The sequence below is a fragment of the Bubalus kerabau genome, chromosome 22, assembly GCF_029407905.1.
Source record: "Bubalus kerabau isolate K-KA32 ecotype Philippines breed swamp buffalo chromosome 22, PCC_UOA_SB_1v2, whole genome shotgun sequence".
Classification (NCBI taxonomy): Eukaryota; Metazoa; Chordata; class Mammalia; order Artiodactyla; family Bovidae; genus Bubalus; species Bubalus kerabau.
In genome coordinates, this window is record NC_073645.1 from 52,785,283 (window position 1) to 52,856,512 (window position 71,230).

The 71,230-nt window shown below is 54.6% G+C and overlaps 1 long non-coding RNA gene across 1 annotated transcript; it reads left to right on the top strand.

Moving 5' to 3' along the window:
- Positions 1-32,119: 32,119 nt before the first annotated feature.
- LOC129636857 (uncharacterized) lies at positions 32,120-48,207 on the top strand. Its single transcript, XR_008707162.1, has 3 exons — positions 32,120-32,373; positions 32,496-32,693; positions 47,949-48,207. It is a non-coding gene; the product is annotated as an uncharacterized LOC129636857 (long non-coding RNA).
- Positions 48,208-71,230: the final 23,023 nt, after the last annotated feature.

Below are 71,230 nucleotides of genomic sequence, written 5' to 3' on the forward strand. Positions count from 1 at the left end.
GCCGAGGAACACTGCTGGGAGGCCCCACCCGGAGGCAGACCCGCCCATGAGCACAGGAAGAATGCACGTTGGCAGCAGGGAGCAACCGGAACCTGCTGCAGGCATGTCCACAGCCCCGCCGGTGGGCTTGGCCCCCCAGGAGAGGGGAGGGGCACTCCAACCCTCAGAGGCCTGGAACGGGAGAGAGCAGGCCCTGCAGAGGGTGTGAGTTGGCCACAGGCAGCAGGTCACGTGCAGGGCAGAGGCCTGGGACAGAGGGAGCAGCCTCATGGAAACAACTAGACCATGACTGATGCAAGCCCGGGGCCTCGGCAGAGTCTGGAACCCAGAGTGGGGAGTCAGGGTGGGCAGAGCGTCACCCAAACAGCCATTTATTGAGCAGCTCCCGGGAGCCAGGGCCGCCCAGGCCGAGGCAAGAAGGAGTGGGGACCACCTGCCCTGCCCGCATGCACCTGAGACCCCAAGGCACGGTCACCAGCTGTGCAGGCTCAGGGGGTGAGCAGGAGGGGAGGCCGAGGCCTGGGGCCTGCGAGGGCGGCAGGGGACACGCGGGTGTGTGGACCCTGAAGGTGAGGGGGCCGAGAACGGGGTGTGCTGCACGCAGGCCTGGGACCCACATCAGGGGCTGCCAGGTGGGGACCACCCGGAGCTGAGTCAGCACCCTGACGGAGAAACTGGGGATCACTGCATGGGGGCCACCGGGGCCATGTGGGCCATCTGACAAGCTGTCATTTTAGCAGGTAACTGACACGTGGATGGGTTACGCCCAGCAAGTACCATTCTACCTGCTTCTCTCTGCATTTGCTCAGCTGGATCCCCAACGGGTCAGGCAGGAGGAGGAGCCCAAGCCCCGGGGGAGATCAGCAGTGACCTGCCTTCTCCAGCGGCCGCCCCAGGAGACAAGCGTGTGCCTGGCTGCCAGAAGAGGCTCTGCTCGCTCTACGTGAGAGGCAGCCCTGGAGGCAGGGGTCAGATACACCTCCCGAGCCCATCAGAGCCGCATGGTGACTGCTGGCTGCACATCGAGGCCAGGGGTCTCGCCCTCCCCTCCCACTCCTGCCCAGACTCTGGAGTCAGCAGCTCTGTGCCCCCAGTTTAAAGGGGCAGAAGTTCTGCGAAGTGCCCACAGGCACACAGGCAGTTGGCAGCCGAGCGGACTTTAAACCCCCTGCTCCATCCAACTCCAGAGTCGCGGGTGCCACGGGCACCACCTTCTGAGACAGTAGGTGACACATGGGGGAACCAGGACCCTGGGACCACCCAGAGCCCAGACTTCATCTCACCCCAACCCCCCCCCCACCCCCACTGAGAAGCTGTTGCCGTATCTGCCTTTGAAAAGATGTGATATTTCAGCAGTGGTTTTTTTTTTGTTTGTTTTCGTTGACTCGTCCCATACAAATAACAGTTTCATGGGCACATCAAGGGCTCGCTTGCTCCTGAGACAGAAAGCAGCACTTTGATGGCAATCTAACAACAGCCGTGCTTCCATCGTGCTCCTGATTAGCAATCAGGGCTCCAGCCCTGCTGTGATTAAAGGACGAGCAGATGGGCGGCTTCCAACGCTCCTGCGAGTCAGGGTCAAACCTCCCAACAAAGGAGATGGACTCTGCTTTGTCCAACAACACGGCCGTGCCCGGGAAGAGGAGGGTGCCCAGAGCTGCGTCCACGGAACCTGCCCAGGTCCTTCACTCCCAACAGAACCTGGTTTCCAATGTCAGGCAGTTCACGTGTTGGGAAAGCCAAGGTCATACCAAGGTCAGAGTCAGGAACTGTGCCCCAGCTCACACACAGAGCAGCCTGGGAGGGCACCCCACTGCCCTCGGGCCCTGAAGGCCAATGCCCAGCTCTCCTGTCCCAGTACAGCTGCCGGCACCAGCACCCCCTGGGTCAGCAAACTGACCTCATTGTCCTCAGGAATGACCACACCTGCAGCTGCCAGCAAAATCCTGGGGCTCAAAAGGCAAGGTCCCTCGGGCTCCTGGGCAAGGTTCAAGGAAGGAGGCCCTCCCAGAGATGCAGCATCTAGTCGTGCTTATGAGCAGTCGTCTGAATGAACACTTGGCGTCCATCAGGGGGGCTGGACTCACTTCTGTAACCTGGACCAAGGTTTGCAGTGTTCACACAGCATCCACATGGTTGTCCTAAGCCTCTGACTATTTTGCAGAGTTCTGACGTCTGGACTCCAAATGTTTTCTCCTCCATCTCTCTCGCTTGTTTGTTTGTTTGTTTGGTATTTCTGTGGCGGCCCAGCCCTTGGAACTCCCTATGCCACAATTCTCACTGACCCAGTTCCCTAGGTTTCTCCTCAGCTGCAAAACTTCTTTTCTAGAGATCCAAAGAAGAAGGAGGTGGGGTCACATTTCCCGCCTTGATGCTAAACCCCCATGCTCATTAATGCATTTCTCCCGAATTAGAGACCATGAATTTGAGGCTCCCCAGAGTGGCTGTGGCCAAGGCTGCAGAGCTAAGGAGCAGTGGAGAGGGCTGAAAGGTAGGTTCACCCTCCGGCCAGACCCCACCCCTCAGGCACCAAGCTTCTCGTCTAGGAGCTGCCCCAAGACTGTGTTCTCCCTCCCTCCCCCTCCTCCCTCTGCAGACCCGCCCTCTAGGGCCTGGCAGGAGGAAGTTTCCACGGTTTTCATCAGGTCCAAGTGACCTAGGTTTTCTGCTAGTAATTGAAAACCTGGGAAACGCTGAAGGCAGGAGGAGAAGGGGACAACAGAGGATGAGATGGTTGGATGGCATCACCAACTCGATGGACATGAGCCTGAGCAAGCTCCAGGAGATGGTGAAGGACAGGGAGGCCTGGCGTGCTGCAGTCCACGGGGGTCATAAAGAGTCGGACACAACTTAATGACTGAACAACAAAAAACCCAGGCAGTTTGGGATGTTAGAGCGCCAAGCACAGACAGTTTTTGAAAGTTGATGTGTCAGTTCTTTGTAATATGTTTTCCATTTAGTTATGAAGCATTATATTTGTCTTAAGGAGTCCAACAGTTGGTGTTTATCTTCCACCACTTATCACAAATGTGATTTGAAAAACAAACCGATTTTCCAGCTGCTCAGTGATGTAAATGTTTGGCAATTTATGTCTTCATGTGTGATTTGTGGTCCAGGAGGTGAGAAGTACAATAAACAGCATGCCCTTTCCCGCTGCCAAGCTGAGCTGCTGTCCTCCGCGTCCTCAGGGAGTAGAATCCTGCATAGAAGACACCTGCTGAGATAACTTAAGGTGGGGCTGGAACCACCCTTTACCTGAGTTAAGTTATGACCCTCCTTCAGCCATTTAAACTGGTGCTGAATTGGGAAGCCAGCCTTCCTGGAATGAGTTGTGTTTTGCTCCATAATAGCGGTCTGTTCAGCTCCTGAGGCCTGATTTGCACGTGATGAGCAAGCAGAAATCACAGTTTAGAAAGGCAGTATTTTGGACAGGCCTTGGAGATGCATAGAATCCCTGCGAGGTTTCGATGCTTTTTCTCTCTGGTATTTGTTCTGCTTTAGAGTCACAGGGTAACCCACTCCAGTGTTCTTGCCTGGAGAATCCCAGGGACGGCGGAGCCTGGTGGGCTGCCGTCTCTGGGGTCACAGAGTCGGACACGACTGAAGCGACTTAGCAGCAGCAGTAGCAGCAGAGTCACCGAGTACCAGAAAGTGAAACAAAAAGTAAGTGACAAGGAAAGGCAGGCAGGCGTCTTAAACCTCACACATGGAACTGCAGGTGGGTGGGAACCGGTTCCGAAGGTGTGCAGAGCATCCCATCAAGAGGGTGAGCAGATGGTTACCTGGAGAAGTCGAGCTTGTCCTTTGAAGGCAGTGTGTCTGATACATCCTTTTGTTGCCCAAGTAGGAAGCAAATGGTTCCCTCATCAGTAAAGTCCATTCTCCTAAATGCATGACTCCTTCAAGTGGGGATCAGCCAGGCTCAAGCTGGGTCAGTGGTGCTGATCATCTGCCCCAGGGGGAAGTCCAGTCCATCAGAAGCTGACCCCAAAGCCAAGCAGGGGTGGATCCCTGAGCAGGTGCCAAGGAGTCAGGAGAAAGGGGTGGACAGGACACCGCCAGCCCCTGGGGAGTGTCCAGGAGGCCAGAAAAGACCCAGCAAGTAATCCTGAGGATGAACGTGGAAAGTCTGCCTGCGTGAGCGGCCCCAGGCCCGGTGTGGGTCAGTGTTGTTACTGAGCTTCCATGTAACCCTGCCAACGAGAGCCCTGCAGATGGGATCGCAGTGGTGCTCAGGAGCCTGAGGCCTTCCAGAAACTTCCCAGGTCCTACTCAGGAGCAGGCATGGGAGGACGTTGTGTGTGCAGAAGTCCAGCCTGTGAAACAGCATGGGGCTGCCCGTGGGTGAGCCACCCACAGACGGCAGGGCCCTTTGGACACTGGCAGCCCCAGGGCTCTGCAGTCCTCGGGGTGACCTTGCAGTGCCATCCTGAGCTAAGGCTCAGGGCTCACAGCGCTGACACCCTCACCCCTCCGTGTGCAACGGGCCTGTGGGTCCAGAATACACACGTGCAAGAAAGCCTGTGTCTTGGGGTCACCCACCCTGGTGCCACTCACTCCTTCTGTGGTGGGCCTGAGCCCAAACACAGGTGCCTTGACCTTCCCCCCACCCAGAGCAAAAGCAGCAGCATCTCCAGGCCGGAGCTCTGGCTCTGAAGGCCTCACACGTGACCTTGGGCCCAACAAGTGACTTTCCTCAGGCTTCTCTCCCTCCTCCTGACCCTGAGCTCATTTGCACGGTAGGTTCGTGCGCTACTAAGCAAACCTTTGACCTAGAGCTGTTCACTGTGGTTCAGTCTGAGCAGCAAACAGGTGCCAAGGTCAACAGGAAGCCAAGAGTAACGGAGCGAAAACCCAGGCAGGGACTCTCTGCAGGCTCCAGGGCCATCTCTGGGCATCAGTTACACCCTCTGGTGGACGCTCATGTTCCTGCCTCCGCACCCATCCCAGGAAGCAGCCTTATTAACGCGTGGATCAGATGCCCTGCTATATTGCAATAAGGAAAATAATATTCCCTGCAGCCATCTTCCCCCATTAGAAAGCCTTTATGCCCAAATCAGTTTAAATTTACTTTTTAATTATGTACACTGCTTTCTTATGTGAAGCTTCTGACTAGAAATATGTATCTCATTTTATTTTATGTTATTCAATTGACCCAAACACAAAGGCATTTTTCTTAAATACTGAATGCTCATGTACCTTTTTAATTAAAGCTTAAAAAGCTCTTAATTAAAACCATAACTCACAGGCAGCAATTTCCACCTAAGTCATCTCGCAGGCTTCTGTGTTTTCCCTTCTGTTTTCAGGGTGACCCGTGCTGCAACTGAGGGGTGAAGATGACCTTCACGCTTGGCTGATTGCAAAGCGGTGGCGGGAGCCGGCGGGTGGGGGATCCCAGAGCTGCTTGCGGGGGTGGCCGCCGGGCGGCGCCCGAGCTGCTGTGGCAGCTGCTCTTCCCTCCACGTCCTCAGGGCCCCTCTGGGCCGTGACGGGAGACAGCAGCTGCTGGCTGCCCTCCTGGACAGTCGGGCCAGGTGCAGTGGAAGGCTTGTGCATCAGAAAGAACTGGGTATTGATCAATATTTTGATGCACTAACAAGTGGCTCTTTAAAATTCTCACTATTTGCCTTTTACCGCGAGATATCGGAGAAAGCGATGGCACCCCACTCCAGTGCTCTTGCCTGGAAAATCCCATGGACGGAGGAGCCTGGTAGGCTGCAGTCCATGGGGTCGCTAAGAGTCGGACACGACTGAGCGACTTCACTTTCACTTTTCCCTTTCATGCATTGGAGAAGGAAATGGCAACCCACTCCAGTGTTCTTGCCTGGAGAATCCCAGGGACGGGGGAGCCTGGTGGGCTGCCGTCTGTGGGGTCACACTGAGCCGGACACGACTGAAGTGACTTAGCAGCAGCAACTGGCCTTTGGTACATTTGCTGTATTCGAGATGTACAGCTTGATAAGTTTGGAAATGCACATATCCAGGAGGTCACCACCACAATCGAGATGAAGAACATGACATCTGGTCCCATCACTTCATGACAAATAAAAGGGGACTGAGTGGAAAAAGTGTCAGACTTTATTTTGGGGGGCTCCAAAATCACTGTAGATAGTGACTGCAGCCATGAAATTAAAGGACACTTTCTCCTTGGAAGGAAAGCTATGACAAACCTAGACAGCATATTAAAAAGCAGAGACATCACTTTGCTGACAGAAGTCTGTATCATCAGAGCTATGGCTTTTCCAGTAGTCATGTATGGATGTGAGAGTTGGACCATAAAGAAGGCTGAGTGCCGAAGAATTGATCCTTCCAAACTGTGGTGCTGGAGAAGACTCTTGAGAGTCTCTTGGACTGCAAAATCAAACCAGTCAATCCTAAAGGAAATCAAGCTCCAATATTTTGGTGACCTGCTGCGAAGAGCCACCTCATTAGAAAAGACCCTGATGCTGGGAAAGGTTGAAGGTAAAAGGAGAAGGGGGTGACAGAGGATGAGATGGGACATCACTGACTCAATGGACATGAATTTGAGCAAACTCTGGGAGATTCCCAGGCTTCCCTTGTGACTCAGCCGATAAAGAATCTGCCTGCAATGCAGGAGACCTGGGTTCAATCCCTGGATTGGGAAGATCCCCTGGAGAGGGAAAGGCTACCCACTCCAGTATTCTGGCCTGAGAATTCCATGCACTGTATAGTCCATGGGGTCACAAAGAGTCGGACACGACTGAGCGACTTTCACTTCACCTGGAGATAGTGGAGGACAGAAAAGCCTGGAGTGTTACAGTCCATGGGGTCATACAGAGTTGGACATGACTCAGTGACTGAACAACAATAATAACAAATGTTTACCTAACCTAAGAAGACAAAAATTATTTCCTATATTGTCTTCTGTTATAGTTTAACACCTATGCCCATGATTCACCTGAATTAAGTATTGTGTGTAAAAAGTTTTCCTTTGCAATTCTATCCTTGTTTGCGTTCTGTATTCTGAAACTCAGTTATTAAGTACATAAACCTTAGGACTGTCTCATCTTCTTGATGAATTAGCCCTTTTACATTACGAAATGAACTCCTTTATCCCTAGCTATGTTTTTTTCCTCTAAAATCTACTTTGAAGTTGATACACTGATACAGCTTTACATGGAAGAGCATTAATATGGTATATTTGTTTCCACCATCTTATTTTCAATGCATTTGTGTCTTTCTATTTAAACTATGTTTCTTGTAAGTAGTTTATAGTTGGATATTGCCTCTTAAAATTCAATCTAACAATCTCTGCTTTTTAACTAGGGCAGTTAAACAATTTTCATTTAAGATAGTTATTTTGATTATTAAGTTTGAGTCTACACCTTCTATTTTTTTCTACTTGTCTTATCTGTTCTTTGTTCCTTTTTTTCTTTGAGTTTAGTATTTATTATGATTCTACTTTATTTCCTCCTTCAGATTATTAACTACAACTCTTTGTTTTGCTCTTTTGGTGACAACTTTGGGGCTTATTATATATAAATATACATATCTTTATGACATTCTTGTTTAAGTTATGAAAACCTCACTATAGAATACTTTGATTTCTCCCCTTTAGCCTTCCTTTCCAGATATTTCGCTTTTGCCTATGTTGCAAACTCCCAAATATTTCATTCTTTTTTTTTTGCTTTAAACGATCAGTTATGTTTTTAAAATATTTAAATGAAAAGAATAAAGCATGTTTATATGTATCCATGTAGCGGCCACGTCTGGCACTGCATGTAAGTGAGCACTTCCATCTGGCAGTGCTTCCTTTCTGCTTGAAGGGCTTTCTTCGGTGTCTCTCCTGGTGTGGATCTGCTGGTGACTCTCTCTCTCTTTCACATGTCTGACAAGGTCTTCAAAAGGTAGTCTCAGTGGTAGAGAATTCCAGTTTAGTGGATTTTTCTCTTCTTAGTGCTTTAAGAATTTCCTCCACTGCCTTTTAGCTTGTATTGTTTGCAACGAGGAATCTGCTGTGATTCTTCTTTCTGTTTCTCTGTACATATGTGTATTTTTTGCCTCTGGCTGCTTTTATTATTTAATACTGCTTCTAAACAATTTTACTATGACACACCTGGTATAATGTTATTCATGTTTCTCATCCTTGGTGTTTGTTAAGGTTTTTGGATTCTGTGAGTTCACAGCTTTCAACAAATCAGAAAATTATTAGCCATCGCTCCTTTAAATACTTTCTTATCCTTTCCGTCTCTCCAGGATCCTAGTTACAAGTTTATTAGGTGACTTGAGTTTTTACCGTGGCCTTATTCACTTTTTGGTCTTTTTACATTCCTTTTGGATGATTTCTGTTTATGTGACTCCAAGTTTACAAATGCAATATCTAACACAATTAGATATTAATGTCCATTACTTAATGGATGTCTGATGTAGAATGCCCCATCCAGTTCATTGTTCTCAGCTCAAACCCTGCAGCCTTTACCTGCACGAGTTGGAATCAGAGGTGTCCACTGGATGGCTGCACTTGCCATGCCCGGCTCCTGCAGGCACGCGTCTGCTCGTCACTGCTTCCTGCCTTGTCTGCCAGTTCCATCACGCGTCACTTCTGCGTCCGTTTCTGTTTATTTTCTCCCCACGAGGGCTGCTTTTTCCCACGCCTTTGTCGAGGTGGTAATGTCTGAGGGGGCACCAGGCATTGTGCATTCGTTCTGCTGGGTGCTCTACACTTTTGTGTTCCTATAAACAGTCTTGCTCTTTGTTCAGGGTGCAGCTAAGGTACTTGAGAAAAGTTTGAACCTTCAAATCCTCGCTTTTAAGACACATTAGGTGGCAACAGCAGTGCTCTCTCTGGGGCCGATTCTTCCAAACAAGTGAGTCAAAACCCTCCTGAGGGCCCCCAGCTGCCCCATGGATTATGAGGCGGCCCCCCCTGGCTGCTGAGGACGGGGACAGGCGGCAGTCTTCTGTGACTTCATGTCTGGAGCTGTTTGGTTTCTTCCTTTGGGGTCTTTTTCTGGCCTCGGGAGGTTTCCTCACGTTTGCATTGACTCAACTGCAGACTCTAGGGCGGAGTCCTCTGAAAGCCTCCAAAGTTCTCCAGGTGCACAGCCGTCTCCTCTCCACATTCTGCCCTGTGAACTCTGGCCACCTCGGCCCCCCGCCCCGAGTCCAGCTCGGCCGCCTCAGCGCAGGAAGCCCGCAGGGCTCCTCCCCGCTCACCTCTTCGGGAAGCGCCTTCCGGCCGTGAGCTGGAGAAGCTGCAGCCCGCCTGTCTGCTGCTTCTCGGGGTCACTGTCCTGTGTGGAGCCTCTAACGTCAGATGTCTTCCAGACGCTGTGCCGGGAGCTCTGGCGCGGTGCTTCGGTCCTGTGTGGTCCCTACAGCTCAGCGCGCCCCTTACCTGCCCCTCCCGCTCAGAGGCAGAGCTGTCAGGGCCTCTTTCTCGGCTCTTTCCTGGGCCACCATCACTGGAACACGGTTACAGGGACGCGAACCAGGAAAGGACTGTGGTACTTGTTACAGGAGGCCACACGGACTTGTTTAAGATTTTTACTGGCGGGATCGTGGAGTTCAGTCCAACAGCTTTCAGGGAAACTTTTACCTTAGAAACTTGGAACATCATTTCAGCACAGAACGTAGATGTAGACACCGGTCCTTGTGCCTGAGATCATTCTACACCAGCTCTCACGTGGCTCTCAGGCGGCCTCAGCCCTGTACCTCCAAGGGCGTGGGACACCCTTCATCCCCGGGAGCAGGCTCAGCCTTACGCAGCAGAGACTCAGATGAAGGCTGGAATCTGAGGGTCAGCCAGGCTGTCTCTCTACCTTCTTGAGTCTCCATGCTGCTCTCCTGGCTGCCATGTCCCTGTGTTTCTGTGGCCCCTCCCAGCCCAGAGGAACCCACAGGGAGCCAGGCTTCACACACGAGAGCAAAACCAGACTGCGTGGGGCAGGGGTCCTCCCTACAGTCTGGAGACCCCGCACTGAACGGAGCCCTGGTATTCTGGTTTATGACTTACATACAGAGGCAGCGATGGACATGAGAGGAGAAGGCCAGGACGGTGTTCTGAGGGTCAATTTTGAAGGAAGGACAGTAGAGGCCAAAGAGCCAACAGAGAGGGTTTCAGGCACAGATGCAAAGAGGCTGAGAGTGCAGGTCACGGGAGCCAGTGAGGGAGAGAGATTCTGGGGAACGGACAGCTTCCAGAGGCCCATCCTTAGGAAGATCTGCTGTCTTCAGAGATTCCTCCAAAGGGGGTGTTTGCTGCAGGGTCACTTATAGCATGGAAACAAGCCCTGGAAATACCCAGTGTCCAACAGCAGGGGACGAAGTAGTTGATAAACCAGTCGACTCAGAGCAACGGACTCCAGGCAACCAGCAAAAGCAGTGGGGCAGAAGAACACGCGGTCCTGCTGCGGGTGTCCATGGGGTATCGTTAGGAGAAGAGTCACAAAATCGCGCGTGCAATGAGAGCACCTTTTGACACGTACACAAGTCAGAGAACAAGACTGAATGGGCACAAATCGAAGCAGGCCCGTCGCAGGCTCTGCAGGTGATTCTGTTTTCTTACTGTGACTCGCTTTCCAAATTGCGGGAAATTCATGTGTATTTCTTTAGTGAGGAAGGCAGTGAGAAGGGAAAAAAAGAACATTTTAACCGATCATTTTTCAAATGAGGGAGAGGTCAAGGCCATGGCCCAGTAAGAGTCGGTCAGGCGGGTGGGTGTAGGGAAACCGTGGGTTCCAGCCATTGACCGTGGCATCTCTGACCACAGCACTGCTAGTTAAAGGCGGATGGCAGGGTGTCGAAGAGGCAGAAACAGGCTCCTCGTTGATCATAAGTGCTTGAAAGTCTGCATTTTGTCTGGACCGACACCCTGCTATGAGGCTCACTCGCCCTCATTCCTGGCAGAGGTCCCTCAGGATCCCTCAGCAGCACCTCCATCCCAGTGGCAGTGTGCAGGGGGGCAGCCTGCCCTTCAAAGCTGGCCTCGGCCTGCCCTGGAACAAGCTGGCTGGACCAAACGTGCCACCTGCAGTGGGCAGAGAAGGTGTTAAGCGGTGCCCAACGTCAGCCATGCCACCGTCCCCACCCTCCACTCTTCACAACAGATGTGGTGGAAACCAGAGAAGGGGGAGGCTCTGCCACCCCAGCGTCCTGCACACCCTGCATCCTGACGCCATGTCCTGCGTACCCCAGAGTCCTGACGCTGCATCCTGCGCACCCCACATCCTGACGCCAGAGCTCAGGGCTGGTGCCCTGGCATTCTCACAGCAGCTGCAAATCAGGGGATCCCCATCTCGGTCAGCGTGGCCGCTGTAACGGAGCACAGGCTGGGAGGCCCGAAGGAACACGTTTATTCCTTGCAGTCTGGAGGCTGAGTCTGCAATCAGGGTGCAGGCAGACCCCGTGTCTGGTGAGGGCCCTTGCTGACCTGCAGGCGGCTGTCTTCTCACTGTGGGCTCACGCAGCCGAGGGACAGAGCTCTCGGGTCTCTTTCTCTTCTAATGAGGGCCCCGATCCCTTCGTGGGGCTTCACTCTCATGGCCTCAACTCACCCTAACCTTGCTCACCAGGGATGCGCCGGCCACTTCTGCACTCCCTCCAAACCAGGAGCCTGGGGACTCCTTGCCGCAGTGATGAACACGTCTGAGGAGAAGCAGACCAGGCTCTCACATCCTGGGAAGCTGGCACAGAGGGCCCGGCCCGCCGGAGGGCTCGCGAAGACCCGGATTCTGGGGACAGACCGCATCCTCCTGTGTGGACCCACCCCTGAAGGCTGCCCGGGGCACTGCAGCTGGCCCCTGTGAGGCTGGCCCTGCCCCGCAGGAGGCGTGCCCATGTCCTGTGCCAGGGGACAGAGCACACCCAGCTCAGCATACGCACTGCCTCACAGGCCACAGAAAGTGAAAGCGAAAGGCGCTCAGTCGCATCCACCTCTTTGCGGCCCCATGGACTGCACGGTCCATGGAATTCTCCAGGCCAGAATACTGGAGTCAGTATCCTTTCCCTTCTCCAGGGGATCTTCCCAACCCAGGGATCAAACCCAGGTCTCCCGCATTGCAGGCGGACTCTTTACCAGCTGAGCCACAAGGGAGGCTGAAGAATACTGGAGTGGGTAGGCTATCCCTTCCCCAGGTGGATCACGGAGCTGGGCACAGCTCAGCGTCTTCCCCTCTCAGGGTCCCAGGCTGGAGCCAAGGTGTTGCTGCATTCCCCTCTCGGGGCTTGACTTGCAGGGAGGGGTTGTTTCCAGGTTCACACAGGGGCCAGTCACTGCCTCGCAGTTGCAGGACTCAGCCTCTGCCTGGCTGCTGGCTGGAGGCCGTGTTTAGCTCCTGCAATCTCGTTTCTTGGAGGCCTCCCCACTCACTCAGTGTCACATGGAAGTGGGCACTGTGCCCCTTAGGGTCTGTCCCCCACTACTCAGGAGTGAAAGCCCCCCAGCTGCGCAGATTCCTCACCACAAGAGAGGTGTTCAGAAGGCACTCGTCCTATAAAAACACTCACCTCCCTCCTTCATGAATATGGAGTTGTCATTTGAATGTAACTTGTTGAAAGCACATTAACTTATTTTTAAACAAATATTAACATTTTCATAAATGCTGACATTTAACGTATGTCTGTGTTCAGATCACAGAATTATTCCACTTTTTAACCATGTGTGCTCACTCTGTCGTGTCTGACTCTTTGCAACTCCGTTGATGGAAGCCCACCAGGCTCCTCTGTCCATGGAATTCTCCAGGCAAGAAGGCTGGAGGGGGCCGTCATTTCCTTCTCCAGGGATCGTCCCAATCCAGGGATGGAACCCATGTCTCCTGTGTCTCGCATCTTGACAGGCAGGTTCTTCACCACCAGCACCACACCCACAGTTTTTAAAATGCGTCGCCCACACGCCTTGGCCAGCTCTCCTGGGAAGCTGCTGGTTCTCGTGCTTACAAGGTGGAGAAGGAGCCAGCCGTCCTGCGGGCTGGTGGAGCATCCCTCTGCTTCCTGTCCCCGCCAGCCTCAGCCTGGCCACCTCCTCAGGAGGGTTTGCTGAGTAACGTTGAGAGAGTCCGTCCCCTCTGCTTCGTTTCCAAACCAAACGCAGGTGGCATCTGCCCCATCCCCCCTGGTTTGTCTGGGAGGTGGGCAGTTGAGCGCAGACCTGGGGAGGAGAGAGAACACCCCTGAAGTAAGCACATGCACTTCTGCTGCTCAGGATGCAGAGACCCGAAGGACTCTACCAAGACACGGGGCCTGGTGGAGAGAGCAGACCAGCTCCACACCAGCCAGTGCCCCCCTGGCCGTGTGACTACCTGTCCTTCAAACACCTGGAAGCCGAGCACCACCTCCTGGGGGCCCGTGGGGCATCCCCTGTGCACATCCTCAGCTCCACCGCCCACCCTGCCACCGCGGTTTTCTCCCAGACCGTGGGGACACTCACCCACAGAGACACAAATCCTGGTTTTTAATGGATTGACATTAAAAGAGAACCGTTCTCATTGGAAAATGCATCAGCTCTTTCAGAAACGTGAATTGTTTAGGTGACAGCCTCTTTTTTGTAATGAGCTGTTTATAGAAACCATTTACAGCAGACCCAAGACTTGGACGGCTGTCTTCCACGAGCAGATGGGGACAGGACACATGCCCCTCCCCGTGGACGCACACACGTATGCACATGCGAGAGACGTTTCCGAGCAGACCCTGGAGAGGATTTCTCTGGGCGTGAAGCATCTCACTGAGAACACATCTGTGTCCTTCCCACCTGCTGGTGGAGAGGCCCAGACACGGGAGATCTGTGAGGTGGGGGCTGGAGGGGCTTCCAGACGGCAGGCTCCTCCCCGCGCTGCAGCCCCTGGCCCCCCTCTGCCCCTGCTGGCAGGTGGGCTGTGACCCCACTGTGTGACACCGTGGTAACTGGTCTCCCGGAGGACCCCCTGGAGGTGGGGTGGGAGGTCTCTGGTCTCATCCACTGTTCCTGGGAGGCGTGGTTCAGACACCTGTCCCCAGTACACGGGGAGCCGAGGGTAAGGCCTGAAGGAAGCTGGGATCACAGTCTGACCACCGACTTACTTGCTGTAGGGCCGTGAACCCCTTCCTCACAAACAAAGTAAATCGTGCACACCCCGAGTGCCCCGTCGGAGGAGCCGGTGGTTAGGAATGAAGCGTGTCAGCTGTGAAATTCTGGTTCCCACCCCTAATATTCTGCTGAAAACAGCAGAGCTTCATACCAATGATACCATGAGCCGCTTTCCGGCAGCAGCTGTGTTTCTAGCCCGTCCTTCCTGCCCACCGTATAGTATGCCCTGGTGTGGATGGGCCATGGCTTGATCAACCCCTGTGGCCAGGCACTGAGGTGGGCTTCACTTTTTCGCCTCTGAACACAGCCCAGGCGAATATCCTGTCCATCTCTCTGTTGACGTAAGGTGGGATTGCTAGGTTTAAGGTGCTCACGACTCCTGATACAATCACTGAATTATCCTCCTATGTATCAAATTACACTTCTGTTAGTAGATTATGGGGCTTCCCGGGTGGCTCAGAGGTCAAGAATCCAAATGCCAAGCGCAGGAGAGGCAGGTTCCATCCCTGGGTTGGGAAGATTCCCTGGAGGAGGAAATGGCAACCCACTCCAGTATTCTTGCCTGGGGAATCCCAAGGACAGAGGAGCCTGGCGGGCTGCAGTCCATGGGGTCGAAAAGAATCAGACATGGCTTAGTGACTAAACAGCAAGCAGCAACTGTAGGTTATATGAAGCCCCTATACTCTCCCCAGTCCTGAGTATCAGTACTATTTTCTCTGAGTCTGATTGGCAAACAATAACCATCTAGTTGCCTGTGAGACTGGAAACAGTCACGGGATGGCCCATCTCTCCATCTAGGGACATGCGCCCGGATTCTGCCTGCAACTCCAAACGTTCCGCATCACGTTTGATTGCGCGTTCCATGCGTTTCTCACCGCAATGTTTCCCTGAGGATCTGATAAGCAGTTTCCATGTCAGTGGTCTTACCATTTAGAGGAAGGGGTTGGACATCACTGAGAATTTGATGAAATCCAAGGGCCCCCCCGAGAGCCGAAGGACACTGTGTTCACCCCACACACAACATTAAGTGTGTGATTTAAGAGGTCCACGGGCCCAGCTGGACCTCTGCCCAGGCCAGTAGACAGCTCTGACCTGGGTTGTTCAACCAGGAGGGGGTCCCATCCACAGCACCATCTGGGTCAGCCTCCAGCCTGACGTTTTCTCTTTCATTACCTGAGGAAATAACAAGGGAGCCCATGAGAAACTCACATTCAACCTCGTCACACTGCCCCAGCCCTCCCAGCCCGCAGCTCAGCCAATGGACACCCCAGCCCCGATAGACTCCCCCGATGTGGGCCGGGCCTTCAGGTCTCTCTCCCTCCTCCCTGGGTCCTCCCAGCCTCCGGAAGATTCTCCCTGAACTGTGCCAGGGACTCGAGACCCATGGCTTGCAGCATCAACCTGCTTCCCTTTGGGGAAACTGGATTCAGAGCTCACTCAAGGCTTAGAGTTGAAAGGAAATGAAGCCGTTCCTTGCAGGCATTTTCTTGGTGGCACACCTCTGCACACGTCACAGCAGGTGAAGCAATCATGTGTGATGCGCACGTCACAGAGGGTGCACATGTGATCTCAGCAAAGCTTTACTTTCCTCTAAAATTAGGAATGGCTCTGCAGGTGGACCCACACACCATCAGCCGTTGTCTGAGTGTGGTGCTGGAGAAGACTCTTGAAAATCCCTTGGACTGCAAGGAGATCAAACCAGTCCATCCTAAAGGAGATCAGTCCTGAATATTCATTGGAAGGACTGATGCTGAAGCTGAAGCTCCAATTCTTTGGCCACCTGATGTGAAGAACTGACCCATTGGAAAAGGCCCTGATGCTGGGAAAGATTGAAGGTGGGAGATGGGGATCACTGAGGATGAGATGGTTGGATGGCATCACTGACTCAATGGATGTGATTGGAGTAAACTCCGGGAGATGGTGGAAGATACAGGAGTCTGGGGTGCTGCAGCCCGTGGGGTCACAAAGAGTTGGACACAACTTAGCCACTGAACAACAACACCTAGGAAAAAATAATTAACCGTGATGTTATGGTGCCTTAAATTTGCAAAGCTCATGTGAAAGAGCTTCCCTGGTGGCTCAGAGGTTAAAGCGTCTGCCTGCAGTGTGGGAGACCCAGGTTTGATCCCTGGGTCGGGAAGATCCCCTGGAGAAGGAAATGGCACCCCACTCCAGTATTCTCACCTGGAGAATCCCATGGACAGAGGAGCCTGGTAGGCTACAATCCACGGGATCGCAGAGTTGGACACAACTGAGCGACTTCACTTTCTTTCACTTTCCTTCTTTCATGTGAGAGAACAGTGGAGAGGGTGCGCACGTTACTCAGAGCGAATCCTGTGTCGCTGCTGGGTGACGCACGGTGCCCGGACCCTCCGTGCACTGTCACGAGGGAGAAGTCGTCAAAATCCTACAAACAGCCTTGCTCTGAAGCAGCCAGGCCCTCCTCCAAGGCGGCCTGTCTGAGCCTGGGGACCCTCCCCCAGCCAGCGGGCAGGTGGCTTAGCTGTCTGGATGACGTGGAAGTGAGCTCCTCCAGGAGATGAACCAGCTGGACTCAGTCTAGTCCTCGGACATGTATTCAGTAAAAGTCAGCCCATGGATGTGCCGGAGGAATTCTGTTTTGAGATGTAAAATCATCAAAGATTTGTTTGCATTTTGAGTCTCTGGTTAACAACTTTGTGCTGATTACAGGGCAGCTAAGGTGAGTGTCAACCCAGCGCTGGGCTTTTGTGGGGAGGAGGAGGGGCAGAGTATTGTCTCATTCCAGACATTCTGGGGGGGGTGGTTTCCTGGGGGCTTCCCAGGTGGCTCAGTGTTAAAGAATCTGCCTGCCAATACAAGAGATGCAGGAGACATGGGTTCCATCCCTGTGACAGGAAGACCCCCTGGAGGAGGACACGGCAACCCACCCCAGTGCTCCTGCCTGGAACATTCCAAAGACAGAGGAGCCCAGTGGGCTTCAGTCCATGGGGTCACAAAGGGTCAGACACACCTGAGCGACTGAGCACAGACTTCCAGGAGGTAAGAAGCAGGTGCCCCCTGCCCCCCTTCCCACCTGCCTCCCTTGCATGCAGTCTGGCAGCTGTGGGGCTGGAAGTTGATGGTGAGGTTCTCACCACCCCCTGGGGCATGCATTCAGAGCGTGCTGTGCCCTCCCCAGTGTCTGGTCAGTGTGGGCAGGGACTCTGCCCCTCTCACCCCAAAGGGCCTGGGGTGTTTGGCCTGAAGTGGAGGCCAGCGGGGCCAGTCCTTTGGCCCCAGAAAAGAGGCCATGTTTATCTGCTGAGTGGACGCCTTCAGCACGCATCTGAACGCACTGCCCTCTCGCTGGCCAACTCCCCAGGAAATTGCATGAGAACCTAATATGGCCGTTTAGCTGCTCAAATGACCCAAAACAATGCGTCAATTAGTTTCCTAGGCCATATTCATAATTGTGGACAATGTCACACCTGTGCAAAGTCAGGCAAATGACTGAGGCCCTTTAGTCAGGAATACACCTCAGAGGGCACAGCGCTCAGGATGGAAGGCCACCCTCAAGCCTGGACCTGATATCCCAGGGCCAAACCCTGGTCGTGGGCCCATGACTGGACCTGGACCAAGCATTTGGTGGAGAAAAGGTAATCTGGAACTTAGATAACAAACAGCAAACAAGGGTAGGTTCCACTGAGCGCACGCCTGGATCACCTTTGATCAGCCCTCTGAGGACTCAGGCAATAATGATGCTGGGAAACCAGAGCTGCAGGCTCACCACGCCCTCCTCTGGGGACCCTGCCCCCCGTCATCCCATCAGCACCTCTGACCTCACGTGCACAGCAGCTGGGAGAAGCTCTGCCTCTGTATGAGACCTTTGCAAAGAGACAAACCTTATTTCCCCAAAGGCAGTCAGCTCCTGGCCCCACTGGACTGCTCCAGGTCCGTTCAACTCGGATCAGAATGGTCACCATTTGCCTCTAAAGCCGCAGCACCCCGAACCCTTCCCAGGCTAGGGGAAGGGACACTCACCCACCCTGATCTAAGAGGCCAGAGGAGGCAGCCTCTGGTTGGAGGGGTTATTTTCCATCTGTTTGTTGCTTCCAAATTCCAGGAACCAATCCAGACCAGCAAGAGCGGGGGCCTCTGGGCCGGAGCAAGCGTCCCATCCAGGGCAACCCTCGGTGCCTGCCCACCTGTCGCGGCCGCAGAGACCTGGGCCAGGGAGGGGGCACCGGAGGGTCCGCGGAGGACCCTCTGCTGCTGACCCAGCAGGAGCGGCAGCCGTTCCGCCTCTGCCCGAGTGAGAGCCGGGGAAACGGCTGTGTGGAGCCCAACTCTCACAAAGCAGGAAAAGCATCCAGTGCAAACAGCAGGGAGATGGTCACTCACCGGGCTTTGTCTGAGGAGGCAGCGCTGATGACCTTCTAGAGCAGAGGTCCCCAGCCTCCAGGGTCTGCTGCCTGATGATCGGAGGTGGCGCTGACGTAACAACAATAGAAACAAAGTTCACGATAAACGTGATGTGCTTGAATCTGCCCAAGAGTGCCCTCCCCACCCCCACCCTCCCCACCCCACCCCACCCCCACCTCGTCCACGGAAAAACTGTCCTCCATGAAGCCGCCCCTGGCGCCCAAACAGTTGGGTACGGCTGATCTAGGATCTTCTTGGCTGATGGTCCCGCCACGGGGTTGAGAGGCTCCCAGTCCTGCGCCTGCGGCTAGTGTAAGCCCAGGGTCCCCGCGTGGCCTCTGGTCAGACGACGTCACACCCAGCTTCTCGGGTGGGTTAGATGTGCTGTGTGTGCAGGAACCTTCCAGCTCGGCCTTCACCCCTGAGGCTACGCACTACATTTAGCTCATGACCGAGTCTTTGGGGTCATTTCTTTTCCTCCCCATTACAGAATAGGATTTGCATAAGCTGGTTGGCATTTGTATTCAGAATAGTAATATGATGTTAAGTAATGGTAAGCCATAAATCAGAGAATAACACTCAAGAAGCCCAGATCTCACATAATTGCCACTTGATATCACGTGGCAACGAACAGTGAATACATTTGAAATTTCTCAGTGAGCGTTAATTATCAGTCATTTATGTGAGAAATCAGAGAAGATTCTGCATTCCCAGGGACCACTTGTTAAGACCTGGAATCCTGGCTAAGATGATTAGAGGCCCCAAGTTTAACAATTGGCGATGCGATAATGACCCTTTTATGGTCGCCCCGCGGCCAGGTCCTGAGGAGGTGCCCACCCCACACACCGCCCGCCTCACCAACGGCCTCTCCCCAGGTCTGTTTCCCCGCCTCTCCTGTGGGGACACCTGGCTACCTTCCACTTGGTAATTGTTTTTCCTTATTGACTCTGAGATTAATTTGCCTTACAAGTGTAAAATATTTTACTTTCAAGTAAGTCCCTGTTGATTTGTATAATCACACTGAGTTCTCTCTGCTGGCCGTATTGATCTTCCATTACCTCCCTATCTCAGAAGCTACCTATAATGTCTTTATGGTTAATAAAGGGCTTCCTGATTGCCCTTAATTAGCTTTATTAGTTGTCGTTACAAATTTAGGATTGTTATTTACATGTTGTTTTATGCAAGGACTAATTCCGGGAAAGATCAATTACACACCGCTGCTGGCCCCACAGGGAGGATGGAGACGGGGACTGGGCACACGAGGGGCTTTGCTTCGGTTCACTGTGAGGGTCTCTGGGGGAACCCTGCCTCCTGTCCCAAAGGTGGACAAAGTCAGGAGCCCGTGGGGTCTCCACCCGGTGCCCGTCTCCGGCTGACCTGCCCCTGCATGAGTCCTGGTGCCCAAGGGGCCCGAAAGCAAGGCTGCGTCGCCGCCCTGAGCGCTGCCCTGCCTGCGGCCCACCCTCCCGCCTGCCCTGGGCGCCTCTGCCCCGTGTACTCTCAGGACGAGCCCTGCACAGAGCTCGGCTCCCAGGACCAGGGGCCGAGCAGGTGCCCTGGTCCAGAGGCCTCTCCCCGCTCACCTAGTGCAGGAGGCCCCAGAGTCCCACTTGTAGACAAGGACACAGCCGCCCCGAGACGTTGACACACAGGGGTCTCAGGCCGCCTGCCTCTCGGTGCCCGTGAGCCCCGCAGCCAGCCCGCCTCCCCCGGGGCCACGTGGCTGCTGTCCAGCTCTGCCAGCCCCATCGCCCTCTGAGACCCTCAGTGACCCCCTGTTCCCTGTGCCTCCTTCAGGTCCTCGGGCCCCTAGAAACAGCTGCTCCAGCGGAGGCCATCACACGGAACCTTGGACCTGGGGGCACCCCGGGGGGTGGTCATAGAGGAGGGGGCCCCTGTCCAGGTGGAGTGAGTCCCTCTGACCTGAGGGGCCCATGGAGGGCAGGCAGACACAGGCTGTCCGAGGCGCCTCAAAGGATGAAGCAGCAGTGTCTGCAAGCCCCAGTTCGACCCGACGGGAATCCCAACACCACCCGCCTCGGGCGCTCAGCCCTCCCTCGGGGCCGTGTCATGGGGTGTGCTTCCTGGTTTGCACCCCACTCCCTCTGAGGCCCTGGCCTGCTGGGGGGTATGTCCACAGCCTGTCAATAGTCTTGGCCCTTAGCAGAGAGATTTGCTCACAAGGGAGACTCACCCAACGCTCACGTGAATGGGTGAATGATCCAGGTGTTGCCTTGGCGTCTGCCCCCCACCGCCCCTGGCAGACTAGGCTCCTCAGGCCCCCTGAGGCCTCACGTGGAGCTGATGTGCACCCTGGGGTATCAGAGAGAGATCGGCCATGCTGTCTCTTGCCAAAAATAAGGCTCGATGCTGGCTCTCACCACCTTGTTCACAGATGCTTGTACTTTGATCACTTAAGACCTCAAGGAGGAGCTTCCCTGGTGGTCCAGTGGTTAAGAAGCTACCTTGCAATGCAGGGGAGGTGGGTTTGATCCCTGGTCGGGGAACTAAGATCCCACAGGCTGCAGAGCGACTAAACGTGTGCACCGCAACTGGAGACTGCGTCACAACGGAGACCCTGCGTGACCCCACTGAGGCCCCACGCGCCACCACCAAGACCCAACACAGTCAAATTAATTAATTAATTAGCTTAAAAGAAAAAAAGACTTCAAGGAGAACCCTGCAAAGTCAGCAAACCTGCATGTCGATGCCAAGTCCACCCCAGCTGTGCTTCCCCCAGGCTTCATCGGATGGCTTCCTGATCCCTGTGGCTGAGCTGACCCCAGATTCACCCTGGCCTGGGACCAAATCAGACCACAGACCAGGCTGCCAGCTGGCAGCAGGTGGGGGCTGGGATGGGGGAGGACCAGCCGAAGGCTCCTCACCCAAGTCCCAGGGGCCAGGACGCGGCAGGGAGGGAGCAGGAGGGGCATCCTCCTCCGCCAGCCTGAGACCACACAGCAGAGAGGCCACGTCAGCAGGCTGGACCCTGTGTGGGGACAGAGCCGTCTCCTGGGCAACGCGTCCCACAAGGCCTCAGGGGCTCCTCCCAGACCCGGCTCTGAATCCCAAACTTTGCACAAAGCAAGTTCCCCACCGTCTTCATGGGCATACTTATCACATTTTCACAGACAACATAAACATGACTTTAAGTATCAAACATCTTTAATGTCTAAATTTCTCGGGAAGGGACAGTGAACGTTCCTCCATGAAGGGCCGTTTCCTGTAAGGAGCAGGTGAAACATCCGCTCTAATCAGTTCTCCAGGGAGCACCCTTTCCTTGCGCTGCTCCAGTGTCCAGCAACCACCCGCCTGCCTTCAGAGCCATTTAAGGGTCCAGCCTCTGAGACGCTGTTCCAAATTCCAGCTTTGAAAACAACGCCCACAGTCTCTTGCTGTTCCCTGATTGTTATTTGGGCTCTAATTTCTCTGCTTTTTTAGTTCCAAATCTGGAAAATTGACTTGGGGAGTCCCCTCTGTGAAGGCAACTTTGCGGCGACCAGACCCCTGAAGGACAGGCCAACAGAGGGGCCGGAAGCGGGGCATCTCAGAGGCAGGTGGTGCCCCCGGAAGTCAGCCCACAGACGGGGTGCGGGTGGGGCCTCATTTTCACAGTCGGAGCTGGATTGCCCAAAAGTGAACAAGATGACAGCCGTCCGCGCCGCCGACCTTCCTGAAGGACAGCCTGTTCTAGCCGCATCTCCCACCATTCAGACCGGCGCCTTCCCTCCACTGAAGACCTTCCCACTGGGCAGACAAAGGCCTCCTTCCTAGCAACACACCCACTCTCCTGTCTTATTGTGACTCCTCTCCCACTCTAAAGATGAACCAGGCCGACAAAGAGCTACTGTACAGCCCAGGGAACTCTGCTCAGTATTCTATAACTTAATTGGGAAGGGAATTTGAAAAAGAATAGATGTGTGTATAACTGAATCATTCTGTTGTGCGCCTGAAAGTAACACAACATTGTTAATCAACTGTGTGTGTGTGCACGTCATGTCCAACCCTTTGCGACCCTGTGGACCACAGCCCACCAGGCTCCTCTGTGCACGGGGGTTCTCCAGGCAAGAACACTGGACTGGGTTGCCATGCCCGCCTCCAGGGAATCTTCCCAACCCAGGGGTTGAACCCATGTTTCATGTCTAACCCACGTTGGCAGGCAGGTTCTTAATCACTAGCACTGCCTGGGAAGCCCTGATCAACTATGCTCCAATATAAAATAAAAAGTTAAAATAAAAAGCGAACCAACCCTCTCAAGACCACAAACCTCACTACTGAGGGTTTGCTAAAAGAATGAACTCAGAAATTCAAACCAGCTCTGAACTGTGATCTCAAATGAGAGGAAAACACCTCAGTGGTTCTATAAGCTGCTGTCTTAGGAAACATTATTCTTAGAACCATACAGTGATCCCACAGAGCTTGGAAGATTCATTGCTACTTACCTGTATTTACTGCCTCCAAGCAAGCCTTGGAGTTTCTTGGGTTCCTAAAAAATATTTCTCAGAAATGCCATTTCCAGACTGAAATTATGATCCATGTAAAGGAATCATGGTCCCAAGGCACCTGGTGGCTTTAAAGATGGTTATAGATGCAAGGAAGCAAACGAAGCCTCATCAGGCCCTCGGATGGAGTGAGCTGTGAAATGCCACCTTCCAACCAGCCAACGGGACCAGAATTACGGGAACAACCTCAGCGATGGCAGAGGTGCCAGTGGACACTGACGCCGATTCTGCCTCAGCTCCCAGGCCGAGCCTCCTGTGCCTCGAGAACTGGACTCGGAGGTGGCCACACTTGCTGAATGCCCACAGACAGCGGGAGTGACAGATGAGAAGTCTCAGCTGTGGAGTGAGGCTGGTGGAGGCTTAGATCCCAGCTCGGCCGTCTACCATCTGTGTCCTTTGCCCAAAGACAAAGCGTCCGCTTCTTCATCTACAGTTGAGGATAAAGTAACTGGAGCACCTTCAGTCCCTGAATCAGGAGGACCGTGCATGAAAGCCTGGGAACACAGGAAGCATCTGCTGGACTTCACTGGTCTTTCTGGGAGCTCCTGGACCTGTAAAGGGAGGACTCTGCCTTCTGGCCATGGGGAGGACAAGGTGGTCTGTATCCACACACTGGCCAGTTGAGGGCTGGAGACCGACTGATTGCCCTTCCTGTGGGGGCAGCACGGAACCGCCTCCCAGCCTGGGCACCTCCTCTGCAGCCCTGAAGCACCGTCGCCCCTCCTGGGTGCAGTTTCCTCTGCCCCTCACCCCCAACTCCACCGTGAGCTGGAGCAGGAGTCTGAGCAGGCAGGCAGCTCCAACAGGGGGACAGCTGTCCACTCCCCAGTCTCTGAGCAGGAAGGCAGGGCCCGCAGGGGGACAGCCGCCTGCTTGCTCTGCTGCTGTTCGTCCATTGTGACTTCTTTCATCCCCGGGTGTCCACGGCGGGGCCTGGGTCCTACAGCCTCAGTGTCAGGTCCACCGCTGTGGACTTTGCTGCCCTGGGTGTGGGGCTGGAGGGACAGCGCCCGGCCAGTCTGGGTGTAGGTCCTGGTCTCCCATCACAGGCGTCTTACCCTTGCACAGGCGTCTCAGCGGCTCTTCTGTTTTACGTTTCTGTTCGTCTCTGTCTTCTCTGTTCCGTTTGTCACGTTTGTCCAGGTTCCCCAGGTCGTGGGAAAGCCCTGGGGCAATTGAAGCCGGTTCAGTCCTTGCTCCTCTGACGGTGAACAGAGCTGCTCGCATCCACCGAGCTGAGTCTCAGCAGCCACGCCCATGCCTCATCCTTCCTGCGCCCACATCTTCAGGGTGTCGGTCAGCGGTCAAGGTCGCCATGTCCACGGCCCGTACGCACACACAGGCTCGGGGACCTGTTCCTGGTGAGTTGCTAGCCGGCCCTGCGTCCTGTTGGCTGCAATCTTTCAGAAGAAGCGTGGGTGTGACGGGCACCCGCCCTGTCTGCACCGTCGGCTCTCGGGGCAGCAGTGGACGCTCTGACCTTGCCAACTGTGCTCAGAGACTCGAGTGAGTGAGGACCAGACGCGCTCCAGAGAGGGAAGGAGCTGGTGCTGATAAGTGCAGAGCCTGAGCCAGCCCATGAAGACAAGTTAATGTCACTCTCTCCCCCGGAACGTGCTTTCCACACACCCAGACTCGGAGCGTCTGCAGTCGGAAGCCGCGGGAGGAGGCCCCTCGCCAGGGCCCCGGTTTAATTAAAGCAAGTCCATTGCCAGCTCGTGCTTTTCCTGAAACAGCCGGGCTGTGCACACTGCAGGATCCTTCCTGCAAATCGACGTTTAACTTAACATTGAACACTGATCATTTTTAAATAAAAGGTAGTGTAAAGTATTATCTTGGCTTTAAAACATTTCCAAGGGATCTGGGAGAACATTACTTTACTTCCCGTTTATTGTAGGTCTTTTCCTTACAGATCTTCTCTTCTAGGTTTAGAACATTCTTAACAGTCAACGTCTAGCCCTCTAGCTTGTGACTTTTTAAAGTTCCCCTTACATGATTATGAAATATGACTCAGTCTGTACCTCCCCTACAGATGGGCTTCTGGTAGTGGAAATGGGGACCCCCAGGGGACCCCCACAATTCCAGACAGGAGGAACCAAACTCAGAGAGCTTCGTGATCCACCCACGAGGAAGCCTGCTTTCCTCAGAAAGGCTGTGTCTTCAGCAGCTGTGCTCAGGCCTCTCCTTAGCCCTGGAACCTCAGGCCAGAGCCAGCCTGGCCCTACGAGGAGGGGGCAGGACCGTGCCTGCCTCATGTGAGCACCAAGCCCCTAGAACAGCCGCACGGGGCCAGGCCAGCCTTGGGGCAGGAGGCACATGGGGAGGCAGAGAGCCTGGACCAGCCAGAGGGCACCAGGGGCCACGAAAGCAGCCTCTGCCACCCAAGGGCCGCCCCGGCAGACGGCCGATGTCCTTTCAGGAAACAAAGAGCGGCATGGCTCAAGCCTTCATGAAAAGCTTGGAAATGTCAGGCTGATAAGTAACTGTGAGTGCCCATCACAGCAACAAAGGTGGATACTCGCGTGTGTGTGTGCTAAGTCGCTAAAGTTGTGAATCTTTGCGACCCCATGGACTGTAGCCCGCCAGGCTCCTCTGTCCATGGGGTTTCCCAGGCAAGAGTACTGGAGTGGGTTGCCATTTCCTTCTCCAGGGGATCTTCCCGACCCAGGGATCAAGCCAGGTCTCCCACACTGAAAGCAGATTCTTCACTGTCTGAGCCCCAGGGAAGCCTGGAAGTTTACTTGCCTCCCCTGGAAAGCAGGAAAGAACACAGTGCTCAAGGGAGGACGTGAAGATGCAAAGGAAAGCGTCCGACGTGCACACTGCCCCACAGCCGGCTGCACCCACTCCAGGCCAGCGAACATTCTGGAAGGCCATCTGAGGGAGCGTCCAGCACAGGCTCTGCCCGCAGCCCTGCTGGTGAAGGTCCACGTGCTTCCTTCCATGAACCCCTCCATCTCAAGGTGCTCCATGCTGGGCACCCTGCAGTCCTCCACCGACCCGACCCTCACTGTTTGATGTCATGACTTCTTATCTTCTCAGAGCAAAACCTTCTTTTCCCCTGTCCCCAACTCCAGGGAAGCCCTGTCACCCAAAGCTGGGGATCGAAAGAGCTGCTGGACCCCCACCCAGAGCCACGTCGAGGCCTCTTTCTCTTTCGGACTGAATCTTTGGCAACTTGATGACTAAACTGAAACACCGCTAAAATGCCAGGAGCGAGCTCTAGAGACGATACTAAATAATTGTGCACAGACGTTAGCTTTAAGGAGAAACAAAGCCGACGCTTAAGCATTTGGAAAATGCAAGGTAGAGTGTCATCGGCGTTTCTCAGCACCTAGCCTGTGCTGGGCTCTGGGGCTGGGGCATGCCCCTGCCAAGCCGGGACTCGGCGTCCGAGTGGGCGAGGGCGGTGAGGGCAGCACAGGAGGGAGGGACAGCTCCCCAGGACAGGACACCTGGGGCCCGTCGCGGCTCAGGTCACAGGCGCTGCTTCCGACGGAGGTCACCTGGGCCCAGGTCTGAGCCGCAGCGCCAGACGCAGAGGAGATGCAGCACCAGCAGAGACTCAGCCAGTCATCTGAGGAGTCTGGAACTGGGCTCAGACCTAGCGGTGCCCCCTGGTCAGTCTCAGATGTGACCCCTGTGGTGACTGGCCCACCTCCTCCAGCTGAGGGTCTGTCCGGAGACGCCCGACAGGCTGGGGGTGCCCACAGCTGCCCACACCCCAAGGGCAGGACAGGAGCACCCAGGCTCTGGAGGGAGAGGAACTGCTGGCACCAGAGCCCTGCAGGGTAGTGGGGGGCAGGGGTGCCTGCAGCTCTGGCAGAGACACTGCCAAGCCCAGGGCCTCGGGGGCACCATCCCAGCCCCCAAGGGTCTCTACTTGAGAAGAGTGGAGGATGGGGCGCGGAGAAGAGTGGGGGAAGGAAGGGGAGGTGGGGTGGGGCAGTGTCTCTGAGTCCCGCACTGGTCCCAGGACCATTTCCCTCCTCTCAGGACGCTGTCATTATCCCTCATCACAGATGGGGAAGGCGAGGCCGTCACCTAAAGTGAGGTCACAAAGCCAGGGAGAGAACCTCAGGGTGCCCAGGCTGCCATCTCTTAGACCCAAACACCCCCACCCTGTCGCCCTGGGATGGCAGGCTTGTGGAACCCCTCCACCCCTCCCCAGCGTCTTCCCTGTCCAGGAGAAGAGAGACCATGGGCTGGACAAGGACCCTCCACTCCTAGTAACCGTCGGAACGGCTTTTCCCTGGAATTAGCTTATGTGGCTGACAAAAGGGGTGTGATTTAAACACAGGCAGATTTGCTGGTGAGCATTCAGCGCTCAGTGACAGATGAGGCTCTTTACCCGCCTTCTGAGCATCCTCAGAACAGAGAACCCAGCGCTCCCAGCACCACCCCATCCACAGTCACAGGGATAATTGTGTTTCTGCAGCTTTTCTAGTTTTCTCCCGAAAAAACCTCTCCCTTTATGTGGGGCTGTTTCTTGTGCTCTAAACATGCACGCCAGCTGGAAGCTGTAATTTACTGCTCAATTACTTTCCAGTCTCCTAAGAACACTGCTTTTTCCCCAGTGGTTGTTGCTTCTTATGAAAAGTTACTTCCCTTTTTTTAATCCATAATTTTCTTTAAAGTGTCCCTGAACCTCATATTATGTTTTGCTCTTGATTATTTTATCAAAATGATGCTGTAATTTCTGTTGCCGGAAGGGAAAAATGACACACAGCTGTAACTGGGGGCCGACGTGTCAGTACCATAAACGCAACTTGCCAGCTTATGAGCACCCCAGTCCTTTCCGGGACCGCGTCTGTTTGTTCTCCAGTGCCGGGGCCGTGCTAGCAGCCAGACAGCTCACCCGGCGGGGCGTCAGGAGCGAGGAGTCCAGCAACCCCAGATGTGGCGAGAACGAGGGTGGAGGGCATGGGAGAGGTGCCCCCAGCAGCGGGGAAGTTCCCGGGTGTTTGCAGTGATGAGGAGGGTGAGGAAGGAGTTGGCCAGAAGCAGGAGGATGGAAAAGCTCCCCAGGTGAGGCACTTCCTGGGTGAGACGCTTCCCGGGCGAGATGCACAGCATGTGCAAAGGTCCCAGGACAGAGAAAGGAATGATGCCCAGAGGCATCCGAGGAGCAGGGGCCAAGCGAGGCTGAAGGTGTCATTTCGGGGAATATACGCGGAGCAGCAGAAGAGGAAGAGGGAGGCGGGAACGGATGAGACGCGGACCCAGAGGAACCAGCGAGGATGCTCAGTCAACAGGAGAGAAGGCGGCAGCTGTCCCATCACACGGAACCAGGGGCATGAAGGACTTCCGTTCCACTCACAGGGAACGTGGGCTTCACACTCCACCTGCACCTCATCTAGATTCGTCACCCTAAAGCGGGGATGATTCAGAGCTGACTGCAGAGGGGCTGGGGGCCGGACCACTGCCCACCGAATCCGTGACACTGCGAGCAATGCTCAAGTTCATTCTCCTGAATCAGAGGAAGTTTCCTCCGGAAACGGCAACGTGTGCCTAGGTTTCTGACGGCTTCTTCCACGTGTAAGATGCCAGTGACTTGATGCTACACAGGGAAGGGGAGGGGCCTTGTGATTAAGTGCCCCGAGAGCTGTGGCCCTGACTCTCTAATGAGGCCAGAGAAGCTCCGGGCGGCATGTTGCTGTGGCTCCTGAGGGTTTTTTCTTCACTGGAGATGAAAAGTCCTCCAAAATCCCTTCTGATTGAAAGAAACACAAAAAAGAGAAGATTCTTCAGAAATGAGCAGCCCTGCTGTCCACCGTGCGTGACTCAAAAGGATGAGTAACGGGAAATTGGCCCTCGGAGAAAGATGCGGGGAGGCCAGGCGGCAGGGGGTGCAGCGGGGCCGCCTGAGCGGGACACAGAGTGACCACCGGCACAGAGAGGGAGGCTGCGCTCGCCGTGCTGCCCTTGAGCACTGCCCGGGGGGCGTGTCCAACAGCCCCGAGCACTGCAGGCCGCTGCCCCACCGTCGGGGTCCTGGAGGAGGGCCCGTCCTTCCACCTTTAGACCTGGGCTTCTGTCTCCCTTCCAGGCAGACACGCGGGCCTGGAGGATGCAGCCACTTTGGGGTCTCATTTTCCTGCTCCCCTTCCCCTTAACCCTTCTGCCCCCTCTCCCCATCACCTCATCACTCCTGTCTGTCACCCTCCCCTCCTCCCAGCCCACCCAGCTAGCATTCCACTGGTCAGCCAGTGGCAAGTGCTCAGAGCAAGGAAACAAACAGGTGCATCAGTGGACAGGTGGGACATGCCCACCTGCTCACTCCAGCCCTTTGCCATCTCCGTGGAAACCATGGGGGATGGACAGTGGCTCAAGAGTCATGTGACAATGTCCTGGGACTGCTATGACAAATTGTTATTAACACAAACTAGCCGCATAGAAGAACAGAAATGTCTTCTCCCGCATTCTGGAGGCCAGACGTCTGAGACCTAGGTGTGGGCAGGGTCACACTCCCTTGACGGCTCCAGAGGAGGGGTCTTCCTCTTCCAGCTGCTGGCGGTCCAGAGCTGTGACCGTCTCTCCCAGCCCCGCTTGCATCTGCACAGTGTTCTCCTCTATGCCCACGTGTGCCCTTAGCTGAGCCCCGTGGGCTCTGACCAGCCTCTCACAGAACCCCGCCCTCATCCTGATGGCGACCCCTCACAGCCGCGTCTGCTTATCAGCTCCAAGAGATCTCACTGAGGAGACAACCCATCCGAGGTTCTGAGAGGGAAGCTCTGGGCTCTCAGCCATGGTGGAGCCGGCCAGAGGAAGTCTCAGTCTCCTCTAAGTTAGTCACCAAGTGTAGCCAACTTTCCTTTCCACCAAACAGTGCTTTGGGCCCCCCAGCCACCACTGCTTAAGCCCTGATGGTTATAGCAAAACGTGTGACATCTTGAATCATCTGAACGGACTCTAAAATTAAAAACAAAATACCATGGACAGTCACTCAAACACTGAAGTCCTTAGGTATAAGTCCATCAAAACGTGTGCACACGTGTATGCTGAAAACACTTAGGAAGGAAATCAGGTACTTTTCTGGTGGTCCAGCAGCTAAGACCCCACACGCTCGGTGTAGGCGCCCCAGGTTCGAGCCCTCGTCAGAGAACTAGACCCCAAATGCCACAACGAACAGCTGGCACAGCCAAATCAATCAGTAAATATTCCTTTAAAAAATAAAAGAAATCAAAGTAGATCTAAATAAGAGGAGAAATATACTATTAGAGTATATAAGGACCAGCATAGTAAAGACGCCAGTTCTTCCCAAATTGATACAAATAACCGCCAACACAATTACAGTGAAAGTTTTGTGTAGATGTAAACAAAGTAACTCAAAAACGCATCTGAAAAGGCAAAGGAACCAAAATAGCCAAAACAATTGGGGGTGGGCAGTGGGAGAAACAGAAGAATCAGTCCATCCGTTTTGAGACGTATTATACAATTGCAGCAATCAAGACTTTGTGGTGTTGGCAAGCGGCCGGTGCACTCACTGATCACAGGACTAGAAGGGAAAACTGAGGGCTGCACCCACAAAAGTATAATCAACTGGTTTTTGACAGAAACGCAAAAGCAGTTCAACAAAGGAAAGAACCTTTCAATAAACGACGCTAGAACGTTTGGACGTCTGTGGGGGGCGGGGAGAGCTAGAAAAGAATCCCAGACTGAAGTCTCGCGCCTTATACAAAATTTAACTAAAATGGATCATGGACTTAAATGTAAAACTTTAAAGCTATTAGAATAAACACAGGAGAAATTCTTCAGGACCCAGATCTGGTCATAGTTCTTAGACTTGACATCAAAGGCACAATTCATGAAAAGAAAAAAGTCCATGAATTTGACTGTATCAAGATTAGAATTTTTTTGCTCTGAGAAAGATACCATTAAGAGGACAAAAGACAAGCATAGGCTGGGAAAAAATATTTGCAAACCACGTATTTAACAAATGATGAGTACTAGTGGTTTAAAAAAAAACCCAGATAATCCAATTAGAAAACGGGCAACAGGCGCAAAGAGTCCTTTTACTGAAGACGGTATAGCGCATGAGGGCAAATAAGCACATGGGAAGATGTCGGTGTCAGGAGCCATTAGGAAAATTCAAATTAAAAGCACAATGAGATGTCACCTATCAGATGGCTATCATAAGCACAGTGACACCACCAAGCCCTGACAAGGGCGCAGAGAAGCTGGGTCACTCATATATTGCTGGTAGGGATGCACAAAGGCCCGAGCCTCTCAGAAAACAGGCTGCTTCTTATTAAACAAAACTGCAGCTACCATGGTGGTGATGGTTTAGTTGCTAAGACTTGTCCAACTCTTACAGCCCCATGGACTATAGCCCTCCAGGCTCCTCTGTCCCTGAGGTTTCCCAAGCAAGAATACTGGAGTGGGTTGCCGTTTCCTTCTGCAGGAGATCTTCCTGACCCAGGGGTCGAACCCGACTCTCACATTAAAGGTAGATTCTTTACTGACTGAGCTACCAGGGAAGCCCCCATGTGACCCAGAAATTACCATCTTGGACATTTATCCTGGAGAAATAAAAAATTATGTTCACACAAAGTGAATAATTACAGCAACGCTTTTGTAGTCAAAGCTAGAATCTGCCCAGACGTCACTCGGCAGATGAGTAGATAAACAAACCGTGGTGTGGTACACAGGAAGCACCACTCAGCCATAAAAAGGAGCGCGGCTCCTACACATGAAGAACTGACTTAAGCTCTAGAGAATTATGATGAGTGAAAAAGTCAACTTTAAAAAGCTAATAATTGGGATGGGGAGGGAGATGGGAGGGAAGTTCGAAAGGTAGGGGATATTTGTATACCTATGGCTGATTCATGTTGAGGAGTGACAGAAAACGACAAAACTCTGTAAAGCAATTATCCTTCAACTAAAAAATAAGTAATTTTTAGGTTAATAATAACAAAACATGCAGAATTAGTTTCACATGGTTTCCATGGTCCAGGCATGGGTTATCAGGGTCCTCTGCTCTGGACCCCACGGGGCTGAACTCAAGGTGTCAACCTCGGACCCACTCCTGGTCTTTGCCTCGCGGCCCCTCCAGGGCAGTGCACAGCGGGGCTGTCAGGTCTTTCAAAGGCCAGCTCCAAAATCAGTTTTAAGCCCTCACTTGATTAGGTCAGTACTACACAGGATGATTTCCCTCTTGATTAGCTAAAGGGCAACTGATTAACCACATCGGAAAATTCCCTCCGCCTTTGCCTGGACTGCACTGGACCTCGCCGTGGGAAAAGCATTCCAACATCTGCACAGGCTCTTCCCACTCAACGGGACACACACACCACGGAGGCGGGAACCCCGGGGCCGTCTTGGACCCCCGCCCACCACCACGTACAGATGACACACAGCTCACCCTTCGAACTTCGTTTTCTGCAAAAACCAATCTCCTCTAAGCAGTGCATTTTCTAGCAGAGCCTCCGCTTCAGAGAAAGATGTGCCAGTCGGTAGAACCTGGTATGTTCCAGTTTCCAACTTCAACATCGTCAGCCCTAAACTTAGGGGGAAAACATTAAGGAGATGGTCATTTTTTGCTTGTAATGAAGGAAACTTAGAAAGTCTTACATGTCTTCTTGAAGTGATTTCAGACAAGAGGAGAGAAAAGAATTGTTCTTTCCACCCCCACCGACCCAGCCCCTGAAGACCCCACAACCCTCCCTCGACTACCGCAGCCTGTGCAGTCTGGAGTCTGCAGCTGAGCACCGTTCTCAGGCCCCCCGGGAAGCTGCTTCTTCAGTGTCATATGCATGGAGGCGAGCCCAGGAAGTGGGCTGGAGGTGGGTTCAGAAAAGATGGCAGCGAGAGGCTGCCGACATGCAGCTACCGGCCTTCCTGCAGTTCCTTCTTCCTGGGAGGAACATGGGCCTCCTCTCCTAGGGACAGACAGAAACAGCAGACCCACTTCTGCCCTGAGGGGCTGAGTCCAGGTCTTGTCCCACCCCACACAGTTCCAGGCAGGAAGCACAACATATCAGAGACCCCTGGGAAGCCCCTGTCTCTCCCCAAACCTTGCTTTCCTTGTGGCTGCAAAGAGATATTAGACCGAGAGACCTTCAGGGTCCCTTCCAGCCCCAGTCTCAGACCTGCAGGATAGATTTACAGTCCTTTGCTGGAGATGCCCCATGGATCATCACTTTTACTCCAGAGTTCACTTGACCAAAGAAGTGTCAAAACTCAGCCCCTTCCTCCTCATGTGAAAATCACCCCTGTCCTTGGTCGTGTCCGACTCTGCAACTCCACGGACTGCAGCGCGCCAGCCTTCCGTGTCCTTCACAAGGGACTCTCTCCTCTAGGCAGCCATTAAACAAGAAAGCATGCGCTAATTTAAAGATGAATTAAAAAAGAAAAAGGAATCCCTGGGAGTCCAGGGGTTAGGACTTGGCACTTTCACTGCTGGAGCCCATGTTCAATCCCTGTTCAGGGAACTAAGATCCCACCAGCCATGTGACATTGCAGATTTAAAAAAAAAAAAAAATGAATGAAAGCCAGACAGAATCTGAGGTGAAGCCCAGGCACCTTCACAGCAGGATCAATGACCACGGACACTGGGCATCAGTGCATCGGGCTGTTTCGTGAAAAACACGGGCAGAGTTTTGGATAAGCAAATACTTTCAGAGGAGCTTGTTAGCTGGATAAAAGCTATGGGTTTGTCTCTTTGATGCTTTCTGAAATCTGATTTAAAACTTGGATACATATCCATCCACGTGAACAAAGGCCTTCCCTGGTCGACCAGTGTTTTTGCTGCAAGCCATGGAAACCCTTCACATGGCTTCCTGTTTGCTGGCAGTGGGTGTCTCAGCTCAGGCTGCCGCAACAAAATATTGTAGAAGTGTATCTTTAAACAATAAACTCTGAGTTGATTCTCTCACAGCTCTGGAGACCGGAAGCCTGAGATCGGTGCCATCATGCTCAGTCCTGGTAGGAACTCTCTTCCCGGGGTGCAGAGGCCCGCTTCTTGCTGGATTCTCACAGGACAGAGAAAAAGTCATCTCTTTCATGTCTCTTCTTATTACATCAGCACTAGTCTCATCATGAGGATGCCACACTCATGACCTCAGTCTACCCTGATGACCTCCAAAAGGCCCACCCCCAGATATCACTATATTGAGGGTAAGGCTTCAGCACGTGAATTTGGGGGGAACCCATTCAGCCATAAAAATGGTGATAGTTGTTGTCATTATTTTGTTTCATTATGTTTTATTTTCCTATGAGAAGATAAAATTCACTAGACTCCTGGGAGAGCAGGGAGCTTGTCTCTGGGGCTTACTGTAGATTGGATACAGATCTGGTTCTGAGCAGTACCTGAATATGGCTGGTGTCAGTTAAGTACTCTGAGGGAGGAGGGATGGATGAATGGGTGGACGGATGATTAGATGAATGGATAGATGATTATATGATTAGATGATGGGTGGATGATTAAATGCATGATTGGATGGAGGTATTACCAAACCAAATTTGGGTCCACTCACCCACACAAAGTGAAGCGACTCCTCTGACACCAGGCTTTGGTGAAAGAAAATGCAACATTTGTTGCAAGACACCGAACATGGGGTCAAGTACGGAGAACAGGCAACTCACGCTCAGAAGACCCAAACTCTCAAACTCGTTCAGAGAAAAGTTTTTAAAGGGAAGGTAAAGGAGAGGGTCACATGGGTGCCTGATCATCTCATGGACATCTTCCAGATTGGTTGGTGGTAAGGTAACAGGATAAAAGATCAGATCAGTTGCTCAGTCATGTCCGACTCTTTGCGACCCCATGCATCGCAGCACGCCAGGCCTCCCTGTCCATCACCAACTCCCGGAGTTCACTGAGACTCATGTCCATCAAGTCAGTGATGCCATCCAGCCATCTCATCCTCTGCCGTCCCCTTCTCCTCCTGCCCCCAATCCCTCCCAGCATCAGAGTCTTTTCCAATGAGTCAACTCTTCGCATGAGGTGGCCAAAGGACTGGAGTTTCAGCTTTAGCATCATTCCTTCCAAAGAAATCCCAGGGCTGATCTCCTTCAGAATGGACTGGTTGGATCTCCTTGCAGTCCAAGGGACTCTCAAGAGTCTTCTCCAACACCACAGTTCAAAAGCGTCAATTCTTCAGTGCTCAGCCTTCTTCACAGTCCAACTCTCACATCCATACATGACCACAGGAAAAACCATAGCCTTGACTAGACGAACCTTTGTTGGCAAAGTAATGTCTCTGCTTTTCAATATGCTATCTAGTTGGTCATAACTTTCCTTCCAAGGAGTAAGTGTCTTTTAATTTCATGGCTGCAGTCACCATCTGCAGTGATTTTGGAGCCCAGAAAAATAAAGTCTGACACTGTTTCCACTGTTTCCCCATCTGTTTCCCATGAAGTGATGGGACCGGATGCCATGATCTTCGTTTTCTGAATGCTGAGCTTTAAGCCAACTTTTTCACTCTCCTCTTTCACTTTCATCAAGAGGCTTTTGAGTTCCTCTTCACTTTCTGCCATAAGGGTGGTGTCATCTGCATATCTGAGGTTATTGATATTTCTCCTGGCAATCTTGATTCCAGCTTGTGTTTCTTCCAGTCCGGCATTTCTCATGATGTACTCTGCATATAAGTTAAATAAGTAGGGTGATGATATACAACCTGGACGTACTCCTTTTCCTATTTGGAACCAGTCTGTTGTTCCATGTCCAGTTCTAACTGTTGCTTCCTGACCTGCATACAGATTTCTCAAGAGGCAAGTCAGGTGGTCTGGTATTCCCATCTCTTTCAGAATTCCCCACAGTTTATTGTGATCCACACAGTCAAAGGCTTTGGCATAGTCAATAAAGCAGAAATAGATGTTTTTCTGGAACTCTCTTGCTTTTTCCATGATCCAGCGGATGTTGGCAATTTGATCTCTGGTTCCTCTGCCTTTCCTAAAACCAGCTTGAACATCAGGAAGTTCACGGTTCACATATTGCTGAAGCCTGGCTTGGAGAATTTTGAGCATGACTTTACTAGTGTGTGAGATGAGTGCAATTGTGCGGTAGTTTGAGTATTCTTTGGCATTGCCTTTCTTTGGGATTGGAATGAAAACTGACCTTTTCCAGTCATGTGGCCACTGCTGAGTTTTCCAAATTTGCTGGCATATTGAGTGCAGCACTTTCACAGCATCATCTTTCAGGATTTGAAATAGGTCAACTGGAATTCCATCACCTCCACTAGCTTTGTTCGTAGTGATGAACAAGGAGAGTGAAAAAGCTGGCTTGAAACTCAACTTCAAAAAACAAACATCATGACATCCGGTCCCATCACTTCATGGCAAATAGAAGGAAAAAAAGTGGAAGTAGTGACAGATTTTATCTTCTTAGCCTCCAAAATCACTGCAGACAGTAACAGCAACCATGAAATTAAAAGACACTTGGTCCTTGGAAGAAAAGCTATGACAAATGAAGACACCATATTAAAAAGCAGAGACATCACTTTGCCAACAAAGGTCCATCTAGTCAAAGCAATGGTTTTTCCAGTAGTCATGTATGGATATGAGAGTTGGACCATAAAGAAGGCTGAGCACCAAACAGCTGATGCTATTAAACTGTGGTGCTGGAGAAGACTCTTGAGAGTCCTTTGGACAGCAAAGAGATCAAACCAGTCAATCCTAAAGGAAATCAATCCTGAATATTCATTGGAAGGACTGAAGCTGAAGCTCCATTACTTTGGCCACCTGATGCAAAGAGCCGACTCATTGGAAAAGACCCTGATGATGGGAAAGATTGAAGACAAGAGGAGAAGGGCACGACAGAGGATGAGATGGTTGTACAGCATCACCAACTCAATGGACATGAGTTTGAGCAAACTCCAGGAGATAGTGAAAGACAGGGAAGCCTGGCGTGCTGCAGTTCATGGGTTTGCAAAGAGCTGGACATGACTTAGAGACTGAACAACAGCAACAAAGGTAGCAGGGGGGTATTAATATTTTGACAGTAACATTATCAACCTCTGATTTCAACCTTCTGGGGTCTACATATCGGTAGTCAGCATGCGGTTAACTTTTTCAACCTGCTGGGGGTTTAATATCTGCAAAGCAACCCAAGGGCATTGTTCATAATATTATCTGTAGCCCTTGAGAAGGGATTAAAGGTCCTTGACTTTGTTTTATGGCTAAACTATTATTATTTTGTCTTGCTTGGCTGTTTTCCTTTGTCTACATTTTTTTCCTTCTCTGATTAAATTTTCTCTGGAACTCTGGGAAGACCTAGGAGGCTAAATTGAGAGCTTGTTTCTATAAACAAGAGGCAGAGAATAGGGGGAGTGGGTATCTGTCCCTAGCGTGGCCCCACAGGGTCCTGCTCAGATTCAGATAGATGATGGATAGACAGATGGATGGATGGATGGATGGGAGAAAATCCTCCTCTTCATTTTAACGTGTCATCTGGGTCTTTTTCCTGACCGCCAGCCAGACCTCGATAGCTCCTTGAAAGCCTTGCATTTCCTTCATGTTAGAACCCTGAGCCCGGCTGTGGATTCAGGGTCTCTCCCAGGGACTGTGGGTTTTGAGCAAGTCACGCTCCCCTCTGGGTCTCAGGCCTTCCTCATCACGGGTGAGCGAGGCAGCTAACGGCACAGGGTTCCCGGTGAGCCGGCAGGAACGGCCCCTGGCTTGTCAGGCTGCAGCAGCGCTCGTGTGACCCATCACTTGGCGCACAGACTCCCAAGGGCGGCAGACTTGGCTCCCAGAGGGCGCAATACCCGGCGAGGCGGCTGTTTCATCAGCTCGCTGACGCTAACCCCAGGCGTTCTGCTGCTTGACTGTAAGAAGCCCAGGCGGCCGGGTGCCCCTGCCCCACACTAAGGATGCAGACTGGAGACACCTCCAGGCAGTGGTGGTGATCGGCCTCCTGCAGCCCGAGCCCAGGACAGCCTCAACCTGAGCGCCTGGCTAGGAGCTTACCCCAGGGCAGTCAAGGGCCGCAGCCCCACCCTGCCACGCTCTGAGCCTGCAGGAGGCACAGGTCCCGCTCACACCTCGGGGCTCCCTGGGCCAGTTCTCAGATTCTCACGGCCTCGTGGGCAGACAGCCCAGCTGGGGGACACGAGGTGGAGTCAGGCCCTGTCTTTCCTGCAGGAGTCACAGCACCCACCGCTAACCTTAGTTTTTGAAGCCATCGTTCGTAGGCTACCCGCGTCTTCCAGTCAGGGCCTCCATGCTCCTGGGACAGAGTTCATCTCCTCCGACAGGCCATGTTTGCTGAGAGGAGGACGAGGGCGTTCAGATGCCTGGGGCACAGCTGGGAGCACAGCCGGTACCCAAGGGGCAGGGAGGGGCTTTGCGACCGCTCTGCCTCAGGCCAGTTTGCATCCGTCACCTCTGCCTCCCCTGACTCTGCAATCACACACTGGCCAGGTGCTGCCAGCCAACATGGTCCAAGGAAGTCCTGATCCTGCCTCCAGGAGTGCCACACACGACGGGGGAGCAGACAGAGGAACCCCAGGCCCCTGTGGTCAGCACTGAGAATATGACCCTGAGCTGGGGAGCTGAGGAGGAGGCAGTTACCCTGGAGAATGCAAACCGTGTTCTTCAAGAAGAGCAAATGCTGGAAGAAGGCGAGGGTGGGATGATTTGGGAGAACTGCACTGAAACATGTGTATCACCAAGTATGACACAGATCGCCAGCCCAGGTTCAATGCATGAGGCAGGGCGCTCAGGGCCGGTGCACTGGGACGACCCTGAGGGATGGGATGGGAGGGAGGTGGGGGGTTCATGGTGGGGACACATGTGCACCCCCGGCTGATTCATGTCAGTGTATGGCAAGAGCCACGACAGTGTTGTAAAGTGATTAGCCTCCAACTAAAATAAATAAACTAATATATTTTTTTAAAAAAAGAGCAAATGGACCGATCAGATAGGTCTGGGGGAAAAAATTACCTTTAAGGAAAAATAAACCAAATAACAAAAACCTATCCTACCTGGCTTCTTCCACATCCGTGAAGGATTAACTGCCATGAGAACAGACCTCTTTGCAAAAGTAGAAACCCCGACAAAATATATGAATTTCTGTCTTCAGATATTGTACAAAAAGGAGCAGATAACTGAGATGCAGGAGCGAGGAGAATCGGGAGGTAAGCCTGTAATTCCCCAGCTCATGGCCGAGGCAGCTCCTGGGAAGCAGAGCAGGAGGGGCCATGGACACTCACACTTCTCTCCGGAAGAGGGCTGGGTGGCCAGAATGTGCAGAACGGAGCACCGGGTCGGAGGCACCTGCAGAGAGAGCGGACAGCGGTGGACCCCCGAGGCCTCGGCCGGCAGTGGCCCGCACACATGTGGGTGAGACCCCACAAGGCCGGGGGAAGGGAGCTCCCGCCCCCATGAGGGGAAGGGAGGGGCTGTATCCCCACCAGAGCTGGCGGAAAGAACTCGGGGTACCGAGGCCCTGGGGGAGTCCTGAGAAAGGTCATGCCTTCGGAGGGGCTGCGCATATGAAGCTCCCAAAGAAGGCTCAGCAGGCCACCCTGCCTGCAGGACGAGGGGAACCACACGTCACTCCCCAGTTTCTGCCCAGACGCGGGGCCACTTCTCACAGAGTCCAGCATCACAGCAAGTTCTCGAGGCCCACCTGACACTTCGAGGGGCAGGAAATGTAACCCCACCATGAGGCCAGGAGGAGTTGGGGAGCCGTGCAAAGCAATGCCTCCTGCCCCACACACCCCGCCGCTGGCGGGCTGCGCTGGGTCCCAGCTTCACCACCCCAGCCACTGGCTGTGAGAGCCCCCCTGTGAGAGCCCAGTTACCAGGCTGACCACCGAGTGCGGGGTGAGAAAACTCTTAGCAAACTGCTTCTTACCAGCCTCACTCCCAGTGGACTGCCCCAGCTCTTAAGGCTTCAAACCTTGTGTGGCCCCCCTTTTCCCCCTGGTGATTATTCAGAGGAAATGCTGTGACCACTCTAACCACTGCGTTGCGTGTTCTGAGAGTCGGCCCCCGAGTGTCAAGGCTGTCTCTTGGCTTTTGTGTCCATCTCTCCAACCTTGACATCTCGGGCCACCTGGGAATGGTCTGTGCCTCCAGGGGTGCTGGGGGCTGCTTCTCCAGGAATCAGGCCAAACCCTCCAGGTCCAGGATTGGTCTAGCTTCTCAAATAAGTTGATCCATCCAAACATCAATAGTTCAGAAGAAGGTGAGAGAAGGAGAGGCAGAGGGAGAGATGGAAAGACCCTTCAGGCCTGCACCATGCTCCAGCTCGGGGGCCGGGCACCAGCCCCGGCAGAGGCCGGGAAAGGCCCCGGGGAGGCCCCAGCCCGGAGCCCACTGCCCGCACCCTGCTCCGAGGGGCGCAGGCAGGCTGCCTCCACTCCCAGCATCTCACATTTTCCTCTCTAAGGCAGCCCAAAAGTGGGTCCCGACATCTATAAATATTCAAGGCTCTTCTCATTCCCTGACATTTCAAAATGGGCCCGACAGCACTTATTTCACACAATAAATCCAGGCGCTAGGACAGCGTCACGAGGGGCCAGCCGCTCGCCTCCAGGTCCCCGCTTGGGAGTTGGGCGTGGGGGTGGGGGGGCGCCAGCGCCAGGAAGGCAGGTCCCTGCGGAGCCCCAGGCCTGGCAAGGAGCCGGGCCATCCGCGCACACCCGAACCGGCCATCAGCCCGGCATGCAGGCGGCCCCCGGAGGCTTCGGGGACGGCGGAAAACCCAAGATCAGCCCTGCCGTCTGGCGCACACGGGCTGTTCAGAGACCCGCCTCTCAGCTCACACATCCCGCATCATTTTTATGATTCCTGGTAATAATGCTGCAGATATTGCAGAGTTTGTTTGTTTGTTTTTTATCCTTCTCCTGGAAAAAGTGGTTCATGTTATTTTTTTTCCGTAAAGGCAAACATGACAAGCCTGTGGTTACAGTCACAGAATCAAGACCGGGAAGCCCGGTTTTCCAAGTCCCGACTCTGGAGGCTGTGGGGAAGTTGGTTCACCGGCATCTCGAGTGGGTGGGGTGGCGTCAGAGCCATGATAGGACTGGGGGAGGCCAATGGGGGCGCTTCCACAAATATCCCCAGAAACGTAGAATCCTGAGAACAGCTCCCTTATGTCCGTTTTTAAAAAAAATAAGTGCTTGCTGCTATTTGAAGCAATACATTTTGTGGGTACTTTTAGGAAACGGTACCTGTGAGGTCGCAGTACGGTAGACCCCACGAAGCCTGCCTGTTACTCTGGAGAAGGGAGTTCTAAAGGGGAGAAAAGACCACAGATTTTAAAGAGGGGCGGGGCAGGGAGGAGGTAGCCTCTAGGCTGGCTATTCCACTGGATAGCATTTCATCCTCATAAAAGTTCCATGATTTTAGGCTGTGCCTGGCGCCTCCTCATTCGTCGGTTTGGACCTGGTTCCTTGAGGGAGTCAGTGGTCCTGGGCTCCGGGGTCTGTGTGCGGCTCCCCACCCAGAAGCCACAACCATCCAATCTGGAATCTGTTCCATTCCGTTCCGCTGAGGCTCTGGGTCTCAGCCAGCCCTGGTCGGTAGACTCTGCAGCAAAACACAGATATTAAGTCATTAAAATGCAATAACTGATTTTCAAGAATCATTTAGCTAATTCGTTGATTCAAGGATTCTCAGGCAGCAGTCACAGCCCACCATGAGCCAAAGCCAGCGCCCCTGCTGGTGACCCGGCCACGGGCTGGTGCTCCCCATTCACTGGATCACCCTCTCGGCTCCCAGTGCCTGAGCGATGGCATGAGCAGGGGGACCTGAACTGTAATTTGGGAGAATCAGAGTGTTTAGAACAATGCTGGCAGGCTCAGAGGACACAGGAAATTGCTCCAAAGCATTAATTGCTTTGATGCTGGGAAAGATTAAAGGCAGGAGAAGAAGGGGACGACAGAAGACAAGATGGTTGGATGGCATCACTGACTCAATGGATGTGAGTTTGGGCAAGCTCTGGGAAATAATGAAGGACAGGGAAGCCTGGCATGCTGCGGTCCATGGGGTTGCAAAGAGTTGGACACGACTGAGTGACTAAGCAACAGCAATAAATACCTTTAGAAGAACCAAGGGTTAGCTGCACGATTCCTTAATTTTCTAGCTCTTTCTCTGAAAGTCATAAGGAAAGCTGGGTCAGAAGTGGCCCATTCCTCTTAGAAGGTGTCTGCTTTCACCGTCTTCCCTCTAAAGTAAAAGCTGTACCACATGCTCGTCAAAAGTGCAAATGCAAAACGCGCTACCTCCCAGAATCGGCTCTCAACACGTGGATCTGAGCCCACAGGCAGGACCCAGGCCCCGCCGGACACAAGTGTTTGTCCCTCCTCTGTGTCATCTGCAAGGAATCGAGGCTCTTTGCTGGCCTGGGCGGTGGCTCGGTGTGTTCCCATGGGATGCGCTGATGTCCTATTTCACTCATCGGAGCTAGAATGTGGGAGGAGGGGCCAGGTCTCCCGCATCTCAGCCTCGCTCCCCACTCTTGGCTGAGAAGTTCACCCCGAGGCTGAGGTACCCAGGGCCCTGAGTCCAGCTGACTCATTCTGGTCCTGACGCCTCAGTGCTGATTCCTCAGCCAACAGACTGACAAAGCAGAAGGGAAGCACCCTGCGTTCTCCCAGGACATGGGCCTTGGAGGCGCCCTAGCTGCTCCAGGTTCCAGGTCTAATTATTTTCCCAGCCCAGGGCACTAGAGAAGGAAATGGCAACCCACTCCAGTATTCTTGCCTGGAGAATCCCAGGGATGGAGGAGCCTGGTGGGCTGCCGTCTATGAGGTTGCACACAGTTGGACACGACTGAAGCAACTTAGGAGCAGCAGCAGCGGGGCACTGGCCTGATGGCCTCCTGCCCCAGAAGCCCTGAGGAATCAGAGGAGTCAGGAGTCAGGCACCAAGGACTCTCGTCCTTCCCTGGGACAAAGTGTCCCATCAGTGAGAGGAGCTGATAGAACCAGGTCTCCAACCACTCCTGTCAGCTGACCTCTGCATCCAGGGTCATGGTCTCGGGGCGTGGGAGGCAGATGTTGATTGGTCCCAGGCCCCCAACCCTGTACATCCCCATATTACCTGACTCATCCTTGACAGTCTAACGGCTCCCCTGTGAGAGAGGTGAGGGCCACGTGCGGACCAGCACGGATAACTGATAGGCAGGTGTCCGTGCCAAGTCTGTCCAGCTAGCCTGCACTGCTGAGTGGGGCCTGGAAGCCTCAGGGGACCGAGAAGAGTATGTCTAGAGTCAGGTCACCCCAGAAGCAGACCCCAAGATAAGGATGTGAGAACAAGTGAGTTATGCTACCTGGGGATGGAAGAGCCTCCTTGGAGCCTCCTCCCCTGTGGAGGCTGGGGAGGCTGCCAGACAGAGCCTGCCTCCCTAGAGCCCAGGTAGATACTGTGAGGAGTTCTGTGTCTGATTATATTACAGTACATTATATACATTACATTATATTATATTATTAGCCTTAGATGGAGTTTACCACCCACTTTGGGCTGCATTCCCAAGCAACCTGACTCTGGGAAGACGTGGGCCTGGCACGCCAGGGGCCTCTACCAGCTTCACACCGTCCACAGGCTGGGCCTGGATCAGAAGGACTTGGGCCCCCACGAGTGGAGCTGGGGCTTGAACTCTCTCTATGCCATGTCATGGTATGTTATATTTTATATTATATTGATGTATATCCCTACTGCAACTACAGGGAAGTGATATTCTTTCAAAACAATCTGGCCAACGTGCAGAACGTGTGTGTGTGTGTGTGTGTGTGCAGCTTTAATGGCTTGTCACTAATTCCTCATGAGTGTGCCCCAGTGTTCAATCATATTGTTTGCAAATGTGTTGGCTTTCTCCTGCCCAATATGTCTCATTTTTCAGTTTCCTGCCTTATCACACTGGCCATAATGTACATTTTTAAGGTTAGTTTAATGAAGGTCTTATTGATTTTGAGCAGCTCAGGGAGGGTGGATTTGAGGAGACAGAAGCCAGGGACAGACTTATCGGCCACAAGCTTTGCAGCAGCTCAGGAGAGTGGGCTTGGAGCAGGGTGAGAGCAAGGGGAGGGAGCAGGGTCGCATCCAAGCAGGGATGTGGATGAAGCTCTGCCTGGGCCTGGGCCAGCAACAGAGACCCCTGCCGCCTGCTCCAGACCGGAAGCGCAGGATGCAACTGGCAGTGACCAGGAGATGACACCACCTCCCAGTCGCTGTTAAACTATCGGCATCTACTCATGTGAAAAATGCCAGAAATGAGAGCAATTAGAATTCCCAACTTGCCATCAGTCCTCCAGGAAGATGGACTCAGACGAAATGAACAGCTGTTTTAATTTTCTCTGACAGCTCCTGGTCTGACTCTTGATGAAGCCCATCCAGACGCCCTTCTGATAATTGGATGATACAGAGAACGGCCTTGCCGTTGATGTGGCAGCTCTACCTGTCACCTCTCACCAAGCCCAGGACCTGCACGGCCCTCCCCGGGAGAGCGTCCCCAGTGACGGAAATGCCCCTGCGCCACTCAGCGCAGCAGCTCCAGTCACGGTGGCCATGTGGCCGGGACACGGAGAAATCAAGCTGTTATTTTAATTTATTTAAATTTAAAAAGGCTCTGGTACCTCGTGGCTCCCTCACTGCCCAGCCTCCCATGCTGGGGGTGAGACTCACAGATCCACAGCTTCAGTGTGACCAGACAGTTATCGCTAGGAGGGCAGACTCTCGGGCTCCACCGCAGACCTATCGGGTCAGAACCTGCATCTCAGCAGGCTCTCGCTGTGTACACTGACGTTTGGGGGGCCCCGCCCTAGACTACTGAAGGAGCCCTTGGCCCCCAGGACCCTCAGTCCAGGACACAGTCCCAGCAGCCGTGCACCTGCCCAGCACCTCTCCTGTCTTTACCCGCACGGTTGCAGGGCTCGTTAAGGCCCTCCTGGAGGATGCGAGCACAGCCTTTGCTCACCTTACGCAGGTGTGGACAGCCGTGGCCCGGCCCCAGGGCATGGCTCAGCACAAAGCTGGAGCTGGGAGGGCTCTGCAGGGTCAGCGAGCGAGCTGGCAGCTCAGGGTAAGCTTGCTCTGCAGCCCCTCTGGGGCAGGCTGGAAAACCATTGAGCTGGGTGCAGCATGAAGAAAGGACTCCACCCATGAAGCAGGGAGCCCTTAAAAACCAAGGCTTTGGCAGGCTCAGCCCATCCCACCCCCTTGCTCAGTGACCAGGAGCACTTGGCACAGTGCAGGCAGTGGCTAAAGAGGAATAGTTGTGGGGAGGGGACCCCCGAACCAAGAAGGAAGGACCGCAAGAACGCTGCTGGCAGGAAGGTCTTCCAGTGTCTCTGTCTAACCAGTTACTTTGCTGTCGTCAGCCTTGGGTCGTTTGGAATGAGCCTCGTCCTGTAAGGCCCTCTGTGGCTGCAGGGGCGTCACAGGAGGCCTTCTGCTCCTGGAACTCACCATATGGGAGGAAGTCCCCCCGGAGCCGCGATCTCAAAACGTTAACTCAGATCATGGATTCATGGTTACTGGCTGAAAGGGGGGTTTTCATCTCCACTCGCGGAACCCTTGATTTGTCACTGTTTTAACTGACACATCGGGGAAGAAACATGGTGTTCCAGACAGGACTGCTGCCCTTGGTAGAACTGCACGCCTCAGCGCCTTCTCGACAGGGAAGGCTGGGATGCGGCAGGGTTGCACAGACCTTGAACTTGACCTGTTCTATGTCCCTTGCTGGAGGGCCCCAAACTGCTAGGACAGCCCTGTTTTGTGATCCCACCACACACCCCTGAACACGAGAGGCTGAGGCCCCATGTGCAAGCTTTGGTGCCCTTATGAGGGGCGGGGCGCAGGGGTCAGCCTGTCAGAACTCCCTGTGCTGAAGCAGAACTTGGCCTTCTGTCCTGCGAATCACCACCCAGAGGCCTAGGTCCTGGCAGGGCGTCCAGACCACATCTGTTATGCCCGGTCACTTCCAACTTTCAGGAAGGGAAATGATTTCTAGACAAGTGAGTGAAGTCGTTGAGTTGCCGTCAACAGCACGGCCTGCATGAGGACCCAGCTCTCTGTCCCTGGACTCGGGTCTGGCCACTGAACAGCTTTGCAAGTGCCACTCTGGCTCCAGGGGATGAAGGGCATCGTGCAGCTTGACCAGAACAAACACGTATCTCTTCTTCTTGCAAAGACTGTCTGGGAGGAGCCCTGAGGATGGAGACACACAGCGGCCTGATGACCCCACCAGGATCCCACTGAGATGCTGTGATCCCACCCAGGCTACAGTTAGATGTGAACCCTTCACTCATGGGCTTCCCTGGTAGCTCAGCTGGTAAAGAATCCACCTGCAATGCAAGAGACCCTGGTTCAATTCCTGGGTCAGGAAGACCCCCTGGAGAAGGGAATGGCTCCCCACTCCAGTATTCTTGGGCCTCCCTGGTGGTTCAGCTGGTAAAGAATCCATCTACAATATGGGAGACCTGGGTTCAGTCCCTGGCTTGGGAAGATCCCCCAGAGAAGGGAAAGACTAACCACTCCAGTGTTCTGGCCTGGAGAATTCCATGGGCTGTATAGTCCTTGGAGTCCCAAAGAGTTGGACACGACCGAGCGACTTTCACGTTCACTTTCCTTCACTCGTAGGAAAGTGCACTCTGTGCAAAGGACACAGAGTTCCTCTCTGCTTACGTGTTTGCCCTGACCCCAACAATTACAGTTTTCTCTTTATGGGGAAAAAAAACCCTGAACTGTTTATATAGAATATTCCAGAAGGTTTACCATCGTTTCTTTTTAAATATCAAATCTTCCTCTTCCCTCAAAAACCTAAGAGGCCCCATAACACTGAAAGCCAAGCAAATCTAAACCTTGAAACCCCGTCTTCAACTACTGGGGTCTCCCCAGGCTCCCCTGAAGAAGAGAGAGGGTGTCTGTGTTGTGAACTTGGAAGTGCTAACCCAAGGGCAGTGGACCCTGGAGTGTCCCACCCACATCCCCCCAACCTCGTCCCTTCAACCTCGTCCCCTCACCACCCACCCCCTCAACCTCTACCCCCAACCGCAGCCCTTCACTCGGGAGAGTCTGTACCTCCAGGGCCGGCTAATTCTAAGAGAATCCACACAGGTCCACAGGTGAACCCTCCCCTTAATCACCAAGCCTGACTCCAAACCCCACCTACATGCTCTGATTCTCACATGTCAAGCCAACATTTCCCACCCTGCATCAGTACCTGAGACGGAGATGTGTATACTCGTGAGCATGCTGATGTTACATTGGTGAATTCTTTTACGTAAGTTGAACAAGTAATCAGGCAAGTGAAATGCAGGCACATTATTCCAAAGTGTTACATTGCAGTCTGTCAAAGTCAAGTGTATTGCGTGGGTGGTGCGGTGATAAGCATAGCTGCCTTCCAAAGTCAAGGGTACATGTTTTTTAAATCATTTCATTGGCAAAAAGAAGTAATATATATATATATATATAGGCCAAGAAATGCAAATGCTAAAGAAGTTGCGACCAGGCTGGGAGCCACGCCCACCACGGAAGCTCAGATGCTCTGCATGTATTATAAGGGGCCATCATGCGGAGGTCTGTCTGGAAATAAGGTGGAAGACAAAGGGGAAAGTTTGGCCAAGGATTTATCTACTTCTGTCAGAGCTGTGGTCCCAGCAATCATTCACGCAGTGGCAGAGCCTCTGGTACCATGGATTGAAGACCAGCCAAGACTATACACTTACACCATAAATTCAGTAAGGCCGAGGGTATTTTTTCCCTCTCTACAAAGGAGACTGAGCCTCTCTACAACTGTACCCTTATATACAAAGGTGAACCTCGCCTTCTGCTTGTCTGGGAGAAGAGAGGTCCCCACAGACAAGCCTGCTAGGCAGCGAGCACTGGCAGGAGGGTGGTGGGCTGGGGACACCCCGAGGAGGAGGAGGAGTCCCTGGAGGGCTCCAGGAGTCTGGCGGAAGGCAGCACCCACCGGGAGGCAGGATGTCAACTGGAGATTGCGTGTTAAAGGACAACCGAATCAGAGGGTGGGGTGCTCGAGGGGCAGTTAGAAAGAGCGGGGTCAGCCGACGTGTGAGCAGAAGTTGGAGTGGAAGGATGTGTCCCCGGGGGCAGCTCTGGGAATGGTGATTAACAGCCTCTCTTTGCAGGGGCCGTGAGGTTTACATGGATGATGCGTAGAAACGCTGTGCACAGCGCCTGGCTCACGACGGGGAACCATTGAAAGGAAGCGGCTGAGACCTTCACCCGCAGCCCGTCTTCCTCTGTGCAGAGTGCTCCTTCCCTTGAGTAGAGGAAGCCGCGATTGATGGAGAACAAGCAAATGCGTTAGCACCTTCCTTTCAAAGGTGGAAACACACTGCATTTGTGACCCCTCCAATCAGAAATCGGAACCACAGCATCCCTCCCTTGTATGAACATGAATAAACAGGGGTGACGTTCCTCAGGTCTCAGCACATGACAACTGTCCCCAATCCCGTGTGTCCAGCTCTGTCCCCAGCTCAGAGGATGCTGGGCTTCCTCGGGCTCCTGCCCTGCCCCATCCCCAAGGGAACTGCTCCATGGCCTCTGCACACACCTCCCAGAGTGGCCCCCAAGGTCCTGGTGCTGACTGACCACACACTCCTGATGCTCTGGGTAGCCGGGTCCCCTGATCTGTGCTCGCCAGGGTGGACCACATTGGTCCCACCATACAGCCAGCTATCAAGGGCTCCTCCCACCGTGAGGGGACGCCAGTGTCTGCAGGCATCACAGACCTGTCTTCAGTGGACAGATTCCCGCTTCCACACTCAGAAGACAAGCATGCTCACACAGATGACCCCTCTAAGAATGGGGCTAAGACGTCAAATGCATTACTTGGGGGTGCGGCCGGTCAGACCCCACCCCACGCCTGCCCCGGACACACTCCCTGCTCCAAACACCAGCCTCCGCCGCCCTGTGGATAGCGGCGCACCCCCAGGCGGCCCAGACCCCCGTGCCCCTGACCCCGGGGCCCCCAGTCTGCCAGCCCCACCCCTGCCCTCTCCGTAGCCCCCATGAGAACAGGGTGCCCTGTGGGGAAGGTGGTTGTTTCATCAGGAAAGTGGGGCGAAGCGGCCCCGACTCGCGGATGCCCAGTGGGTGAAGGCCCACGGCGTGCTCAGCATGGGGGTCAGAGCCGCTTGGCTCTTCCTTCACTTTGCAGGGCCCCCGTGAGCCACTGTCAGGCTGGGAATCCAGGTCAATTTTGAAAAAAATAGAGAAAAAATGAATTTGCTTAATGAGCGGTTCTCTAAATTAACCCGAGTAGACATGCATAGTCCCTGGATATATCCGATAGACATACACTCCTTGTCAGAAGTTTGAGAAAGGCTCCATTTGTTGAAAATCATCCATCACAAAGTGGCTCAGCTCCTCGTGAACTCCGTGTATTCTTATCACTGTGTTTATGAAGCAGGTGTGCTGGTGCCTAAGGCATCAGAAAACGGCTTTACCCAGGAAGATGCCGTCTGAACAGAGTCACAAGGAGGATGCTCTTCAAATGGTTCTTAAAATTTATTTTTTTGGTAAACTTGGAGCATTCGCTATGTTTACTATTTTGGCAGATATATTTTTCCGCTCCCTCTGTGTCTTGCTAGGAACCGGTCAGGTCCCCTTGCTGACTTGCTTGGTGACCAGCGCTCCTGTCCTTCCCCGACCTCACCCATCACTTTCTCTGGCCCCCATGGGGCCGCCACTCGCAGCCAGGGCCACTCGCCTGTCCCTGGCCCTCAGGGCTCCTCTGCACTGCCCCCCGTGGCCCTGGCCACTGCCCCTCCTCTCCTGCCCATTTAGACCTTCCCCACCCGTCTCCCCATCCCTGGGAGAGGCTAGAGGCCACCAGTCAGTCACCTGTCCACCTGCCGTGCCCCACCCCACTCCCTGTCCTCCGAGCAGCTCCAGGCAGCCATGTGCATCCCTTCCATAGAGAAACTGCGCTCTGTCCAAGGGAGACTTATTACACGGTCTGTGTGAGTCTCTGAGCCTTGCTGGGGTTGAAAGAAAGAAAGGCGGGTTAGTGGGTGTGAGCCTGCGTGAGGTCACTGTTATGCACAAATGGTGTTTTCTCCCTTCAGAACTAAAAATAGAAGTCAAAGTCAAGCCAGTAAGTCACCGGTGTGGTTTGGCTTCACTGACTGACCCAATGCTCAGGTCTTGGTCGGAAGTGCTCGGACCTGCTGGATCTAGTTGAGGCAGTGATCTCAGACCCTAGGTCCTCAGCCCTGCCTGAGGAAGAAGCAAGGAAACGGAGCCCTCAGACCCCACCGATACACACATGCGCACGCACACACAGCCCTTCCCTGTCAGCACTGGAGCAGAAGCGCCAGGGAGCCTGAGTAACGACAGGATGCCCGGGTCCCAGGGATGAGCCAGGGGACCCATCCCTGTGTCCCCCACATTCCAGTAAAAGTGTGCGTCTAACCCCTTTGGAAAGAGCCTCCCCCAGGAGCTGCAGGGGACCCCGGCTCACTGTCTTCCTCTGCCGGACCCTGGCTGCTGCCCCATCCACGGCCCCCGCCTGCTGACCCAGCCCTGTTACCACACCCAGGAGTCCACGTCCTCAGCCGCAGCCCTGCCTCCCCACCTCCGCTGGCTCACACACACACACACACACACTCACGCACGTGCGCACACACTCACTCACACACACACACGCTTTCTCACACACACACTCACACACACATGCTTTCTCACACACACATGCTTTCTCACACACACACACACTCACACACACATGCTTTCTCACACACACTCACACGCACATACACGCACTCACACACATGCACATGTACACACACACCCCTGAATGAGAGCATAACTCAGCAGGTTACCGGAGGCCGTTGGGTTCCTGCCTGCTCGGAGAGGTTTCCATGGAAGAGAAATCAGATCTCATTCGCTGAAGACAGAGATTTTCAACAAGCTGGACTGCTGCCTTCAGAGACGGCATCTGTTGCCCGAGGTTCTAGGAATGATCAGAAGAGGGTACCCATGCCAGCTGGCCTGGCGGAGCGCTGGGCCCCAGGTCATCACATCGTTTATGGAGCACGGCCATGTCTACACTGGCCTTCCTCCCTGCAGGCACAGGCTCCACATCTCTCCCCTCAGAGCAGCTGGGTAAGCACTGATCTGCAAACCTCAGCCAAGTGAACCCCAGGACCAGACCCCGACAGAATACTAGCAGGAGACAAAACCGTTACACAGTCCTGATGCAGATCTCAGTAAACGCAGACTTACCTCCTACAGAGAGAGCCAATAACTTGGGGGAAACTCCTCTGGCCCCGAAGGAGCCAGGTGCCCCCCACCACTGCCCCTCCAGCTCCCCGCGAGCTCCTACAGGCTGGAGCTGCGGGATGGAGCTTGGGACGTTTTCCAGGAAGAGAAGCAAACTGATGGCTGTTCTCCACCGACATCTATGTGCCGTCACACAGGTGATTTTATCTGAATCAGCCAGGATGAACCTTTCCACCTCACTGCCCAGCCTCTGCAGGAAGGGCCCTGTGACACAGGTGTGAGCTCCCACGTAAGCGTCCCTGATCTGTCCGCATTTACCCAGATGGCCACACGCAGGGGAGAAGTGGACACAGTGTCTGAGTTTCTGTTGGTGTCCAGGGAGGGATGTGGAGAGTCATCGTGACCCCACATTAGAGAGGACATGTGGAAGTCGTATGGAAAATGGGGTCCAAGCCCAGACCTGGATTAGGGGGTGTCCACCAGGCCCACAGGCCCACCCACAGGTCGTGCCCCAGGCCCCAGTGAATGAAGGGGCTAACATACTTTAGCAGGTGCAATGGCCTCCTGGGGTCCTTGGTCCATGGATAAGTGTGATCTTAATGAGGAAAGCCAAGTAGAAACCTCTGAAGTTTCCTCATCCCCTGGATGAGGCAGGACATTCAAACCTGGACCTTTTCATCGGAAACAGTTAGACATTATCATCGCCCACAAGCATCTGAGGCATCACAGGGCTCGTCTGAGGAACGGACAGGCTGGCACCAGTGTCAAGGCAGGGTGGCATCCTTGGAGGAGAGATGACAAGATGTGGAGGTGGGAGTTCCAGGGGGTCAGGGTGCCCTGGGCTCAGCACAGCCCCCAAGCCACCGTCCCGTCAGAGAGGCCCTCTGGGAGTCTGGGGGCTCAGGGACCCTCCCCTCCTCTTTTCATCTGAGGGCCTGGCAACTTCCTTCTCTGGTAGCCTACAGACATCATTGTGGCAGCCACATATTCTATTATGAATATGGGTTAAAAATAAAGATAAACACAGTTGCTTTTTAAAATGAGCTCATGCATTTGAAGCGCACTGTGCACTCTGAGGGTTGTATGACGTTCATGTCTCCTCACCTCTACTGGTCTTTGGCTTTCTCATTGGAACCTCATTTGAAGGAAATAGCAGAGCATTTTGATTTAAGACCGGCACTGAGACACCTGTAGAGAGTTTCCCTAAACACCCCTAAGACCCCCTCAAGGGGGCTCCAAACAGGAACGTCCCTGAGTCGGGTGTTGTGGAAAAGTGGGTGCACCCACCACCACTGCGCCCGTGTCCCGTCACCTGCTCTGAGCACACAGCGGCCAGGTCTCGGGCTCTCTGTGTCTCCGTCTCTCTAGGTCTCTACGTCTCCGTCTCTCTACGTCACCGTCTCTCTCTACGTCACCGTCTCTCTCTACGTCACCGTCTCTGTCTACGTCTCCGTCTCTCTACTTCTCCGTCTCTCTATGTCACCGTCTCTCTCTGCGTCACCATCTTTCTCTACGGCTCCGTCTCCGTCTCTCTATGTCTCCGTTCTCTACGTCTCCGTCTCTCTATGTCTGTGTCTCTCTACATCTCTGTGTCTCTGTCTCTCTACGTCTCCGTCTCTCTGCATCTCTGTCTCTCTACATCATCGTCTCTACGTCTCCGTCTCTCTACGTCTCCGTCTCTCTACGTCACCGTCTCTCTCTGCGTCTCTGTCTCTCTACATCTCCGTCTCTCTATGTCTGTGTCTCTCTACATCTCCGTCTCTCTACATCTCTGTGTCTCTGTCTCTCTACGTCTCCGTCTCTCTGCGTCTCCGTCTCTCTACGTCACCGTCTCTCTCTGCGTCTCCGTCTCTCTACGTCACCGTCTCTCTCTGCGTCTCCGTCTCTCTACGTCTCCGTCTCTCTACATCACCGTCTCTACATCTCCGTCTCTCTACGTCACCGTCTCTCTCTACGTCACCGTCTCTCTCTGTGTCTCCGTCTCTCTACGTCACCGTCTCTCTCTGCGTCTCCGTCTCTCTATGTCACCGTCTCTCTCTGCGTCTCCGTCTCTCTCTGCGTCTCCGTCTCTCTACGTCTCCGTCTCTACATCTCCGTCTCTCTACGTCACCGTCTCTCTCTACGTCACCGTCTCTCTCTGTGTCTCCGTCTCTCTACGTCACCGTCTCTCTCTGCGTCTCCGTCTCTCTACGTCACCGTCTCTCTCTGCGTCTCCGTCTCTCTACGTCTCCGTCTCTCTACATCACCGTCTCTACATCTCCGTCTCTCTACGTCACCGTCTCTCTCTACGTCACCGTCTCTCTCTGTGTCTCCGTCTCTCTACGTCACCGTCTCTCTCTGCGTCTCCGTCTCTCTACGTCTCCGTCTCTCTATGTCACTGTGTCTCTGTCTCTCTGTGTGTCTCTGTTGCTCAATGTCTCTGTCTCTGTCCCCCTCCACCTTTCTCTCCGACCCCATTATGTTTTTCCTAATAAGAACTTTGTGATTACATTGGACTATCCTGGATAATCCAGGATAATCTCCTTATAAATTGTTTCTTGGGGGGAGGGAGGATAATCTGATGTTTTTATTGAGGTAATTATGTCACAATGTTTTCCATTTTTTTCCATGTTAATATAAATTGTCTACTTCTCAAGTCAGGGTCAGTAATTTTGATTTTGAAATTTATCTATTTCCTTGGGAACTTTATATCTTTGAACACAACATTATGAGTAGTATCTTTCAGCTTTATGAGATATGGTTAACATATGACACTGTAAGTGTAAGGTGTACAGCGTAACGATGTAGGCTATGAAATGACTGGGCTTCTCCAGTGGCTCAGCGGTAAAGAATCCGCCTGCAGTTCTGGAGACACAGGAGATGCGGGTTCAATCCCTGGGTCCAGAAGATGCCCTGGAGGAGGGCATGGGAACACACTCCAGTATTCTCACCTGGAGAATCCCATGGACAGAGGAGCCTGGTGGGCTACAGTCCATGGGTTCGCACAGAGTCGGACACGACTGAAGTGACTTAGCACGCACACGTGAAGCAATTACCACACTGAGGCCGGGAGACGCACCCAGCACCCACCGCAATCACTCTGTGACAAGAATCTTTCTGTTACAGTCTTGCTGACTACAATCGCCGCACTGTCCGTTAGGTCCCCAGCTTACTCCTCTCGGAGCTGGGACTTTGCACCCTTGGCCCCACTTCTGCACCGCTCTACAGCCCTGGTACCCACCACTCTACTCTCTGTCTCTACAAGCGTGACTTTAAGATTCCACATGTGCGAGATCTCAGTGTTAGTCTTTCTGTCTGACTGACTTCTCTCAGCATAAGGACCTCAAGGCCCGCTCATGTGGAACAAATGGCAGGATTTTCTTCAGCTTCGTCACTGAGCAGCGTCTTCTGTCCTTCCCCTTTCTCAGCTTCTAGAGTGCCTGGTCCCTCAGCACCTGACCCTTCTCATCCCCAACGCAGTGAGTCCTCACTGGCATCCCTGAGCTCTGCCTTCCAACTCCGCCTCCCACTTGCAAGGGCCCTTGTTGCAACCATGGGCATTGGGATGAGCCAAACCAGCGTCCCACCTGCTGGGCAGCCTCACTCCATTTGTTGTTCTTCAGTTGCTCAGTCATGTCCAACTCTTTGTGACCCCATGGACTGCAGCACGCCAGGCTTCACTGTTCTTCACTATCTCTAGGAGTTTATTCAGACTGATGTCCACTGAGTCAGTGATGCCATCCAACCATCTCATCCTCTGTCATCCCCTTCTCCTCCTGCCCTCACTCTTCCCCAGCATCAGGGTCTTTTCCAGTCAGTCAGCTCTTCACAGCAGGTGGCCAAAGTACTTGGGCTTCGGCTTCAGCATCAGTCCTTCCAGTGACTATTCAGGGTTGATTTCCTCTAGGATTGACTGGTTGGATCTCCTAGCAGTCCAAGAGACTCTCAAGAGTCTTCTCCAGCACGACACCTGGAAAGCATCAACTCTTCAATCCATCTGCGTCTTCCATCCCCCTCTGCTGCAAAGCCTGGGACTCCCGGACATGGATGTGTCATCCTTCCTGCGACAACAAGCTCAGAGTTACTTCACGTTGGAAGGACGTCAGAGAGGAGATGTGACCCTGCAGATCTCTGTGCTCGAGCTAGAGCTGCTGGTACCGCACAGAAAACCACACCCCAAAGGGAGAAGCACTGTCTTCCCGAGGATACACTGGGCCGTCACCTCGCCACCTGTGTGCAGCATCGCATCACAAACCATGAGGAGGAGGAGGAGGCAGCCGTGCGGCACCCAAACGGGGCTGGTGTCCACCGAGTGGCCCTCACATGCCCGCTGCCACCCCTGTAACTGGCCTGCCAGGTCCCGTCCCCAAGTGTGCCCCTAAAGATGTGTACTCTCCACACTGCCTCGACCCCACCAGGGGCCCCCAGCACCCGCCCTCATCAGTAGGTGTTCTTAATTTCCCCACCGTTGACTTTAATGAGTTTGTCCATGAATGTAGACATTCACAGCCTCTGATCTGAGATTTTCTCCTAATGAAATTGTCCTTGACCATGGGGTTAATGGGCTTCCCAGGTGCCATTAGTGGTAAAGAACCTGCCTGCCAACATAGAAGACATGAGTCATGGGTTCGATCCCTGGGTCAGGAAGATTCCCTGGAGGAGAGCATGGCAACCCACTCCAGTATTCTTGCCAGGAGAATCCCATGGAGGGAGGAGCCTGGCGGGCTGCAGTTCATAGGGGCGCAAAGAGTCAGACACGACTGACCGTGCACACGGGCTGATGAGGACTTCGCTCAGGAGATGGGCTTTCCCCACCTGAGTGAGTCTGCATCTCCCCCTTTGCAGACAGTCTGTGTGATGAAGGGGCAGTTGCCACAGAGCAGAGGTCATTTCTTGTCCCCTGTCACACAAAATGGAAAAGTTGGAGAGCACCACTAGGAAGTTTCTAAGAGTTTTATGAATTATTTCCAGGAGGAGTCATTAGCATCTTTCACTGTCGTCGTTCTGGGCTCGGTGGAGCGGTGAGCAGGCTGCGAGCTCCCTGGTTTTATGATTAAAGGGGCAGGTTCCATGGCCCCAGCACATGGACTTGGGTGCAGAGCCAACCATGTCCTCGGGCCTAAATCAATCCAGTTAGGAAATAGGAGAGTGGAACACAAGGAGAACCAGGGGCCCAAGATGAATTGTCTCCAGAACCGAGGCTGGGGCAGAGCCGCCGCCCTCAGACCTCAGGGTAGGTGCAGCCCACACACCTGAGATGTGCTGTGCGTTTGAGCAGCCAGCCTTGGAGGCAGAACCTCCACTGTCCTGTGTTCCCGCTGGGCCTGGCTTATACAGGACCGCCCACCAGCCCTCCCCGGACCCGGGGAGCTCCATGAAGCTGGGCACTCACCCTCCACCTGCAAAGCCATGTCCCATGGAACTCACCAGGGGCCGTCCTAACATGAAATGGGTGGATGCAAAGTGCTAGGGACACTCTGTCCCCACCTCCAGGGACCCCGAGGACAGTAAACACCCAGCCCTTCTCAGCAGTCATTCTTGTGTCTATACTTTGCCACTCCTGCTCCAAGCAGGGGCAGGCACACCTGCTGAACGGGGGTGAGCTTGGCACCAGCAGACTGTCTTGCCAATCACGGCATGACCCACTGCACAGCTGGACTCTGCATCACTCCAGCAGCCCCGTGAATGCACATGCAGACCCTTCTCGTCTTCCTGCCATCACAGGAACCACCATGAGCAGAAGACCCTGCTCTCCGTCCTTGGGGTGAATCCTGACCTAGGGGTCATGCACTCTGGACTGCAGTCATCCCCCCAGGAGGATCCCAGCACATGGAGTCCATATCCTCCTCAACCTCGGGCAGTGATGCCCACCTTCTCCCCGCCATCTGACTGTGAACGCTAACACACGGTCAGCCTGGTCCACAGGGACCCCTCAGGACTCTAACCTGTCTCCCTCTCTCCCTGAAAGAGCCTCCTTTCTCCCCTCCTTCCCAGATTCATCCTGGAAGCTGCCACCTCCCTGGAGGTGAAGGAGGGCAGACCAGTGCCAAGGGCCCCCCTCTCCCGCTCCTGCTGGCCATGGTACCAGTGGGCAGCATCCATCACAGGGCATCTTCCGTCCCCGACCTCCTACCAGTGTCCCCTCTTGAGTCTGGGCCAGCCTGGTGGTGTGTTTGACCAACAGAATGCTGGGGAAGCAGAGCTCGGGGACTTCTGTCCAGGGTAAGTTTCCCAGAGGCTCTGAGGCATCCACCCTCCCTCCTAGGACCACAGTCCAGGGTGAAAGGACAGCACTAACTCCCGGAGGTGGGAGCAGGGCCTTCTCGGACCAGCTGGCTGCGGGGGAGCTGCTGGGTGATTACAGCTGCAAAGTGACCTCCAGCAAGATCAGCTGAAGCACTGCCCAGCTGAGCCCCGCCCCGGTCACTGGCCACAGAATTTCCAGAAAGTAAATGGCGTTTGTTTTAACTGTGTGAAATCCATGTTGGGCTGATGAGTTACACAAGAGCTAGTGGATACAGAGGATGACACATGCAGACAAGAACACGGGTATGAACTTGTGCAAGTCTGTGCATGCACAAGAATGGACATGTGTGGGCACAGACACATACAGTGTGTATACTCACAGGTACACACACACTGGGTATTCATGTACCTGCATGGACACAGACAAGTCTACACGTGGACACGTATGTGCACGCACAGGTGCAAAATGCACTTGTGCAAACACATCCAGGTCTGTATAGGAACAGGGATCAACATGAGTTCACTAAGAGGACCTCCGTGTCTTAGAAAGTGGCCTCTTTCTGTCCCCAGTTTCTAGGGAAACAACAGACTTGCAGGCGGTGGGACTTGAGGAAGGAAAACAACAAGGCACAGTGTGGACCCTCAGATGGGACGGGCACCCACTTGTCGCTTTGCCCAAGGCCCTGATGGGGCGGCCCCCTGCCCCGTGACCAGCTTGTGCTGTGGAATTCAAGCCTCTCCCACTGATGGCCCCGTCACCCCACTGCTGTCCAGAAGAGAGCAGAGAAGCCCGAGGCCCAGAGGCCCCCTTGCCCGGACGTTTGGCGGGGAGGACTCCACGCGCTGCAAGCTCCTGCAAGGCGCCCTTTGTGGCCAGTGGCTCTGGAACAAACTCTTGTGTTTGGCCTCAATGCCAGGACAAAGCCAGGAAGACCAGCAGACACGGGGCACCTCTGGGGTCAGCCAGACAGCTCACCTCCTTCCCCAGAGAGGGGGCAACAGCAGAGCCCAGGGGCAGATGAACCTGAATGGGACTCAGGTCTACACGGGGATACAGCTGGTGAGGAGGTGGGACAGCGCCGGGCTTCCTCCCCGGAGGATGGGCTGAGGGGGTCACGGAGAGGGTGGGGGTCTGTGCACGGGACAGGCTCAGGGTGGGGGCAGACAACACCTGAAGGTCTGGGGGTGCAGGGGAGCCAGCAGAAAGCCAGAGATGGAAGACCAGAGCTGGGGGCCTGCAAACCAGCCCTGGGCCCAAGGGGGTCCCCCAGCTGTGGACCTGGAGCTCCGCTGGCAGCATCCCAGCCTCTGTCTGCTCTCTGGAGCCGTCTGTGCGTCTCGGGCCTCCCAATCAGGGAGGATGAGCGCGAGGGGCTGTATGTAGCTGTGGGCATGCGGAACCAGGGCCTCCACATCACCACCTGAAAAGCATGCAGACAAGAAAACAAAGGCATCTTCATTTGGTTTCCACGGGCACCTGGCAGGCTCGTCATCCCGCCCAGCTGCTCTGACATCAGGGCGGCCGGCGCCTCCTGGGGGCCACAGGGAAGCGTCTCAGAGTCGGGGCTGCCCCCCAACCTCCAAGCAGAGCGGCACGCGTGGCGGGCACCCGCCCTGTGACGAGCCCTGTGTCAGAGCATGACGCCTTCCATTAACACAGCAGTCTCCCTCCTGCGGTTGGACTGCTTTGGGGGCCAAACGTTAGTGGGAACGAGGCCTGGACCTGGGCCTGGCCTGGACTGTAGAGACCACACACATGCCCCGGAGACCGGCATCACTGCTCACCGGGGCCGCTCACCGCCAAGGGGCGCAGGCACGCGACTGTCAGGTGGGAAACTGTTTCTGAAAAGATACACCTGACCCGGTCCAAATGGGAAAGCGCGCCCCACCCCCACAGCCTCGCTGCCCACTCCAGAAACCGCATTTACGCTTCTCCCCAGCGTGGGGCTCCGGAAAGCTCCCTCAGGCCCAGCCCCGCCCCTGGGGGCCTGGGCTCCAGAGCCTCCTTCCCACGCGGGTCAAGGCGCTGCGGGCTGCCCGGGTGGGACCTGAGCTCAGAGAGCCCACTCTGCTCAGGGCCCACCTCGCCCTCCCGCAGGAATCCTCTCGTAGCCACACGCACCTCCACCCGGCTGACGGGTCCGTCCCACTCAAGGCACAGTCTGCAAAGGAGCAGCCACCAGCCCAGAGTGCAGGAGTGTGCACACACTCCACACACACACCACAGTACACACTCACGGACCACACACGGACCAGCCACAGACTCACACACACCCCCCATGGTACACACACACACAGACCAGCCACAGACTCACACACACCCCACAGTACACACACACACGGACCAGCCACAGACTCACACACACCCCAGGGTACACACACACGAACCACACACAGACCAGCCACAGACTTACACACACACCCCAGGGTACACACACACAGACCAGCCACAGACTCACACACACACCACAGTACACACACAGATCACACATAGATCAGAGACAGACTCACACACACACCCCACGGTACACACACACGGACCAGCCACAGACTCACACACACCCCACAGTACACACACAGATCACACATAGATCAGCCACAGACTCACACACACCCCCCACGGTACACACACAGACCAGCACAGACTCACACCCCCACGGCACACACAGTGTTGCAGCCCACATATTTTCACGCTGCTTTGTCTCTTCGCTTCTATGTCTCGTTGGCAGCGTCCTCTGGAGTGCCCCCTTTGACCCAGGGAGCACTGGGAGGAGCGTGTGCTCGCTTCCTCACGTCCTGTCCTCTTTCTCTGACTGGCTAGCAGTTCGGTGCTATTACAGCCAGACGCCAAGCCTGAGCTCCTGGAAGAGACCCGGAGGGAGGGCCCGCTGCCCCGACACCCAGGCACCGGCCGCAGCTCCAGGGAGGCTGTCGGGAGGCCGGACTCTGACCCTGGGCTCCAGAGAGCAGGGTGGCCTGCCCCCAGCCCTGTGCCTGCTGACACCCTGGCCTCAGAGCACAGACTCTGGGACCAGGAGCCTGGTCTCCCGGCTGAGGCCAGGGCCTGTCCCCTTGCCCAGTGGCCTCTGCATGGGCCAGGGATCCCCAGTCCACTCTGAGTCCCACAAGCTCACAAAGGCCCTGCCGTGTGCAGGAGGACATGCCAGGTGGGGGCCAGCGGATGACAAGGTGCGGCCTCCATGAATCACCGACCCTCCAGAGCCTGCCCCTCCATGGAAAACGGGGCAATTGCACCTCGTGAGTCCCCATAAGGGGCATGTGGGACAAACCCCCTGGAGACAGCGTTTCACCCCAAGGCTGCGGGCAGCCCCATGGGCTCACTGCCTCCCCTCCCCTCGCCAGCCCCTCCAGTGCCCAGACCATGCCCAGCCCCCAGCTTGGCAGCATCCCAGGCCAGGCAGTGGGCACCACAGCCACGCTAACTCCCAGGATAGAGAAGAGGGGGCTGTCCCGGGTCGCCAACACTGCCCCTCCACAGTGAGACAGGGCAGGGCAGTTACCTCCACCCGGAGGGACCCGTGAAAGGGCTCTTTGCCCCCCTCCCTTGCCCTCCTGTCTCCTGCCTGTGCCCCCGGAACAGGCCCTGTGGAACCAGGGCACCTGGGGCCCACAGTGGACCCAGGACAGGCAGGCAGGTGGGCCTGGGGTGGAGGAGACCCTGACCACACTCCCACTCTGGAACTCTCCACGGTCTCTGGAGCTCAGAAGTCTCTCTTCTGTCCCCAAGTAACATTTAATTAGCGACCAGTGGCCTGTAGTTTCACAGCCCCCCTGCTCAGTCACAGGACAGAGGCTGTGGAGGCACCATGGCTGTGTCTCACCCCGACTGGAGGCCCGGAGGCCAAGGGCAGGAGTAGGGGGTGCCCAGCTCTGAGCCACCAGGGTCTCCGCGGGCAGGAGTGGGGGCGCCCGGCTCTGAGCCGCCAGGGTCTCTGAGGTTTCTAGACAGGGGAGCAGGGCCCTGCACGGCATGCTCCTGCCCTCCTGGCGGGCCCCCGCTGGGAGTCACAGCTCTTCCAGCCACCCTGTCATTCTGCCGCTCTGGACAGCAGGCACCCGGGCACCTGGGCACCCAGTCCCCCTTCCAGAGCCCCCAGCAACCGCCCTGGGATGGAGGACTCCAGCCGGCGAGCAAATCCACTCTACAGGGAACACTCCCACACATCAAGTGGGACACACAGAGGAGCGCACAATGCCACACCCACACACTCACATACACACACCACATGGACACACATTCACGTCTTCCTGCACATCACATACACAGGAGCACACAATGCCACACACCACACACTCACATACAAACACCACACCACACACTCACGTCTTCCTGCACATCACACACACAGGAGCGCACAGTGCCACACACCACACACTCACATACACACACACCACACCACACACTCACATCTGGCTGCGCATCACATACACACGGGAGCACACAATGCCACATACCACACACTCACATACACACACACACCCCCCACATGGACACACCCCCACCACACTGATTCACATGGGCCTGCACATCTCTCTCACACACACACACACACACACACACATGTGCCTGAGCGCCCCAGGTGGACGCTGCGTGACACCCACACCCTGAAAGTCTCTCGGTGACCCCGTCTTAGTCTTGCTGTCTGATCCTGCTCAGACAAGTGCGACGTGAAGTTGTGTTTCATACAAAACACAAAAACAGAAGACGTGGGTGTTTCTGGCGTGTCCCAGGCCTGCGAAGCGCAGGGTCATTAGCGCACCGCCTCAATTACCGAGGCTGCACCGGTGGGTCTGACATGACAAATCGCGGTTATTACAGCCACTATGGATTGTCAGCGATTAGCAGAGAAACTGGTATATTACCCTAATTTAATTATCCCACCATCTGATGTTTATGATGATCACTAACAGTACTTATTTCTGAAATGCAATGTGCTGTTCTCTAATTGTTCACAGTTCGAAAGAAACAGCTAGAGAACACTTCCAACCATTAAGGAAATGATATTTTAAATGATGAACATACTGTATATGTTTGTACTTTAAGAAATCAGACTCTAGTAGTGTTTAGGGAAATTAGTGCGAATTTACTGATTCCCAGAAGAAAAATAGTTGTCTGGAGCTGCCAGGGTGAGCTCGTGGGACCCCCAGGGAGAGAGGGCTCGGCTCTGAGCAGCTCCGAACAGTCTGGGGTCACAGACCCGGCCAGACCCCTCCCCACCATCCAGGCACACCTTCTGTGCCCCGCTCCTCCCATTTTGCCAGCTCGGTCCTGAGCATGGGTGTGGGACTAAGGGAAGCCTTGGGTGAGTTCTCGGCGCAGGGCTGCCCCCCTCACCAGAGGTGCCCGCTCCCTGGTCAGCCCCCCAGCATGCACAAGGCTTGCCGGAGTCTTCAGGAGCCTGCTGGCCTCCAGAAAAGCAGGGGACCTCTGACCTGCCGAGAGCCAGGGCCTGCTGGCCAAGGACAGCGCAGAGTCCCAGGCCCGACCCTGCCTCTCGGGGCCGGGTAAGCACTCAGCCTCGGAGCTCATGCCTCGGGGCCACTGTGCACCTGACCAGGATGGAGGGAGTTGGACCCTGAGCATCTCGCCCACAGCCTGGGCACCAGCGTGGAGCCAGAGCCGGCGCCACTCGGGGGAAAGCCGGACCGGGAAGACCCGAGAAGGCCCAGCAACCGGCCTGACCCCTCCCGGCGGCTCCAGACCCTACAGCACGAGAGAACTGGGGTCCAGAGGCTGCGGTCGTCCCATCCCAGGTCGGTGGGTGTCCTGGACCAAGGACACAGACTTGAGGTGCTGGTCACAGGAGCTCCAGGGGCCACGAGGGTGAGAGAGTGTCGAGCAGAGCCCGGAGGAGACTGGACCTCCTGGAGACGGGACATCGCTGAGCTGTGGCCCCAGGAGCCACAGGCTGAGTGAGACAGCGGCACGGGCCTCGGTGGTCCCCCTGACAGAGGCACAGGCAGGAGACGGGGATGAAGCGTGACTCGGTGGTCCCCCAGCCCAGGCTGACAGCCCTGCTGTGTGGGCTCCCGTGATGCACCCCTCGTCTGCCGTCTGACGCTGAAGCTAGGAGATGATTACAGATGGACCGTGTGTGGCCAGGATGGGCACTGGGGTCCCGGTCTCTCCTGAAAGACCGAGGGCAGAAGGGAGCAGGTCCCTGGCATCATGGAACCAGGATCATCTTCTCTTCTGCCCCGCTGCCCCGGGAGCTCAACCCCACCGCACTACCCACGGTCTCTGAGCCAGTGTCTCTAAACCACCCATGGTCTTCCCGGAGCTTCTAGCTGCCTCCCTGCCCCTACATCACCCCCGGCACCAGCTCTCCCCCTCTCCGTGGCTGCACCCCCACCTCCTCTGGGGCTGCTTGCTTGGATGGGGGAGCTGGGGGTGGCGGACAGCCTGGCCACTTCCAGGCCACAGCAGGCCACCCACCGTCCTGGCTCCTGGGGGGCTTGTCTCTCTCCTGGTCCCTTCCCTTCACCCTCTGGCTTCCTCCTCACCTGGAGAAAGTCCCTGACAACCTCAGGACGGAGGCACAGAAGAGGGGCATTTCTAGAGTGTTCTGTGTGACAGAAAACATCTTCACTTTGGCAAGCACTCCTGATGAAGCGATTGCATAATTTTCCTCAGACCTGCGAAGGCACCTGCCTGGTTTTTAGCCCCAGGTAGAGGTCTGACGCTGGAGAAGGCAATGGCAGCCCACTCCAGTACTCTTTCCTGGAAAATCCCAGGGACGGCAGAGCCTGGTGGGCTGCCATCTATGGGGTCGCACAGAGTCAGACACGACTGAAGCGAGTTAGCAGCAGCAGCAGCAGCAGAGGTCTGTTGCAGCCTGACTCCAGTCCCTCTGAGGATAGTTGGTCTCTCTCCCTCTCTCTCTATGTCTCTCTCTGTCTCTGTCTCTCTCTATCTCTTTCTCTGTCTCTCTGTGTTTCTCTCTCTCTCTCTCTGTGTCTCTGTGTCTCTCTGTGTCTGTGTCTCTCTCTATCTCTCCCTGTCTCTCTCTGTCTCTGTGTGTCTCTGTCTTTCTCTCTCTGTCTGTCTCTTGTACTCTACGGGTTCAGGGTCCGGCTGGGACCCCGCAGGGCTCCGTGAGCCTCCCTTCAGCTCCGACAACGATGCTCCCATTATTCCCATCTGCTCTGCTCTTGTTTCCTTCTGTTCATCCATCCTCTGGAATCCATGAAGCCTGTGTCTCTCTCTGTGTCGCAGGAGAGGCCTTCCTGGGCCTTGCGGTCCCCTCACTGAATGATGAGCGCTCCTGACGACGTGCGTGTGGCTGAGTCACCCTGGGCAAGAGCGGAGGAAAAGAGGCCCTTCCAGCGTCCAGGGAGGGGCTGGGGCTGCAGGAAGGCGGCCCTGCAAACAGAGGACGGCGAGTAGACCCGGGTGTGTGTTAAGAGAATCAACAGTGCTTGCAGGTGGATGATCTGGGAGGAGGGAAAAAGAAAGAAGAATCAAAAAATACTCCAAGCTCAATACTTGGCCATTCAATGAATAATTTGCTGTTCCCCGGCTGAGAAAGATTGGAGGGGAATTAGGATTGGGGCGGGGGGCAGGGTGGGGAGGAGCATCGAGATACCCTTCAGGGGCACATTATGTTTGAGATCCGGGTCTGCCTTCGAGGTGCAGGCTGGCCAGGCAGACAGGACTGGAAGGTGAAGGGGAGGCCTGGGGCAGGACACGTGGGGGACAGCAGTTCAGAGAGAGGCTCAGGTCCAACCGTGCCTGCCGCTCTGATGCCCGGGGGAGACCAGGAGGGCCCAGCCCCAAGTCCTGTCCCCACGCACCTCTGTGAGCGAGCCCGCAAGCCCTCCTCACCCAGGGCAGCGCCGGGCGCCGGCTTATCCCCAAGCCATGAGCTGCAGCCTCCTCTGGCCGGCAGGGCGGGCCATGCCCTCCTCCCATGGGGCAGGGGCCACCCGCCCTGGACACTGGAGGCCTCCGGCCGCCCCTCTGTCTCCAGTGCACGGCCCTCCCTGCGGAGACGCACCTGCATGGCCTCAGCGTCCGGGGCCCCATGTGCAGTGTCCCCGGCGAGGTCCTGGGAGCAGAGGCCACGGGGGCCAGCTCCTCCGTCCTGGGCCACCTCCCCCCGCTGCGCCCCGAGCCTGCCCACCGGCCATCCGGGAGCCTCTCTCATCCCACTGATGCCCGCAACGTCTGTTTCCAGAAACACGTCTCTCCCCATAGCGGACGAGGGTCTTTCTGCTGGGGAGCCATCAGGTCTGTCCAGGGTGGATGGGCCGGCACCCAGGGTGGACGGGCCGTCAGGTGTGTGTCCAGGGAGGATGGGCCGTCAGGTCTGTGTCCAGGGAGGACGGGCCGGCACCCAGGGCGGGGAGGGCCAGGAGCCCCCGCCCCCAAGCCACAGCCACCCCTCACGGGGCCCCATCCCTGCCCCACATCCCCGTGGTGTCTCCTCCACGGCAGTTACCACTGCCGTGTCTCGGGTTTACCGTGTCCACTCCAGCGCCCCCAAGGGCCTCGAGCGCCGAGCCTGCGTCCTGGGCCTTCCTGAGTGCCGGCATGGGCGGCTGGGGGTCACTTGCCAGGCAGGCTCTCTGCTTTGTGTCGAGGCATGATGTAAATAGAAGCATCTCCTGGCCAAAGAAAAACGTGTTCATTTTCTCAAATACTTTTTGCTTCCTTGGGATGCGCCCTTTTTCTATGTAAGAAAAAAGCAAATAAATTATTTATCCTCATCCCCAGATGTCCTGACAATGTCTGATTAAACTGCCACTTACGGGAGAAAAGGCTTTGAACACTCTTCCTTGTGACTCAGGGAGTGGTCGACTATATAAATGAGTTAGGGCATACAGTCATGACTGTAATTTAAACAAGTCCCGTGAGGGCAAAGCCAGCTTCTCGTAGGAGCAGCGTGGTCCCAGGGGCAGATGCACAAAGGTGGGTCAAAGACGGGGTCTCGGGGGAGAGTTACAGGTGGGGGCGCAGGCAGCCCCCTGAGCCAGGGCAGTCACTGTCTTCCAACAGCCAAGGGGTCCCCTCAGGAGGAACCAGAGCATTGCAGGGACCACCGGAGCCAGTAGAGACCCCACCGCCCACTGCCCACCATCCCCTGATCCCAGTCAGAATCCAAGCTCAGGAAAGCCTCAGATTTTCTGGGTTTGAACTTCGTTGGTGGATTCTGCTGTCAGCAGCTTCAGAAAACCAGCTATTGAAGGTGGGTCCTTTTCCGAAGGACCAGACGCAAGTATTTTCGGCTCAGTGGGCCCCAGCCGCTCGCGAGGTGACCGCGCCCCAGTGAGACTAGTGGGAAGGCAGGCGGCGGCCCCTGAGCTCAGCATACTGACCCCTCTCCTGGGACAGCGCTTCGAGATGCAGACGAGGGAGGAGCCAGCAGAAGGCAAAAAACGCAGACGCTCCATCCTCAGCATGACGTCAGCGGTCTTCCTATGAAGCTACAATCCTGTCTTCATACGGACAGAGAGCCAGCGACACGACCTTAAAAACAAAGCACATTTATCAGTGAAACATACACCAAAGACAACGGTGACAAAATTCAAATTAACTGGAGCCGATTATACAGAGTGAAGTAAGCCAGAAAGAGAAACACCAATACAGTATACTAACGCATATGTATGGAATTTAGAAAGATGGTAACAATAACCCTGTGTACGAGACAGCAAAAGAGACACTGATGTATAGAACAGTCTTATGGACTCTGTGGGAGAGGGAGAGGGTGGGAAGATTTGGGAGAATGGCATTGAAACATGTAAAATATCATGTATGAAACGAGTCGCCAGTCCAGGTTCGATGCGCGATACTGGATGCTTGGGGCTGGTGCACTGGGACGACCCAGAGGGATGGTATGGGGAGGGAGGAGGGAGGAGGGTTCAGGATACAGAACACATGTATACCTGTGGCGGATTCATTTTGATATTTGGCAAAACTAATACAATTATGTAAAGATTAAAAATAAAATAAAATTTAAAAAAAATTTTAAAAAAAAAACAAAAAACGTCATCGACTGGAGCAGACGAAGCTGTTCTCCTGACATTTCACAGCCACGTGGGGACCCAGTTCCTCCGCTTCCTTCCTGCCACCCTTCTCCGTGAGGAGGCCTCAGCCCGCACACAGCTTCCACTTGGCGAGCACGTCATGGGCACGTGGAGCTGTGCGTGTTCCGGGCACACTGGCTCTCAGTCACAAGAGGAGAGCAGAGCTCAGGCACCTCGCCACCCTGGAGTAGATTGCAGCGGGTGTGCATGGGTGTTGTGTTTGTGTGTGTATTTGCACGTGTAGCGTATGTATGTTGTGCTATGTGCATGTGTGTTGTATGTGTGAACTGTGTGTGGTGTGTGTGTGTGTCTATCACGTGCATATTGTTTGTGTGTGTGTGCACAAATATTTGCTGTGTATGTGTATGTTTGCATGTGAAGCACATGTATGTTGTGTGTGCATGCGTGTTGTGTGTGAATTGTGTGTGGTGCATGCGTGTATATTGTGTTTTTGCATGTGCACAGATATTTTCATCATCATCCACAGGAAAACAAACATGCTTCACTCTCCGCAGAGAAGGGAGCCCCCTCTGACCGCAGCCCCGGGCTGGCGTGGAGACTGCTGCAGAAAGTCACTCCTGGGGCCCGTCCTGGTCAGCCTGGCAACGCCTCCCTCGGATGTGGGCCTGGCAAGCGCATGGGAAGGGGACGTCTGGAAGGCCAGGGCGCGGGTGACAGTCAGGGCCCCGGTCGGGGTGACGGGCGCTGGCTGGAAGGACCTGCGTGGCCTCAGGGCCTGGACACAGCAGCGCCTCCTCCCGGGCGGGCGGGCCCCCAGCGCCCTCCTCATTCGTTTCTGCCTCAGCTCCCTTCTGTAGCTCTGGGGACAAAGCCAGATAAGACTCAAAAACCAGGACCCGGGACAGACCACGTGCAGAGCAAGACTGGCGGCCCTCCTCACTTCTGGGACCCCGGATTCCCACTTCAGGGCCGTCAGCCCCCGAGCTGGCGGCCGAGCCGGACAGGGGTGCCCCCTTCTCCCCGGGAGCCTGGCCCTGAGGTCACAGCCAGGCCACCAAGCTTGCAGCTGCCCCAGTGGCCTCAGGCCGACGCCATAACCCCTGCTTCTCGTCTTCAAAGGGGACGGCACCCAGGCGCGTCACCCCCGCCCTGGGCCACCCTGTGCCCTGAGCGCACGAAGCAGGTGGGCCCCCACACAGGTGGTCAGCTCCAGGCTGGGCTGCGTGGGGCTGAGACGGGGTCTGAAGCTCTGCTGCCCCCCGACCCTCTCGGCTCCACAACTGTGGGTCCCCAGAGCAAGGGACACTCCTGTCCCCCTCCACTGAAACCTGCTCCCAGCAGTGCTCGGAACATATGGCGATGAAAGAGGGAAGGATTCCCCAGGAACCAGGATCTCCCGCATTGGCTCAGGAGGCACGCCTGTGCAGAGTGCCAGGCTGCACTCGGCCCACACACACGCCAGTCCAGCCAAGGGGGACGCTGGGTGGGATATCAGAGAGGGGAGCCCAGGGCGGGAGCCTGGAGGTACAAGGGGCAGAGAAGAGTATGTCTATGGACCGTGAAGCCCTTTGCTGCCGTGATGGGCATAGCCCCCTGCCCCTCCCACTGGGCCCATCAGAGTGTCTGAGCTGCACTCAGGGCCTCCCAGGTCCCTGGCTGCTAGGACACCAGGGACACCAGATCAGGTCCAGCAGCTGGATCTCCAGCAGAGGTGGTGCCGCTGGGAAGGAAGGGGCTGGGATGGGGTTGGGGGCGGACTGGGCGGAGGAGGGCCCCCCGGCCGGATGGCCTCTTGGAGCAGCCTCCTCCCTGCCTCGGTCCCCTCTGCATCATGACCAGCAGTAAGGGGAGAGGAGTCCTGGAACACAGGACAAAGGGCGGAAGGCTCAGTTCAGCGTCCGAGCTCTGAAGGGGCTGCAGGGAAGAGCGGCTCACCCCGTGTGACATCCCCAAGAAGGGAGTCCTCTCATAAATAAAAGAGCGGTCACCGTCTCCAGACGGCTTTTATTATTGGCTTAATTTGTCTTCCCTGATATTGATGTAAATATTTGATGCCCTTCGCCTGGAGACTCAGTTATGACCATCACCCCCGGCTCCGCTGGCTGTGGACAGAAGCACCTGGCAGGGGGGACTGCCCTCCCCCTGGGCCGGGGGCCCCCCTGCAGGGCAAGGGGCAGTCCCATCAAATGAGAGCTGAGAGACCACCGGGGAGCAGTTCACCTGTTCCCGACCTCAGGAGAGTCAGTCTCAGAGTTGGACTCCCTTGGGATGAAAATTGAGAGGGGAGCCATCACGCAGACCTGGTCCTGACCCCCAACCCCCAGTTCGTTGCCCACTTAGGCATCATCCGTGGAGGTGACTCTCGCAAAGAAAGTTAAAATCGCAGCAGTTAGAACCCAAAAGCAAACTGCAGATGCCCCATCACCGTTGTAGCAGAAGTGCCAGCGGGGCCATAAAGTTTCCTAGATGTGGAGCCTCTGATTATTGCGGAGGAGAAGCTAAAGTTATCATGATTTGTCGATGCCATGATGGTATGCCAAGAAGAATCAAGAAAGTCAGAGGAAAACCTATGAGAGTTCATAAAAGAGTTCTATAAAGTTGTTGAAAACACGACCATTTAAATAAATCAATAGTTTTCTATGTCATAGAAATAATCAGGCAGGAGGAAAAGATCCCAATACCTTTCATTATAGTGGCAGAAAATATGCATTTTTGATAGGGTTGTTTCTATAAAAACAACCTTATCTTTATTTGAGAGATTTGTTTGTCGGAAAATCATAGACGCTTACTGAGACATCTGAAAGAAAAATAATAGAGGCACACCACGGGTGGTAGAATAATGCCCCCCAAATATACACCTCCTGATCCCCAGAACCTGAGAGTCCATGACCTTCGGTGACCAAGGGACTCAGCAAGTGTGATGAAGTGAACGACCTGGAGATGGGAGGTTATCCTGGATCATCACAGAATCACCTGGGTGGGCAGAGGTCATCACAGGGTCACCTGGGTGGGCCCAGGTCATCACAGGGTCACCTGGGTGGGCCCAGGTCATCACAGGGTCACCTGGGTGGGCCCAGGTCATAACAGGGTCCTCACAAGAGGGAGGCGGGAGGCTACAGTCATCAAAAGGAGCTGAGATGACAGAAGAGGGGTTGGAGAGACAGAGCACTCAGACAGTGTGGGCTCGGGGGCTTTGAAGTGGAAGGAGGGGCCACGGGCCAAGGGATGCAGGGTCTCCAGGTGCTGGAAACCAGAGAGATCCAATTCCTCCCAGAGCCTCCTGGAGGAGCCAGCCCTGCCCACCCGCTTCCTGAGCTGTGAAATAATAAACATGTGTTCTTTCAAGGCACCGAGTTTGTGGTAACATGTTACAGTAGAAACAGGAAAAAATGCACATCACTTTTAAGGAAAGGAAAGCCTGGCATGCTGCAGTCCACGGGGTCGCGAGGAGTCGGACACAACTTAAGTGACTGAACAACAACAGAAAAGGAAAGGAGAGGAAAGGAAAAATGTACAAAACTGAATTCTTCCCAAAATCATTTCCAGGTTTACTTTATTTGAATTAAAAATCCAATCAAGTTATTGTTTAGTATGACATGATTATAAAATAATCTTGAATGAATAGGGAGACAGTTGAGAGGACTTTGAAGAGTGAAAAATCGATAGCAGGGCAGGACAGCAGGCACAGGCTTGCAAAGCATCTTCGGAAACCGGGACGCTGGAAGCGGGGCTGCAAGGGGAGGAGGGGAAGAAGGGGCACCCAGCGAGGCTCCGTCTGGGGGCTGCACAGCGAGAAGCAAGGGCACCTTCGTCAGCGTTCTCGAAACAAAATGCCATTTTTCCTGCCACATGTGGAAAAAGAGGAAAAGAACAAGTGTGGCTTTGCTGCTGTGAATGGTTCCACCAGGAATCACGTGTCTGCGGTGCCTGGGGAGCACAGACGCCCACA